Source organism: Lampris incognitus, chromosome 12 (assembly GCF_029633865.1).
Source record: "Lampris incognitus isolate fLamInc1 chromosome 12, fLamInc1.hap2, whole genome shotgun sequence".
NCBI lineage: Eukaryota > Metazoa > Chordata > Actinopteri > Lampriformes > Lampridae > Lampris > Lampris incognitus.
Genome location: NC_079222.1, coordinates 45,923,801 through 45,995,889, shown reverse-complemented (window position 1 = coordinate 45,995,889; position 72,089 = coordinate 45,923,801).

Here is a 72,089-nt window from a genome sequence, read left to right as displayed (position 1 = left end):
TGCTCTTCATCCTCTTATAAATCAGTTTGACTGCTCTTCATCCTCTTACAAATCAGTTTGACTGCTCTTCATCCTCTTATAAAACAGTTTGACTGCTCTTCATCGTTTTATAAAGCAGTTTCACTGCTCTTCATCCTCTTATAAATCAGTTTGACTGCTCTTCATCCTCTTATAAATCAGTTTGACTGCTCTTCGTCCTCTTATAAAACAGTTTGACTGCTCTTCATCCTTTTATAAAGCAGTTTGACTGATCTTCATCCTCTTATAAATCAGTTTGACTGCTCTTCGTCCAATTATAAATCAGTTTGACTGCTCTTCGTCCGCTTATAAAACAGTTTGACTGCTCTTTATCCTTTTATAAAGCAGTTTGACTGCTCTTCATCCTCTTATAAATCAGTTTGACTGCTCTTCGTCCTCTTATAAAACAGTTTGACTGGTCTTCATCCTTTTATAAAGCAGTTTGACTGCTCTTCGTCCGATTATAAATCAGTTTGACTGCTCTTCGTCCGCTTATAAAACAGTTTGACTGCTCTTCAACCTTTTATAAAGCAGTTTGACTGCTCTTCATCCTCTTATAAATCAGTTTGACTGCTCTTCATCCTCTTATAAAACAGTTTGACTGCTTTCAACCTCTTGTAAAACAGGTTGACTGCTCTTCGTCCTCTTGTAAACCAGTCTGACTGCTCTACATCCTCGTGTAAAACAGTTTGACTGCGCTTCATCCTCCTATAGAACAGTTTGGCTGCTCTTCGTACGATTATTGACTGCTCTTCGTCCGTTTATAAATCAGTTTGACTGCTCTTCATCCTTTTATAAAGCAGTTTGACTGCTCTTCATCCGATTATAAATCAGTTTGACTGCTCTTCGTCCTCTTATAAAACAGTTTGACTGCTCTTCATCGTTTTATAAAGCAATTTGACTGCTCTTCATCCTCTTTTAAAGCAGTTTGACTGCTCTTCATCCTCATATAAACCAGTTTGACTGCGCTTCATCCACCTATAGAACAGTTTGACTGCTCTTCATCCTCTTATAAAGCAGTTTGACTGCTCTTCATCCTCTTATAAATCAGTTTGACTGCTCTTCGTCTGCTTATAAAACAGTTTGACTGCTCTTCATCCTTTTATAAATCAGTTTGACTGCTATTCGTCCGATTATAAATCAGTTTGACTGCTCTTCGTCTGCTTATAAAACAGTTTGACTGCGCTTCATCCTCCTATAGAACAGTTTGACTGCTCTTCGTCCGATTATAAATCAGTTTGACTGCTCTTCATCCTCTTATAAAACAGTTTGACTGCTCTTCATCCTCCTATAAACCAGTTTGACTGCGCTTCATCCTCCTATAGAACAGTTTGACTGCTCTTTGTCCGATTATAAATTAGTTTGACTGCTCTTTGTCCTCTTATAAAACAGTTTGACTGCTCTTAATCCTTTTATAAAGCAGTTTGACTGCTCTTCATCCTCTTATAAATCAGTTTGACTGCTCTTCATCCGATTATAAATCATTTTGACCGCTCTTCGTCCTTTTATAAAGCAGTTTACTGCTCTTCATCCTCTTATAAATCATTTTGACTGCTCTTCATCCTCTTATAAAACCGTTTGACTGCTCTTCATCCTCATATAAACCAGTTTGACTGCGCTTCATCCACCTATAGAACAGTTTGACTGCTCTTCATCCTCTTATAAAGCAGTTTGACTGCTCTTCATCCTCTTATAAATCAGTTTGACTGCTCTTCGTCTGCTTATAAAACAGTTTGACTGCTCTTCATCCTTTTATAAATCAGTTTGACTGCTCTTCGTCCGATTATAAATCAGTTTGACTGCTCTTCATCTGCTTATAAAACAGTTTGACTGCTTTTCATCCTTTTATAAAGCAGTTTGACTGCTCTTCATCCTCTTATAAAACAGTTTGACTGCTCTTCAACCTCTTGTAAAACAGGTTGACTGCTCTTCATCCTCTTGTAAACCAGTCTGACTGCTCTACATCCTCGTGTAAAACAGTTTGACTGCGCTTCATCCTTCTATAGAACAGTTTGGCTGCTCTTCGTCCGATTATTGACTGCTCTTCGTCCGTTTATAAATCAGTTTGACTGCTCTTCGTCCGATTATAAATCAGTTTGACTGCTCTTCGTCTGCTTATAAAACAGTTTGACTGCTCTTCATCCTTTTATAAAGCAGTTTGACTGCTCTTCATCCTCTTATAAAACAGTTTGACTGCTCTTCAACCTCTTGTAAAACAGGTTGACTGCTCTTCATCCTCTTGTAAACCAGTCTGACTGCTCTACATCCTCGTGTAAAACAGGTTGACTGCTCTTCAACCTCTTGTAAACCAGTCTGACTGCTCTTCGTCCGCTTATAAAACAGTTTGACTGCTCTTCATCCTTTTATAAAGCAGCTTGACTGCTCTTCATCCTCTTATAAATCAGTTTGACTGCTCTTCATCCTCTTATAAATCAGTTTGACTGCTCTTCATCCTTTTATAAGCAGTTTGACTGCTCTTCATCCTCATATAAAGCAGTTTGACTGCTCTTCATCCTCCTATAAACCAGTTTGACTGCGCTTCATCCTCCTATAGAACAGTTTGACTGCTCTTCGTCCGATTATAAATCAGTTTGACTGCTCTTCATCCTCTTATAAAACAGTTTGACTGCTCATCATCCTCCTATAAACCAGTTTGACTGCGCTTCATCCTCCTATAGAACAGTTTGACTGCTCTTTGTCCGATTATAAATTAGTTTGACTGCTCTTTGTCCTCTTATAAAACAGTTTGACTGCTCTTAATCCTTTTATAAAGCAGTTTGACTGCTCTTCATCCTCTTATAAATCAGTTTGACTGCTCTTCATCCGATTATAAATCATTTTGACCGCTCTTCGTCCTTTTATAAAGCAGTTTGACTGCTCTTCATCCTCTTATAAATCATTTTGACTGCTCTTCATCCTCTTATAAAACCGTTTGACTGCTCTTCGTCCGATTATAAATCAGTTTGACTGCTCTTCGTCCGATTATAAATCAGTTTGACTGCTCTTCGTCCGCTTATAAAACAGTTTGACTGCTCTTCGTCCTCTTATAAAACAGTTTGACTGCTCTTCATCCTTTTATAAAGCAGTTTGACTGCTCACCATCCTCTTATAAATCAGTTTGACTGCTCTTCATCCGATTATAAATCAGTTTGACTGCTCTTCGTCCGATTATAAATCAGTTTGACCGCTCTTCGTCCGCTTATAAATCAGTTTGACTGCTCTTCATCCTCTTATAAAGCAGTTTGACTGCTCTTCATCCTCCTATAAACCAGTTTCACTGCGCTTCATCCTCCTATAGAACAGTTTGACTGCTCTTCATCCTTTTATAAAGCAGTTTGACTGCTCTTCATCCTCTTATAAATCAGTTTGACTGCTATTCATCCTCTTATAAAGCAGTTTGACTGCTCTTCATTCTCCTATAAACCAGTTTGACTGCGCTTCATCCTCCTATAGAACAGTTTGACTGCTCTTCGTCCTCTTATAAAACAGTTTGACTGCTCTTCGTCCTCTTATAAAACAGTTTGACTGCCATTCTTCCTCTTATAAATCAGTTTGACTGCTCTTCATCCTCTTATAAAGCAGTTTGACTGCTCTTCATCCTCCTATAAACCAGTTTGACTGCGCTTCATCCTCCTATAGAACAGTTTGACTGCTCTTCGTCCGATTATAAATCAGTTTGACTGCTCTTCGATCTCTTATAAAACAGTTTGACTGCTCTTCATCCTTTTATAAAGCAGTTTGACTGCTCTTCATCCTCTTATAAATCAATTTGACTGCTCCTCATCCTCTTATAGAACCGTTTGACTGCTCTTCGTCGGATTATAAATCAGTTTGACTGCTCTTCGTCCAATTATAAATCAGTTTGACTGCTCTTAGTTCTCTTATAAAACAGTTTGACTGCTCTTCATCCTTTTGTAAAGCAGTTTCACTGCTCTTCATCCTCTTATAAATCAGTTTGACTGCTCTTCATCCTCTGATAAAGCAGTTTGACTGCTCTTCATCCTCCTATAAACCAGTTTGACTGCGCGTCATCCTCCTATAGAACAGTTTGACTGCTCTTCGTCCGATTATAAATCAGTTTGACTGCTCTTCATCCTCTTATAAAACAGTTTGACTGGTCTTCATCCTCCTATAAACCAGTTTGACTGCGCTTCATCCTCCTATATAACAGTTTGACTGCTTTTCGTCCGATTATAAATCAGTTTGACTGCTCTTCGTCCTCTTATAAAACAGTTTGACTGCTCTTCATCCTTTTATAAAGCAGTTTGACTGCTCTTCATCCGCTTATAAATCAGTTTGACTGCTCTTCATCCGATTATAAATCAGTTTGACTGCTCTTCGTCCTCTTATAAAACAGTTTGACTGCTCTTCATCGTTTTATAAAGCAGTTTGACTGCTCTTCATCCTCTTATAAAGCAGTTTGACTGCTCTTCATCCTCATATAAACCAGTTTGACTGCGCTTCATCCACCTATAGAACAGTTTGACTGCTCTTCATCCTTTTATAAATCAGTTTGACTGCTCTTCGTCCGATTATAAATCAGTTTGACTGCTCTTCATCTGCTTATAAAACAGTTTGACTGCTTTTCATCCTTTTATAAAGCAGTTTGAATGCTCTTCATCCTCTTATAAAACAGTTTGACTGCTCTTCAACCTTTTGTAAAACAGGTTGACTGCTCTTCATCCTCTTGTAAACCAGTCTGACTGCTCTACATCCTCGCGTAAAACAGTTTGACTGCGCTTCATCCTTCTATAGAACAGTTTGGCTGCTCTTCGTCCGATTATTGACTGCTCTTCGTCCGTTTATAAATCAGTTTGACTGCTCTTCGTCCGATTATAAATCAGTTTGACTGCTCTTCGTCTGCTTATAAAACAGTTTGACTGCTCTTCATCCTTTTATAAAGCAGTTTGACTGCTCTTCATCCTCTTATAAATCAGTTTGACTGCTTTTCATCCTCTTATAAAACAGTTTGACTGCTCTTCAACCTCTTGTTAAACAGGTTGACTGCTCTTCATCCTCTTGTAAACCAGTCTGACTGCTCTACATCCTCGTGTAAAACAGGTTGACTGCTCTTCAACCTCTTGTAAACCAGTCTGACTGCTCTTCGTCCGCTTATAAAACAATTTGACTGCTCTTCATCCTTTTATAAAGCAGCTTGACTGCTCTTCATCCTCTTATAAATCAGTTTGACTGCTCTTCATCCTCTTATAAATCAGTTTGACTGCTCTTCATCCTTTTATAAAGCAGTTTGACTGCTCTTCATCCTCCTATAAAGCAGTTTGACTGCTCTTCATCCTCCTATAAACGAGTTTGACTGCGCTTCATCCTCCTATAGAACAGTTTGACTGCTCTTCGTCCGATTATAAATCAGTTTGACTGCTCTTCATCCTCTTATAAAACAGTTTGACTGCTCTTCATCCTCCTATAAACCAGTTTGACTGCGCTTCATCCTCCTATAGAACAGTTTGACTGCTCTTTGTCCGATTATAAATCAGTTTGACTGCTCTTCGTCCTCTTATAAAACAGTTTGACTGCTCTTAATCCTTTTATAAAGCAGTTTGACTGCTCTTCATCCTCTTATAAATCAGTTTGACTGCTCTTCATCCGATTATAAATCATTTTGACTGCTCTTCGTCCTTTTATAAAGCAGTTTGACTGCTCTTCATCCTCTTATAAATCATTTTGACTGCTCTTCATCCTCTTATAAAACCGTTTGACTGCTCTTCGTCCGATTATAAATCAGTTTGACTGCTCTTCGTCCGATTATAAATCAGTTTGACTGCTCTTCGTCCGCTTATAAAACAGTTTGACTGCTCTTCGTCCTCCTATAAACCAGTTTGACTGCGCTTCATCCTCCTATAGAACAGTTTGACTGTTCTTCGTCCTCTTATAAAACAGTTTGACTGCCCTTCATCCTCTTATAAATCAGTTTGACTGCTCTTCATCCTCTTATAAAGCAGTTTGACTGCTCTTCATCCTCCTATAAACCAGTTTGACTGCGCTTCATCCTCCTATAGAACAGTTTGACTGCTCTTCGTCCGATTATAAATCAGTTTGACTGCTCTTCGTCCGATTATAAATCAGTTTGACTGCTCTTCGTCCGCTTATAAAACAGTTTGACTGCTCTTCGTCCTCTTATAAAACAGTTTGACTGCTCTTCATCCTTTTATAAAGCAGTTTGACTGCTCACCATCCTCTTATAAATCAGTTTGACTGCTCTTCATCCGATTATAAATCAGTTTGACTGCTCTTCGTCCGATTATAAATCAGTTTGACTGCTCTTCATCCTCTTATAAAGCAGTTTGACTGCTCTTCATCCTCCTATAAACCAGTTTCACTGCGCTTCATCCTCCTATAGAACAGTTTGACTGCTCTTCATCCTTTTATAAAGCAGTTTGACTGCTCTTCATCCTCTTATAAATCAGTTTGACTGCTATTCATCCTCTTATAAAGCAGTTTGACTGCTCTTCATCCTCCTATAAACCAGTTTGACTGCGCTTCATCCTCCTATAGAACAGTTTGACTGCTCTTCGTCCTCTTATAAAACAGTTTGACTGCTCTTCGTCCTCTTATAAAACAGTTTGACTGCCCTTCATCCTCTTATAAATCAGTTTGACTGCTCTTCATCCTCTTATAAAGCAGTTTGACTGCTCTTCATCCTCCTATAAACCAGTTTGACTGCGCTTCATCCTCCTATAGAACAGTTTGACTGCTCTTCGTCCGATTATAAATCAGTTTGACTGCTCTTCGATCTCTTATAAAACAGTTTGACTGCTCTTCATCCTTTTATAAAGCAGTTTGACTGCTCTTCATCCTCTTATAAATCAATTTGACTGCTCCTCATCCTCTTATAAAGCAGTTTGATTGCTCTTCATCCTCCTATAAACCAGTTTGACTGCGCTTCATCCTCCTATAGAACAGTTTGACTGTTCTTCGTCCTCTTATAAAACAGTTTGACTGCCCTTCATCCTCTTATAAATCAGTTTGACTGCTCTTCATCCTCTTATAAAGCAGTTTGACTGCTCTTCATCCTCCTATAAACCAGTTTGACTGCGCTTCATCCTCCTATAGAACAGTTTGACTGCTCTTCGTCCGATTATAAATCAGTTTGACTGCTCTTCGTTCTCTTATAAAACAGTTTGACTGCTCTTCATCCTTTTATAAAGCAGTTTGACTGCTCTTCATCCTCTTATAAATCAATTTGACTGCTCCACATCCTCTTATAGAACCGTTTGACTGCTCTTCGTCCGATTATAAATCAGTTTGACTGCTCTTCGTCCAATTATAAATCAGTTTGACTGCTCTTAGTTCTCTTATAAAACAGTTTGACTGCTCTTCATCCTTTTGTAAAGCAGTTTCACTGCTCTTCATCCTCTTATAAATCAGTTTGACTGCTCTTCATCCTCTGATAAAGCAGTTTGACTGCTCTTCATCCTCCTATAAACCAGTTTGACTGCGCTTCATCCTCCTATAGAACAGTTTGACTGCTCTTCGTCCGATTATAAATCAGTTTGACTGCTCTTCGTCCTCTTATAAAACAGTTTGACTGCTCTTCATCCTTTTATATAGCGGTTTGACTGCTCTTCCTCCTCTTATAAATCAGTTTGACTGCTCTTCATCCGATTATAAATCAGTTTGCCTGATCTTCGTCCTCTTATAAATCAATTTGACTGCTCTTCATCCTTTTATAAAGCAGTTTGACTGCTCTTCATCCTCTTATAAATCAATTTGACTGCTCTTCATCCTCTTGTAAAACAGGTTGACTGCTCTTCATCCTCTTGTAAAACAGTCTGACTGCTCTACATCCTCGTATCAAACAGTTTGACTGCTCTTCATCCTTTTATAAAGCAGTTTGACTGCTCTTCATCCTCTTATAAATCAATTTGACTGCTCTTCATCCTCTTGTAAACCAGTCTGACTGCTCTACATCCTCGTGTAAAAAAGTTTGACTGCGCTTCATCCTCCTATAGAACAGTTTGACTGCTCTTCGTCCGATTATTGACTGCTCTTCGTCCGATTATAAATCAGTTTGACTGCTCTTCATCCTTTTATAAGGCAGTTTTACTGCTCTTTATCCTCTTTTAAATCAGTTTGACTGCTCTTCATCCTCTTACAAATCAGTTTGACTGCTCTTCGTCCTCTTATAAAGCAGTTTGACTGCTCTTCATCCTCATATAAACCAGTTTGACTGCGCTTCATCCTCCATTAGAACAGTTTGACTGCTCTTCGTCCGATTATAAATCAGTTTGACTGCTCCTCGTCCGATTATAAATCAGTTTGACTGCTCTTCGTCCGCATATAAAACAGTTTGACTGCTCTTCGTCCTCTTATAAAACAGTTTGACTGCTCTTCATCCTTTTATAAAGCAGTTTGACTGCTCTTCATCCTCTTATACATCAGTTTGACTGCTCTTCATCCGATTATAAATCAGTTTGACTGCTCTTCGTCCTCTTATAAAACAATTTGACTGCTCTTCATCCTTTTATAAAGCAGTTTGACTGCTCTTCATCCTCTTATAAATCAATTTGACTGCTCTTCATCCTCTTATAAAACCTTTTGACTGCTCTTCGTCCGATTATAAATCAGTTTTGACTGCTCTTCGTCCGATTATAAATCAGTTTGACTACTCTTCGTCCGCTTATAAATCAGTTTGACTGCTCTTCATCCTCTTATAAAGCAGTTTGACTGCTCTTCATCCTCCTATAAACCAGTTTGACTGCGCTTCATCCTCCTATAGAACAGTTTGACTGCTCTTCGTCCGATTATAAATCAGTTTGACTGCTCTTCGTCCTCTTATAAAACAGTTTGACTGCCCTTCATCCTCATATAAATCAGTTTGACTGCTCTTCATCCACTTATAAAGCAGTTTGACTGCTCTTCATCCTCCTATAAACCAGTTTGACTGCGCTTCATCCTCCTATAGAACAGTTTGACTGCTCTTCGTCCGATTATAAATCAGTTTGACTGCTCTTCGTTCTCTTATAAAACAGTTTGACTGCTCTTCATCCTTTTATAAAGCAGTTTGACTGCTCTTCATCCTCTTATAAATCAATTTGGCTGCTCCTCATCCTCTTATAAAACCGTTTGACTGCTCTTCGTTCGATTATAAATCAGTTTGACTGCTCTTCGTCCAATTATAAATCAGTTTGACTGCTCTTAGTCCACTTATAAAACAGTTTGACTGCTCTTCATCGTTTTATAAAGCAGTTTGACTGCTCTTCATCCTCTTATAAATCAGTTTGACTGCTCTTCATCCTCTTATAAAGCAGTTTGACTGCTCTTCATCCTCCTATAAACCAGTTTGACTGCGCTTCATCCTCCTATAGAACAGTTTGAATGCTCTTCGTCCGATTATAAATCAGTTTGACTGCTCTTCGTTCTCTTATAAAACAGTTTGACTGCTCTTCATCCTTTTATAAAGCAGTTTGACTGCTATTCATCCTCTTATAAATCAATTTGACTGCTCCTCATCCTCTTATAGAACCGTTTGACTGCTCTTCGTCCGATTATAAATCAGTTTGACTGCTCTTCGTCCAATTATAAATCAGTTTGACTGCTCTTAGTTCTCTTATAAAACAGTTTGACTGCTCTTCATCCTTTTGTAAAGCAGTTTCACTGCTCTTCATCCTCTTATAAATCAGTTTGACTGCTCTTCATCCTCTGATAAAGCAGTTTGACTGCTCTTCATCCTCCTATAAACCAGTTTGACTGCGCTTCATCCTCCTATAGAACAGTTTGACTGCTCTTCGTCCGATTATAAATCAGTTTGACTGCTCTTCGTCCTCTTATAAAACAGTTTGACTGCTCTTCATCCTTTTATATAGCGGTTTGACTGCTCTTCCTCCTCTTATAAATCAGTTTGACTGCTCTTCATCCGATTATAAATCAGTTTGCCTGATCTTCGTCCTCTTATAAATCAATTTGACTGCTCTTCGTCCTTTTATAAAGCAGTTTGACTGCTCTTCATCCTCTTATAAAATAGTTTGACTGCTCTTCATCCTCTTGTAAAACAGGTTGACTGCTCTTCATCCTCTTGTAAAACAGTCTGACTGCTCTACATCCTCGTATCAAACAGTTTGACTGCTCTTCATCCTTTTATAAAGCAGTTTGACTGCTCTTCATCCTCTTATAAATCAATTTGACTGCTCTTCATCCTCTTATAAAACCGTTTGACTGCTCTTCGTCCGATTATAAATCAGTTTGACTGCTCTTCGTCCGATTATAAATCAGTTTGACTGCTCTTTGTCCGCTTATAAAACAGTTTGACTGTCCTTCATCCTTTCATAAAGCAGTTTGACTGCTCTTCATCCTCTTATAAAACATGTTGACTGCTCTTCATCCTCTTGTAAACCAGTCTGACTGCTCTACATCCTCGTGTAAAAAAGCTTGACTGCGCTTCATCCTCCTATAGAACAGTTTGACTGCTCTTCGTCCGATTATTGACTGCTCTTCGTCCGATTATAAATCAGTTTGACTGCTCTTTATCCTTTTATAAGGCAGTTTTACTGCTCTTTATCCTCTTTTAAATCAGTTTGACTGCTCTTCATCCTCTTACAAATCAGTTTGACTGCTCTTCGTCCTCTTATAAAACAGTTTGACTGCTCTTAATCGTTTTATAAAGCAGTTTGACTGCTCTTCATCCTCTTATAAAGCAGTTTGACTGCTCTTCATCCTCATATAAACCAGTTTGACTGCGCTTCATCCTCCTATATAACAGTTTGACTGCTCTTCATCCTCCTATAAACCAGTATGACTGCGCTTCATCCTCCTATATAACAGTTTGACTGCTCTTCATCGTTTTATAAAGCAGTTTGACTGCTCTTCATCCTCTTATACATCAGTTTGACTGCTCTTCATCCGATTATAAATCAGTTTGACTGCTCTTCGTCCTCTTATAAAACAATTTGACTGCTCTTCATCCTTTTATAAAGCAGTTTGACTGCTCTTCATCCTCTTATAAATCAATTTGACTGCTCTTCATCCTCTTATAAAACCTTTTGACTGCTCTTCGTCCGATTATAAATCAGTTTTGACTGCTCTTCGTCCGATTATAAATCAGTTTGACTGCTCTTCGTCCGCTTATAAATCAGTTTGACTGCTCTTCATCCTCTTATAAAGCAGTTTGACTGCTCTTCATCCTCCTATAAACCAGTTTGACTGCGCTTCATCCTCCTATAGAACAGTTTGACTGCCTTTCGTCCGATTATAAATCAGTTTGACTGCTCTTCATCCTCTTATAAAACAGTTTGACTGCCCTTCATCCTCATATAAATCAGTTTGAGTGCTCTTCATCCACTTATAAAGCAGTTTGACTGCTCTTCATCCTCCTATAAACCAGTTTGACTGCGCTTCATCCTCCTATAGAACAGTTTGACTGCTCTTCGTCCGATTATAAATCAGTTTGACTGCTCTTCGTTCTCTTATAAAACAGTTTGACTGCTCTTCATCCTTTTATAAAGCAGTTTGACTGCTCTTCATCCTCTTATAAATCAATTTGGCTGCTCCTCATCCTCTTATAAAACCGTTTGACTGCTCTTCGTCCGATTATAAATCAGTTTGACTGCTCTTCGTCCAATTATAAATCAGTTTGACTGCTCTTAGTCCGCTTATAAAACAGTTTGACTGCTCTTCATCGTTTTATAAAGCAGTTTGACTGCTCTTCATCCTCTTATAAATCAGTTTGACTGCTCTTCATCCTCTTATAAAGCAGTTTGACTGCTCTTCATCCTCCTATAAACCAGTTTGACTGCGCTTCATCCTCCTATAGAACAGTTTGACTGCTCTTCGTCCGACTATAAATCAGTTTGACTGCTCTTCGTTCTCTTATAAAACAGTTTGACTGCTCTTCATCCTTTTATAAAGCAGTTTGACTGCTCTTCATCCTCTTATAAATCAATTTGACTGCTCCTCATCCTCTTATAGAACCGTTTGACTGCTCTTCGTCCGATTATAAATCAGTTTGACTGCTCTTCGTCCAATTATAAATCAGTTTGACTGCTCTTAGTTCTCTTATAAAACAGTTTGACTGCTCTTCATCCTTTTGTAAAGCAGTTTCACTGCTCTTCATCCTCTTATAAATCAGTTTGACTGCTCTTCATCCTCTGATAAAGCAGTTTGACTGCTCTTCATCCTCCTATAAACCAGTTTGACTGCGCTTCATCCTCCTATAGAACAGTTTGACTGCTCTTCGTCCGATTATAAATCAGTTTGACTGCTCTTCGTCCTCTTATAAAACAGTTTGACTGCTCTTCATCCTTTTATATAGCGGTTTGACTGCTCTTCCTCCTCTTATAAATCAGTTTGACTGCTCTTCATCCGATTATAAATCAGTTTGCCTGATCTTCGTCCTCTTATAAATCAATTTGACTGCTCTTCGTCCTTTTATAAAGCAGTTTGACTGCTCTTCATCCTCTTATAAAATAGTTTGACTGCTCTTCATCCTCTTGTAAAACAGGTTGACTGCTCTTCATCCTCTTGTAAAACAGTCTGACTGCTCTACATCCTCGTATCAAACAGTCTGACTGCTCTTCATCCTTTTATAAAGCAGTTTGACTGCTCTTCATCCTCTTATAAATCAATTTGACTGCTCTTCATCCTCTTATAAAACCGTTTGACTGCTCTTCGTCCGATTATAAATCAGTTTGACTGCTCTTCGTCCGATTATAAATCAGTTTGACTGCTCTTTGTCCGCTTATAAAACAGTTTGACTGTCCTTCATCCTTTCATAAAGCAGTTTGACTGCTCTTCATCCTCTTATAAAACAGTTTGACTGCTCTTCATACTTTTATGAAGCAGTTTGACTGCTCTTCAACCTCTTGTAAAACATGTTGACTGCTCTTCATCCTCTTGTAAACCAGTCTGACTGCTCTACATCCTCGTGTAAAAAAGTTTGACTGCGCTTCATCCTCCTATAGAACAGTTTGACTGCTCTTCGTCCGATTATTGACTGCTCTTCGTCCGATTATAAATCAGTTTGACTGCTCTTCATCCTTTTATAAGGCAGTTTTACAGCTCTTTATCCTCTTTTAAATCAGTTTGACTGCTCTTCATCCTCTTACAAATCAGTTTGACTGCTCTTCGTCCTCTTATAAAACAGTTTGACTGCTCTTCATCGTTTTATAAAGCAGTTTGACTGCTCTTCATCCTCTTATAAAGCAGTTTGACTGCTCTTCATCCTCATATAAACCAGTTTGACTGCGCTTCATCCTCCTATATAACAGTTTGACTGCTCTTCATCCTCCTATAAACCAGTATGACTGCGCTTCATCCTCCTATATAACAGTTTGACTGCTCTTCATCCTCTTATAAAGCAGTTTGACTGCTCTTCATCCTCTTATAAAACAGTTTGACTGCTCTTCATCCTTTTATAAATCAGTTTGACTGCTCTTCATCCTCTTATAAAACAGTTTGACTGCTCTTCATCCTCCTATACACCAGTATGACTGCGCTTCATCCTCCTATAGAACAGTTTGACTGCTCTTCGTCCGATTATAAATCAGTTTGACTGCTCTTCGTCCTCTTATAAAACAGTTTGACTGCTCTTCATCCTTTTATAAAGCAGTTTGACTGCTCTTCATCCGCTTATAAATCAGTTTGACTGCTCTTCATCCGATTATAAATCAGTTTGACTGCTCTTCATCCTCTTATAAATCAGTTTGACTGCTCTTCATCCTCTGATAAAGCAGTTTGACTGCTCTTCATCCTCCTATAAACCAGTTTGACTGCGCGTCATCCTCCTATAGAACAGTTTGACTGCTCTTCGTCCGATTATAAATCAGTTTGACTGCTCTTCATCCTCTTATAAAACAGTTTGACTGCTCTTCATCCTCCTATAAACCAGTTTGACTGCGCTTCATCCTCCTATAGAACAGTTTGACTGCTTTTCGTCCGATTATAAATCAGTTTGACTGCTCTTCGTCCTCTTATAAAACAGTTTGACTGCTCTTCATCCTTTTATAAAGCAGTTTGACTGCTCTTCATCCGCTTATAAATCAGTTTGACTGCTCTTCATCCGATTATAAATCAGTTTGACTGCTCTTCGTCCTCTTATAAAACAGTTTGACTGCTCTTCATCGTTTTATAAAGCAGTTTGACTGCTCTTCATCCTCTTATAAAGCAGTTTGACTGCTCTTCATCCTCATATAAACCAGTTTGACTGCGCTTCATCCACCTATAGAACAGTTTGACTGCTCTTCATCCTCTTATAAAGCAGTTTGACTGCTCTTCATCCTCTTATAAATCAGTTTGACTGCTCTTCGTCTGCTTATAAAACAGTTTGACTGCTCTTCATCCTTTTATAAATCAGTTTGACTGCTCTTCGTCCGATTATAAATCAGTTTGACTGCTCTTCATCTGCTTATAAAACAGTTTGACTGCTTTTCATCCTTTTATAAAGCAGTTTGACTGCTCTTCATCCTCTTATAAAACAGTTTGACTGCTCTTCAACCTCTTGTAAAACAGGTTGACTGCTCTTCATCCTCTTGTAAACCAGTCTGACTGCTCTACATCCTCGTGTAAAACAGTTTGACTGCGCTTCATCCTTCTATAGAACAGTTTGGCTGCTCTTCGTCCGATTATTGACTGCTCTTCGTCCGTTTATAAATCAGTTTGACTGCTCTTCGTCCGATTATAAATCAGTTTGACTGCTCTTCGTCTGCTTATAAAACAGTTTGACTGCTCTTCATCCTTTTATAAAGCAGTTTGACTGCTCTTCATCCTCTTATAAATCAGTTTGACTGCTTTTCATCCTCTTATAAAACAGTTTGACTGCTCTTCAACCTCTTGTAAAACAGGTTGACTGCTCTTCATCCTCTTGTAAACCAGTCTGACTGCTCTACATCCTCGTGTAAAACAGGTTGACTGCTCTTCAACCTCTTGTAAACCAGTCTGACTGCTCTTCGTCCGCTTATAAAACAATTTGACTGCTCTTCATCCTTTTATAAAGCAGCTTGACTGCTCTTCATCCTCTTATAAATCAGTTTGACTGCTCTTCATCCTCTTATAAATCAGTTTGACTGCTCTTCATCCTTTTATAAAGCAGTTTGGCTGCTCTTCATCCTCCTATAAAGCAGTTTGACTGCTCTTCATCCTCCTATAAACCAGTTTGACTGCGCTTCATCCTCCTATAGAACAGTTTGACTGCTCTTCGTCCGATTATAAATCAGTTTGACTGCTCTTCATCCTCTTATAAAACAGTTTGACTGCTCTTCATCCTCCTATAAACCAGTTTGACTGCGCTTCATCCTCCTATAGAACAGTTTGACTGCTCTTTGTCCGATTATAAATCAGTTTGACTGCTCTTCGTCCTCTTATAAAACAGTTTGACTGCTCTTAATCCTTTTATAAAGCAGTTTGACTGCTCTTCATCCTCTTATAAATCAGTTTGACTGCTCTTCATCCGATTATAAATCATTTTGACTGCTCTTCGTCCTTTTATAAAGCAGTTTGACTGTTCTTCATCCTCTTATAAATCATTTTGACTGCTCTTCATCCTCTTATAAAACCGTTTGACTGCTCTTCGTCCGATTATAAATCAGTTTGACTGCTCTTCGTCCGATTATAAATCAGTTTGACTGCTCTTCGTCCGCTTATAAAACAGTTTGACTGCTCTTCGTCCTCCTATAAACCAGTTTGACTGCGCTTCATCCTCCTATAGAACAGTTTGACTGTTCTTCGTACTCTTATAAAACAGTTTGACTGCCCTTCATCCTCTTATAAATCAGTTTGACTGCTCTTCATCCTCTTATAAAGCAGTTTGACTGCTCTTCATCCTCCTATAAACCAGTTTGACTGCGCTTCATCCTCCTATAGAACAGTTTGACTGCTCTTCGTCCGATTATAAATCAGTTTGACTGCTCTTCGTCCGATTATAAATCAGTTTGACTGCTCTTCGTCCGCTTATAAAACAGTTTGACTGCTCTTCGTCCTCTTATAAAACAGTTTGACTGCTCTTCATCCTTTTATAAAGCAGTTTGACTGCTCACCATCCTCTTATAAATCAGTTTGACTGCTCTTAATCCGATTATAAATCAGTTTGACTGCTCTTCGTCCGATTATAAATCAGTTTGACTGCTCTTCATCCTCTTATAAAGCAGTTTGACTGCTCTTCATCCTCCTATAAACCAGTTTCACTGCGCTTCATCCTCCTATAGAACAGTTTCACTGCTCTTCATCCTTTTATAAAGCAGTTTGACTGCTCTTCATCCTCTTATAAATCAGTTTGACTGCTATTCATCCTCTTATAAAGCAGTTTGACTGCTCTTCATCCTCCTATAAACCAGTTTGACTGCGCTTCATCCTCCTATAGAACAGTTTGACTGCTCTTCGTCCTCTTATAAAACAGTTTGACTGCTCTTCGTCCTCTTATAAAACAGTTTGACTGCCCTTCATCCTCTTATAAATCAGTTTGACTGCTCTTCATCCTCTTATAAAGCAGTTTGACTGCTCTTCATCCTCCTATAAACCAGTTTGACTGCGCTTCATCTTCCTATAGAACAGTTTGACTGCTCTTCGTCCGATTATAAATCAGTTTGACTGCTCTTCGATCTCTTATAAAACAGTTTGACTGCTCTTCATCCTTTTATAAAGCAGTTTGACTGCTCTTCATCCTCTTATAAATCAATTTGACTGCTCCTCATCCTCTTATAAAGCAGTTTGATTGCTCTTCATCCTCCTATAAACCAGTTTGACTGCGCTTCATCCTCCTATAGAACAGTTTGACTGTTCTTCGTCCTCTTATAAAACAGTTTGACTGCCCTTCATCCTCTTATAAATCAGTTTGACTGCTCTTCATCCTCTTATAAAGCAGTTTGACTGCTCTTCATCCTCCTATAAACCAGTTTGACTGCGCTTCATCCTCCTATAGAACAGTTTGACTGCTCTTCGTCCGATTATAAATCAGTTTGACTGCTCTTCGTTCTCTTATAAAACAGTTTGACTGCTCTTCATCCTTTTATAAAGCAGTTTGACTTCTCTTCATCCTCTTATAAATCAATTTGACTGCTCCACATCCTCTTATAGAACCGTTTGACTGCTCTTCGTCCGATTATAAATCAGTTTGACTGCTCTTCGTCCAATTATAAATCAGTTTGACTGCTCTTAGTTCTCTTATAAAACAGTTTGACTGCTCTTCATCCTTTTGTAAAGCAGTTTCACTGCTCTTCATCCTCTTATAAATCAGTTTGACTGCTCTTCATCCTCTGATAAAGCAGTTTGACTGCTCTTCATCCTCCTATAAACCAGTTTGACTGCGCTTCATCCTCCTATAGAACAGTTTGACTGCTCTTCGTCCGATTATAAATCAGTTTGACTGCTCTTCGTCCTCTTATAAAACAGTTTGACTGCTCTTCATCCTCCTATAAACCAGTTTGACTGCGCTTCATCCTCCTATAGAACAGTTTGACTGCTCTTTGTCCGATTATAAATCAGTTTGACTGCTCTTCGTCCTCTTATAAAACAGTTTGACTGCTCTTAATCCTTTTATAAAGCAGTTTGACTGCTCTTCATCCTCTTATAAATCAGTTTGACTGCTCTTCATCCGATTATAAATCATTTTGACTGCTCTTCGTCCTTTTATAAAGCAGTTTGACTGTTCTTCATCCTCTTATAAATCATTTTGACTGCTCTTCATCCTCTTATAAAACCGTTTGACTGCTCTTCGTCCGATTATAAATCAGTTTGACTGCTCTTCGTCCGATTATAAATCAGTTTGACTGCTCTTCGTCCGCTTATAAAACAGTTTGACTGCTCTTCGTCCTCCTATAAACCAGTTTGACTGCGCTTCATCCTCCTATAGAACAGTTTGACTGTTCTTCGTCCTCTTATAAAACAGTTTGACTGCCCTTCATCCTCTTATAAATCAGTTTGACTGCTCTTCATCCTCCTATAAAGCAGTTTGACTGCTCTTCATCCTCCTATAAACCAGTTTGACTGCGCTTCATCCTCCTATAGAACAGTTTGACTGCTCTTCGTCCGATTATAAATCAGTTTGACTGCTCTTCATCCTCTTATAAAACAGTTTGACTGCTCTTCATCCTCCTATAAACCAGTTTGACTGCGCTTCATCCTCCTATAGAACAGTTTGACTGCTCTTTGTCCGATTATAAATCAGTTTGACTGCTCTTCGTCCTCTTATAAAACAGTTTGACTGCTCTTAATCCTTTTATAAAGCAGTTTGACTGCTCTTCATCCTCTTATAAATCAGTTTGACTGCTCTTCATCCGATTATAAATCATTTTGACTGCTCTTCGTCCTTTTATAAAGCAGTTTGACTGTTCTTCATCCTCTTATAAATCATTTTGACTGCTCTTCATCCTCTTATAAAACCGTTTGACTGCTCTTCGTCCGATTATAAATCAGTTTGACTGCTCTTCGTCCGATTATAAATCAGTTTGACTGCTCTTCGTCCGCTTATAAAACAGTTTGACTGCTCTTCGTCCTCCTATAAACCAGTTTGACTGCGCTTCATCCTCCTATAGAACAGTTTGACTGTTCTTCGTCCTCTTATAAAACAGTTTGACTGCCCTTCATCCTCTTATAAATCAGTTTGACTGCTCTTCATCCTCTTATAAAGCAGTTTGACTGCTCTTCATCCTCCTATAAACCAGTTTGACTGCGCTTCATCCTCCTATAGAACAGTTTGACTGCTCTTCGTCCGATTATAAATCAGTTTGACTGCTCTTCGTCCGATTATAAATCAATTTGACTGCTCTTCGTCCGCTTATAAAACAGTTTGACTGCTCTTCGTCCTCTTATAAAACAGTTTGACTGCTCTTCATCCTTTTATAAAGCAGTTTGACTGCTCACCATCCTCTTATAAATCAGTTTGACTGCTCTTCATCCGATTATAAATCAGTTTGACTGCTCTTCGTCCGATTATAAATCAGTTTGACTGCTCTTCATCCTCTTATAAAGCAGTTTGACTGCTCTTCATCCTCCTATAAACCAGTTTCACTGCGCTTCATCCTCCTATAGAACAGTTTGACTGCTCTTCATCCTTTTATAAAGCAGTTTGACTGCTCTTCATCCTCTTATAAATCAGTTTGACTGCTATTCATCCTCTTATAAAGCAGTTTGACTGCTCTTCATCCTCCTATAAACCAGTTTGACTGCGCTTCATCCTCCTATAGAACAGTTTGACTGCTCTTCGTCCTCTTATAAAACAGTTTGACTGCTCTTCGTCCTCTTATAAAACAGTTTGACTGCCCTTCATCCTCTTATAAATCAGTTTGACTGCTCTTCATCCTCTTATAAAGCAGTTTGACTGCTCTTCATCCTCCTATAAACCAGTTTGACTGCGCTTCATCCTCCTATAGAACAGTTTGACTGCTCTTCGTCCGATTATAAATCAGTTTGACTGCTCTTCGATCTCTTATAAAACAGTTTGACTGCTCTTCATCCTCTTATAAATCAGTTTGACTGCTCTTCATCCGATTATAAATCATTTTGACTGCTCTTCGTCCTTTTATAAAGCAGTTTGACTGTTCTTCATCCTCTTATAAATCATTTTGACTGCTCTTCATCCTCTTATAAAACCGTTTGACTGCTCTTCGTCCGATTATAAATCAGTTTGACTGCTCTTCGTCCGATTATAAATCAGTTTGACTGCTCTTCGTCCGCTTATAAAACAGTTTGACTGCTCTTCGTCCTCCTATAAACCAGTTTGACTGCGCTTCATCCTCCTATAGAACAGTTTGACTGTTCTTCGTCCTCTTATAAAACAGTTTGACTGCCCTTCATCCTCTTATAAATCAGTTTGACTGCTCTTCATCCTCTTATAAAGCAGTTTGACTGCTCTTCATCCTCCTATAAACCAGTTTGACTGCGCTTCATCCTCCTATAGAACAGTTTGACTGCTCTTCGTCCGATTATAAATCAGTTTGACTGCTCTTCGTCCGATTATAAATCAATTTGACTGCTCTTCGTCCGCTTATAAAACAGTTTGACTGCTCTTCGTCCTCTTATAAAACAGTTTGACTGCTCTTCATCCTTTTATAAAGCAGTTTGACTGCTCACCATCCTCTTATAAATCAGTTTGACTGCTCTTCATCCGATTATAAATCAGTTTGACTGCTCTTCGTCCGATTATAAATCAGTTTGACTGCTCTTCATCCTCTTATAAAGCAGTTTGACTGCTCTTCATCCTCCTATAAACCAGTTTCACTGCGCTTCATCCTCCTATAGAACAGTTTGACTGCTCTTCATCCTTTTATAAAGCAGTTTGACTGCTCTTCATCCTCTTATAAATCAGTTTGACTGCTATTCATCCTCTTATAAAGCAGTTTGACTGCTCTTCATCCTCCTATAAACCAGTTTGACTGCGCTTCATCCTCCTATAGAACAGTTTGACTGCTCTTCGTCCTCTTATAAAACAGTTTGACTGCTCTTCGTCCTCTTATAAAACAGTTTGACTGCCCTTCATCCTCTTATAAATCAGTTTGACTGCTCTTCATCCTCTTATAAAGCAGTTTGACTGCTCTTCATCCTCCTATAAACCAGTTTGACTGCGCTTCATCCTCCTATAGAACAGTTTGACTGCTCTTCGTCCGATTATAAATCAGTTTGACTGCTCTTCGATCTCTTATAAAACAGTTTGACTGCTCTTCATCCTTTTATAAAGCAGTTTGACTGCTCTTCATCCTCTTGTAAATCAATTTGACTGCTCCTCATCCTCTTATAAAGCAGTTTGATTGCTCTTCATCCTCCTATAAACCAGTTTGACTGCGCTTCATCCTCCTATAGAACAGTTTGACTGTTCTTCGTCCTCTTATAAAACAGTTTGACTGCCCTTCATCCTCTTATAAATCAGTTTGACTGCTCTTCATCCTCTTATAAAGCAGTTTGACTGCTCTTCATCCTCCTATAAACCAGTTTGACTGCGCTTCATCCTCCTATAGAACAGTTTGACTGCTCTTCGTCCGATTATAAATCAGTTTGACTGCTCTTCGTTCTCTTATAAAACAGTTTGACTGCTCTTCATCCTTTTATAAAGCAGTTTGACTGCTCTTCATCCTCTTATAAATCAATTTGACTGCTCCACATCCTCTTATAGAACCGTTTGACTGCTCTTCGTCCGATTATAAATCAGTTTGACTGCTCTTCGTCCAATTATAAATCAGTTTGACTGCTCTTAGTTCTCTTATAAAACAGTTTGACTGCTCTTCATCCTTTTGTAAAGCAGTTTCACTGCTCTTCATCCTCTTATAAATCAGTTTGACTGCTCTTCATCCTCTGATAAAGCAGTTTGACTGCTCTTCATCCTCCTATAAACCAGTTTGACTGCGCTTCATCCTCCTATAGAACAGTTTGACTGCTCTTCGTCCGATTATAAATCAGTTTGACTGCTCTTCGTCCTCTTATAAAACAGTTTGACTGCTCTTCATCCTTTTATATAGCGGTTTGACTGCTCTTCCTCCTCTTATAAATCAGTTTGACTGCTCTTCATCCGATTATAAATCAGTTTGCCTGATCTTCGTCCTCTTATAAATCAATTTGACTGCTCTTCATCCTTTTATAAAGCAGTTTGACTGCTCTTCATCCTCTTATAAATCAATTTGACTGCTCTTCATCCTCTTGTAAAACAGGTTGACTGCTCTTCATCCTCTTGTAAAACAGTCTGACTGCTCTACATCCTCGTATCAAACAGTTTGACTGCTCTTCATCCTTTTATAAAGCAGTTTGACTGCTCTTCATCCTCTTATAAATCAATTTGACTGCTCTTCATCCTCTTATAAAACCGTTTGACTGCTCTTCGTCCGATTATAAATCAGTTTGACTGCTCTTTGTCCGCTTATAAAACAGTTTGACTGCCCTTCATCCTTTCATAAAGCAGTTTGACTGCTCTTCATCCTCTTATAAAACAGTTTGACTGCTCTTCATACTTTTATAAAGCAGTTTGACTGCTCTTCAACCTCTTTTAAAACATGTTGACTGCTCTTCATCCTCTTGTAAACTAGTCTGACTGCTCTACATCCTCGTGTAAAAAAGTTTGACTGCGCTTCATCCTCCTATAGAACAGTTTGACTGCTCTTCGTCCGATTATTGACTGCTCTTCGTCCGATTATAAATCAGTTTGACTGCTCTTCATCCTTTTATAAGGCAGTTTTACTGCTCTTTATCCTCTTTTAAATCAGTTTGACTGCTCTTCATCCTCTTACAAATCAGTTTGACTGCTCTTCGTCCTCTTATAAAACAGTTTGACTGCTCTTCATCGTTTTATAAAGCAGTTTGACTGCTCTTCATCCTCTTATAAAGCAGTTTTACTGCTCTTCATCCTCATATAAACCAGTTTCACTGCGCTTCATCCTCCTATATAACAGTTTGACTGCTCTTCATCCTCTTATAAAGCAGTTTGACTGCTCTTCATCCTCTTATAAAACAGTTTGACTGCTCTTCATCCTTTTATAAATCAGTTTGACTGCTCTTCATCCTCTTATAAAACAGTTTGACTGCTCTTCATCCTCCTATAAACCAGTATGACTGCGCTTCATCCTCCTATAGAACAGTTTGACTGCTCTTCGTCCGATTATAAATCAGTTTGACTGCTCTTCGTCCTCTTATAAAACAGTTTGACTGCTCTTCAACCTCTTGTAAAACAGGTTGACTGCTCTTCATCCTCTTGTAAACCAGTCTGACTGCTCTACATCCTCGTGTAAAACAGTTTGACTGCGCTTCATCCTTCTATAGAACAGTTTGGCTGCTCTTCGTCCGATTATTGACTGCTCTTCGTCCGTTTATAAATCAGTTTGACTGCTCTTCGTCCGATTATAAATCAGTTTGACTGCTCTTCGTCTGCTTATAAAACAGTTTGACTGCTCTTCATCCTTTTATAAAGCAGTTTGACTGCTCTTCATCCTCTTATAAATCAGTTTGACTGCTTTTCATCCTCTTATAAAACAGTTTGACTGCTCTTCAACCTCTTGTAAAACAGGTTGACTGCTCTTCATCCTCTTGTAAACCAGTCTGACTGCTCTACATCCTCGTGTAAAACAGGTTGACTGCTCTTCAACCTCTTGTAAACCAGTCTGACTGCTCTTCGTCCGCTCATAAAACAATTTGACTGCTCTTCATCCTTTTATAAAGCAGCTTGACTGCTCTTCATCCTCTTATAAATCAGTTTGACTGCTCTTCATCCTCTTATAAATCAGTTTGACTGCTCTTCATCCTTTTATAAAGCAGTTTGACTGCTCTTCATCCTCCTATAAAGCAGTTTGACTGCTCTTCATCCTCCTATAAACCAGTTTGACTGCGCTTCATCCTCCTATAGAACAGTTTGACTGCTCTTTGTCCGATTATAAATCAGTTTGACTGCTCTTCGTCCTCTTATAAAACAGTTTGACTGCTCTTAATCCTTTTATAAAGCAGTTTGACTGCTCTTCATCCTCTTATAAAGCAGTTTGACTGCTCTTCATCCTCCTATAAACCAGTTTGACTGCCCTTCATCCTCTTATAAATCAGTTTGACTGCTCTTCATCCTCTTATAAAGCAGTTTGACTGCTCTTCATCCTCCTATAAACCAGTTTGACTGCGCTTCATCCTCCTATAGAACAGTTTGACTGCTCTTCGTCCGATTATAAATCAGTTTGACTGCTCTTCGTCCGATTATAAATCAGTTTGACTGCTCTTCGTCCGCTTATAAAACAGTTTGACTGCTCTTCGTCCTCTTATAAAACAGTTTGACTGCTCTTCATCCTTTTATAAAGCAGTTTGACTGCTCACCATCCTCTTATAAATCAGTTTGACTGCTCTTCATCCGATTATAAATCAGTTTGACTGCTCTTCGTCCGATTATAAATCAGTTTGACTGCTCTTCATCCTCTTATAAAGCAGTTTGACTGCTCTTCATCCTCCTATAAACCAGTTTCACTGCGCTTCATCCTCCTATAGAACAGTTTGACTGCTCTTCATCCTTTTATAAAGCAGTTTGACTGCTCTTCATCCTCTTATAAATCAGTTTGACTGCTATTCATCCTCTTATAAAGCAGTTTGACTGCTCTTCATCCTCCTATAAACCAGTTTGACTGCGCTTCATCCTCCTATAGAACAGTTTGACTGCTCTTCGTCCTCTTATAAAACAGTTTGACTGCTCTTCGTCCTCTTATAAAACAGTTTGACTGCCCTTCATCCTCTTATAAATCAGTTTGACTGCTCTTCATCCTCTTATAAAGCAGTTTGACTGCTCTTCATCCTCCTATAAACCAGTTTGACTGCGCTTCATCCTCCTATAGAACAGTTTGACTGCTCTTCGTCCGATTATAAATCAGTTTGACTGCTCTTCGATCTCTTATAAAACAGTTTGACTGCTCTTCATCCTTTTATAAAGCAGTTTGACTGCTCTTCATCCTCTTATAAATCAATTTGACTGCTCCTCATCCTCTTATAAAGCAGTTTGATTGCTCTTCATCCTCCTATAAACCAGTTTGACTGCGCTTCATCCTCCTATAGAACAGTTTGACTGTTCTTCGTCCTCTTATAAAACAGTTTGACTGCCCTTCATCCTCTTATAAATCAGTTTGACTGCTCTTCATCCTCTTATAAAGCAGTTTGACTGCTCTTCATCCTCCTATAAACCAGTTTGACTGCGCTTCATCCTCCTATAGAACAGTTTGACTGCTCTTCGTCCGATTATAAATCAGTTTGACTGCTCTTCGTTCTCTTATAAAACAGTTTGACTGCTCTTCATCCTTTTGTAAAGCAGTTTGACTGCTCTTCATCCTCTTATAAATCAATTTGACTGCTCCACATCCTCTTATAGAACCGTTTGACTGCTCTTCGTCCGATTATAAATCAGTTTGACTGCTCTTCGTCCAATTATAAATCAGTTTGACTGCTCTTAGTTCTCTTATAAAACAGTTTGACTGCTCTTCATCCTTTTGTAAAGCAGTTTCACTGCTCTTCATCCTCTTATAAATCAGTTTGACTGCTCTTCATCCTCTGATAAAGCAGTTTGACTGCTCTTCATCCTCCTATAAACCAGTTTGACTGCGCTTCATCCTCCTATAGAACAGTTTGACTGCTCTTCGTCCGATTATAAATCAGTTTGACTGCTCTTCGTCCTCTTATAAAACAGTTTGACTGCTCTTCATCCTTTTATATAGCGGTTTGACTGCTCTTCCTCCTCTTATAAATCAGTTTGACTGCTCTTCATCCGATTATAAATCAGTTTGCCTGATCTTCGTCCTCTTATAAATCAATTTGACTGCTCTTCATCCTTTTATAAAGCAGTTTGACTGCTCTTCATCCTCTTATAAATCAATTTGACTGCTCTTCATCCTCTTGTAAAACAGGTTGACTGCTCTTCATCCTCTTGTAAAACAGTCTGACTGCTCTACATCCTCGTATCAAACAGTTTGACTGCTCTTCATCCTTTTATAAAGCAGTTTGACTGCTCTTCATCCTCTTATAAATCAATTTGACTGCTCTTCATCCTCTTATAAAACCGTTTGACTGCTCTTCGTCCGATTATAAATCAGTTTGACTGCTCTTCGTCCGATTATAAATCAGTTTGACTGCTCTTTGTCCGCTTATAAAACAGTTTGACTGCCCTTCATCCTTTCATAAAGCAGTTTGACTGCTCTTCATCCTCTTATAAAACAGTTTGACTGCTCTTCATACTTTTATAAATCAGTTTGACTGCTCTTCAACCTCTTTTAAAACATGTTGACTGCTCTTCATCCTCTTGTAAACTAGTCTGACTGCTCTACATCCTCGTGTAAAAAAGTTTGACTGCGCTTCATCCTCCTATAGAACAGTTTGACTGCTCTTCGTCCGATTATTGACTGCTCTTCGTCCGATTATAAATCAGTTTGACTGCTCTTTATCCTTTTATAAGGCAGTTTTACTGCTCTTTATCCTCTTTTAAATCAGTTTGACTGCTCTTCATCCTCTTACAAATCAGTTTGACTGCTCTTCGTCCTCTTATAAAACAGTTTGACTGCTCTTCATCGTTTTATAAAGCAGTTTGACTGCTCTTCATCCTCTTATAAAGCAGTTTTACTGCTCTTCATCCTCATATAAACCAGTTTCACTGCGCTTCATCCTCCTATATAACAGTTTGACTGCTCTTCATCCTCTTATAAAGCAGTTTGACTGCTCTTCATCCTCTTATAAAACAGTTTGACTGCTCTTCATCCTTTTATAAATCAGTTTGACTGCTCTTCATCCTCTTATAAAACAGTTTGACTGCTCTTCATCCTCCTATAAACCAGTATGACTGCGCTTCATCCTCCTATAGAACAGTTTGACTGCTCTTCGTCCGATTATAAATCAGTTTGACTGCTCTTCGTCCTCTTATAAAACAGTTTGACTGCTCTTCATCCTTTTATAAAGCAGTTTGACTGCTCTTCATCCTCTTATAAATCAGTTTGACTGCTCTTCATCCGATTATAAATCATTTTGACTGCTCTTCGTCCTTTTATAAAGCAGTTTGACTGCTCTTTATCTCTTATAAATCATTTTGACTGCTCTTCATCCTCTTATAAAACCGTTTGACTGCTCTTCGTCCGATTATAAATCAGTTTGACTGCTCTTCGTCCGATTATAAATCAGTTTGACTGCTCTTCGTCCGCATATAAAACAGTTTGACTGCTCTTCGTCCTCTTATAAAACAGTTTGACTGCTCTTCATCCTTTTATAAAGCAGTTTGACTGCTCTTCATCCTCTTATACATCAGTTTGACTGCTCTTCATCCGATTATAAATCAGTTTGACTGCTCTTCGTCCTCTTATAAAACAATTTGACTGCTCTTCATCCTTTTATAAAGTAGTTTGACTGCTCTTCATCCTCTTATAAATCAATTTGACTGCTCTTCATCCTCTTATAAAGCCTTTTGACTGCTCTTCGTCCGATTATAAATCAGTTTTGACTGCTCTTCGTCCGATTATAAATCAGTTTGACTGCTCTTCGTCCGCTTATAAATCAGTTTGACTGCTCTTCATCCTCTTATAAAGCAGTTTGACTGCTCTTCATCCTCCTATAAACCAGTTTGACTGCGCTTCATCCTCCTATAGAACAGTTTGACTGCTCTTCGTCCGATTATAAATCAGTTTGACTGCTCTTCGTCCTCTTATAAAACAGTTTGACTGCCCTTCATCCTCTTATAAATCAGTTTGACTGCTCTTCATCCACTTATAAAGCAGTTTGACTGCTCTTCATCCTCCTATAAACCAGTTTGACTGCGCTTCATCCTCCTATAGAACAGTTTGACTGCTCTTCGTCCGATTATAAATCAGTTTGACTGCTCTTCGTTCTCTTATAAAACAGTTTGACTGCTCTTCATCCTTTTATAAAGCAGTTTGACTGCTCTTCATCCTCTTATAAATCAATTTGGCTGCTCCTCATCCTCTTATAAAACCGTTTGACTGCTCTTCGTCCGATTATAAATCAGTTTGACTGCTCTTCGTCCAATTATAAATCAGTTTGACTGCTCTTAGTCCGCTTATAAAACAGTTTGACTGCTCTTCATCGTTTTATAAAGCAGTTTGACTGCTCTTCATCCTCTTATAAATCATTTTGACTGCTCTTCATCCTCTTATAAAGCAGTTTGACTGCTCTTCATCCTCCTATAAACGAGTTTGACTGCGCTTCATCCTCCTATAGAACAGTTTGACTGCTCTTCGTCCGATTATAAATCAGTTTGACTGCTCTTCGTCCTCTTATAAAACAGTTTGACTGCCCTTCATCCTCTTATAAATCAGTTTGACTGCTCTTCATCCTCTTATAAAGCAGTTTGACTGCTCTTCATCCTCCTATAAACCAGTTTGACTGCGCTTCATCCTCCTATAGAACAGTTTGACTGCTCTTCGTCCGATTATAAATCAGTTTGACTGCTCTTCGATCTCTTATAAAACAGTTTGACTGCTCTTCATCCTTTTATAAAGCAGTTTGACTGCTCTTCATCCTCTTATAAATCAATTTGACTGCTCCTCATCCTCTTATAAAGCAGTTTGATTGCTCTTCATCCTCCTATAAACCAGTTTGACTGCGCTTCATCCTCCTATAGAACAGTTTGACTGTTCTTCGTCCTCTTATAAAACAGTTTGACTGCCCTTCATCCTCTTATAAATCAGTTTGACTGCTCTTCATCCTCTTATAAAGCAGTTTGACTGCTCTTCATCCTCCTATAAACCAGTTTGACTGCGCTTCATCCTCCTATAGAACAGTTTGACTGCTCTTCGTCCGATTATAAATCAGTTTGACTGCTCTTCGTTCTCTTATAAAACAGTTTGACTGCTCTTCATCCTTTTGTAAAGCAGTTTGACTGCTCTTCATCCTCTTATAAATCAATTTGACTGCTCCACATCCTCTTATAGAACCGTTTGACTGCTCTTCGTCCGATTATAAATCAGTTTGACTGCTCTTCGTCCAATTATAAATCAGTTTGACTGCTCTTAGTTCTCTTATAAAACAGTTTGACTGCTCTTCATCCTTTTGTAAAGCAGTTTCACTGCTCTTCATCCTCTTATAAATCAGTTTGACTGCTCTTCATCCTCTGATAAAGCAGTTTGACTGCTCTTCATCCTCCTATAAACCAGTTTGACTGCGCTTCATCCTCCTATAGAACAGTTTGACTGCTCTTCGTCCGATTATAAATCAGTTTGACTGCTCTTCGTCCTCTTATAAAACAGTTTGACTGCTCTTCATCCTTTTATATAGCGGTTTGACTGCTCTTCCTCCTCTTATAAATCAGTTTGACTGCTCTTCATCCGATTATAAATCAGTTTGCCTGATCTTCGTCCTCTTATAAATCAATTTGACTGCTCTTCATCCTTTTATAAAGCAGTTTGACTGCTCTTCATCCTCTTATAAATCAATTTGACTGCTCTTCATCCTCTTGTAAAACAGGTTGACTGCTCTTCATCCTCTTGTAAAACAGTCTGACTGCTCTACATCCTCGTATCAAACAGTTTGACTGCTCTTCATCCTTTTATAAAGCAGTTTGACTGCTCTTCATCCTCTTATAAATCAATTTGACTGCTCTTCATCCTCTTATAAAACCGTTTGACTGCTCTTCGTCCGATTATAAATCAGTTTGACTGCTCTTCGTCCGATTATAAATCAGTTTGACTGCTCTTTGTCCGCTTATAAAACAGTTTGACTGCCCTTCATCCTTTCATAAAGCAGTTTGACTGCTCTTCATCCTCTTATAAAACAGTTTGACTGCTCTTCATACTTTTATAAATCAGTTTGACTGCTCTTCAACCTCTTTTAAAACATGTTGACTGCTCTTCATCCTCTTGTAAACTAGTCTGACTGCTCTACATCCTCGTGTAAAAAAGTTTGACTGCGCTTCATCCTCCTATAGAACAGTTTGACTGCTCTTCGTCCGATTATTGACTGCTCTTCGTCCGATTATAAATCAGTTTGACTGCTCTTCATCCTTTTATAAGGCAGTTTTACTGCTCTTTATCCTCTTTTAAATCAGTTTGACTGCTCTTCATCCTCTTACAAATCAGTTTGACTGCTCTTCGTCCTCTTATAAAACAGTTTGACTGCTCTTCATCGTTTTATAAAGCAGTTTGACTGCTCTTCATCCTCTTATAAAGCAGTTTTACTGCTCTTCATCCTCATATAAACCAGTTTCACTGCGCTTCATCCTCCTATATAACAGTTTGACTGCTCTTCATCCTCTTATAAAGCAGTTTGACTGCTCTTCATCCTCTTATAAAACAGTTTGACTGCTCTTCATCCTTTTATAAATCAGTTTGACTGCTCTTCATCCTCTTATAAAACAGTTTGACTGCTCTTCATCCTCCTATAAACCAGTATGACTGCGCTTCATCCTCCTATAGAACAGTTTGACTGCTCTTCGTCCGATTATAAATCAGTTTGACTGCTCTTCGTCCTCTTATAAAACAGTTTGACTGCTCTTCATCCTTTTATAAAGCAGTTTGACTGCTCTTCATCCTCTTATAAATCAGTTTGACTGCTCTTCATCCGATTATAAATCATTTTGACTGCTCTTCGTCCTTTTATAAAGCAGTTTGACTGCTCTTTATCTCTTATAAATCATTTTGACTGCTCTTCATCCTCTTATAAAACCGTTTGACTGCTCTTCGTCCGATTATAAATCAGTTTGACTGCTCTTCGTCCGATTATAAATCAGTTTGACTGCTCTTCGTCCGCATATAAAACAGTTTGACTGCTCTTCGTCCTCTTATAAAACAGTTTGACTGCTCTTCATCCTTTTATAAAGCAGTTTGACTGCTCTTCATCCTCTTATACATCAGTTTGACTGCTCTTCATCCGATTATAAATCAGTTTGACTGCTCTTCGTCCTCTTATAAAACAAATTGACTGCTCTTCATCCTTTTATAAAGTAGTTTGACTGCTCTTCATCCTCTTATAAATCAATTTGACTGCTCTTCATCCTCTTATAAAGCCTTTTGACTGCTCTTCGTCCGATTATAAATCAGTTTTGACTGCTCTTCGTCCGATTATAAATCAGTTTGACTGCTCTTCGTCCGCTTATAAATCAGTTTGACTGCTCTTCATCCTCTTATAAAGCAGTTTGACTGCTCTTCATCCTCCTATAAACCAGTTTGACTGCGCTTCATCCTCCTATAGAACAGTTTGACTGCTCTTCGTCCGATTATAAATCAGTTTGACTGCTCTTCGTCCTCTTATAAAACAGTTTGACTGCCCTTCATCCTCTTATAAATCAGTTTGACTGCTCTTCATCCACTTATAAAGCAGTTTGACTGCTCTTCATCCTCCTATAAACCAGTTTGACTGCGCTTCATCCTCCTATAGAACAGTTTGACTGCTCTTCGTCCGATTATAAATCAGTTTGACTGCTCTTCGTTCTCTTATAAAACAGTTTGACTGCTCTTCATCCTTTTATAAAGCAGTTTGACTGCTCTTCATCCTCTTATAAATCAATTTGGCTGCTCCTCATCCTCTTATAAAACCGTTTGACTGCTCTTCGTCCGATTATAAATCAGTTTGACTGCTCTTCGTCCAATTATAAATCAGTTTGACTGCTCTTAGTCCGCTTATAAAACAGTTTGACTGCACTTCATCGTTTTATAAAGCAGTTTGACTGCTCTTCATCCTCTTATAAATCATTTTGACTGCTCTTCATCCTCTTATAAAGCAGTTTGACTGCTCTTCATCCTCCTATAAACGAGTTTGACTGCGCTTCATCCTCCTATAGAACAGTTTGACTGCTCTTCGTCCGATTATAAATCAGTTTGACTGCTCTTCGTCCTCTTATAAAACAGTTTGACTGCTCTTCATCCTTTTATAAAGCAGTTTGCCTGATCTTCGTCCTCTTATAAAACAGTTTGACTGCTCTTCATCCTTTTATAAAGCAGTTTGACTGCTCTTCATCCTCTTATAAAACAGTTTGACTGCTCCTCATCCTCTTGTAAAACAGGTTGACTGCTCTTCATCCTCTTGTTAAACAGTCTGACTGCTCTACATCCTCGTATAAAACAGTTTGACTGCTCTTCATCCTTTTATAAAGCAGTCTGACTGCTCTTCATCCGATTATAAATCAGTTTGACTGCTCTTCGTCCGATTATAAATCAGTTTGAATGCTCTTCGTCCGCTTATAAAACAGTTTGACTGCTCTTCGTCCTCTTATAAAACAGTTTGACTGCTATTCATCCTTTTATAAAGCAGTTTGACTGCTCTTCATGCTCTTATAAATCAGTTTGACTGGTCTTCATCCGATTATAAATCAGTTTGACTGCTCTTCGTCCTCTTATAAAACAGTTTGACTGCTCTTCATCCTTTTATAAAGGAGTTTGACTGCTCTTCATCCTCTTATAAATCAATTTGACTGCTCTTCATCCTCTTATAAAACCTTTTGACTGCTCTTCGTCCGATTATAAATCAGTTTGACTGCTCTTCGTCCGATTATAAATCAGTTTGACTGCTCTTCGTCGGCTTATAAATCAGTTTGACTGCTCTTCATCCTCTTATAAAGCAGTTTGACTGCTCTTCATCCTCCTATAAACCAGTTTGACTGCGCTTCATCCTCCTATAGAACAGTTTGACTGCTCTTCGTCCGATTATAAATCAGTTTGACTGCTTTTCGTCCTCTTATAAATCAGTTTGACTGCTCTTCGTTCTCTTATAAAAAGTTTGACTGCTCTTCATCCTTTTATAAAGCAGTTTGACTGCTCTTCATCCTCTTATAAATCAATTTGACAGCTCCTCATCCTCTTATAAAACCGTTTGACTGCTCTTCGTCCGATTATAAATCAGTTTGACTGCTCTTCGTCCAATTATAAATCAGTTTGACTGCTCTTAGTCCGCTTATAAAACAGTTTGACTGCTCTTCATCGTTTTATAAAGCAGTTTGACTGCTCTTCATCCTCTTATAAATCATTTTGACTGCTCTTCATCCTCTTATAAAGCAGTTTGACTGCTCTTCATCCTCCTATAAACCAGTTTGACTGCGCTTCATCCTCCTATAGAACAGTTTGACTGCTCTTCGTCGGATTATAAATAAGTTTGACTGCTCTTCGTCCTCTTATAAAACAGTTTGACTGCTCTTCATCCTTTTATAAAGCTGTTTGACTGCTCTTCCTCCTCTTATAAATCAGTTTGACTGCTCTTCATCCGATTATAAATCAGTTTGCCTGATCTTCGTCCTCTTATAAAACAGTTTGACTGCTCCTCATCCTCTTGTAAAACAGGTTGACTGCTCTTCATCCTCTTGTAAAACAGTCTGACTGCTCTACATCCTCGTATAAAACAGTTTGACTGCTCTTCATCCTTTTATAAAGCAGTCTGACTGCTCTTCATCCGATTATGAATCAGTTTGACTGCTCTTCGTCCGATTATAAATCAGTTTGACTGCTCTTCGTCCGCTTATAAAACAGTTTGACTGCTCTTCGTCCTCTTATAAAACAGTTTGACTGCTATTCATCCTTTTATAAAGCAGTTTGACTGCTCTTCATCCTCTTATAAATCAGTTTGACTGCTCTTCATCCGATTATAAATCAGTTTGACTGCTCTTCATCCTCTTATAAAGCAGTTTGACTGCTCTTCATCCTCCTATAAACCAGTTTGACTGCGCTTCATCCTCCTATAGAACAGTTTGACTGCTCTTCGTCCGATTATAAATCAGTTTGACTGCTCTTCGTTCTCTTATAAAACAGTTTGACTGCTCTTCATCCTTTTATAAAGCAGTTTGATTGCTCTTCATCCTCTTATAAATCAATTTGACTGCTCCTCATCCTCTTATAAAACCGTTTGACTGCTCTTCGTCCGATTATAAATCAGTTTGACTGCTCTTCGTCCAATTATAAATCAGTTTGACTGCTCTTAGTCCGCTTATAAAACAGTTTGACTGCTCTTCATCGTTTTATAAAGCAGTTTGACTGCTCTTCATCCTCTTATAAATCATTTTGACTGCTCTTCATCCACTTTTAAAGCAGTTTGACTGCTCTTCATCCTCCTATAAACCAGTTTGACTGCGCTTCATCCTCCTATAGAACAGTTTGACTGCTCTTCGTCCGATTATAAATAAGTTTGACTGCTCTTCGTCCTCTTATAAAACAGTTTGACTGCTCTTCATCCTTTTATAAAGCTGTTTGACTGCTCTTCCTCCTCTTATAAATCAGTTTGACTGCTCTTCATCCGATTATAAATCAGTTTGCCTGATCTTCGTCCTCTTATAAAACAGTTTGACTGCTCTTCATCCTTTTATAAAGCAGTTTGACTGCTCTTCATCCTCTTATAAAACAGTTTGACTGCTCCTCATCCTCTTGTAAAACAGGTTGACTGCTCTTCATCCTCTTGTAAAACAGTCTGACTGCTCTACATCCTCGTATCAAACAGTTTGACTGCTCTTCATCCTTTTATAAAGCAGTTTGACTGCTCTTCATCCTCTTATAAATCAATTTGACTGCTCTTCATCCTCTTATAAAACCGTTTGACTGCTCTTCGTCCGATTATAAATCAGTTTGACTGCTCTTCGTCCGATTATAAATCAGTTTGACTGCTCTTTGTCCGCTTATAAAACAGTTTGACTGCCCTTCATCCTTTCATAAAGCAGTTTGACTGCTCTTCATCCTCTTATAAAACAGTTTGACTGCTCTTCATACTTTTATAAAGCAGTTTGACTGCTCTTCAACCTCTTTTAAAACATGTTGACTGCTCTTCATCCTCTTGTAAACTAGTCTGACTGCTCTACATCCTCGTGTAAAAAAGTTTGACTGCGCTTCATCCTCCTATAGAACAGTTTGACTGCTCTTCGTCCGATTATTGACTGCTCTTCGTCCGATTATAAATCAGTTTGACTGCTCTTCATCCTTTTATAAGGCAGTTTTACTGCTCTTTATCCTCTTTTAAATCAGTTTGACTGCTCTTCATCCTCTTACAAATCAGTTTGACTGCTCTTCGTCCTCTTATAAAACAGTTTGACTGCTCTTCATCCTTTTATAAAGCAGTTTGACTGCTCTTCATCCTCTTATAAAACAGTTTGACTGCTCCTCATCCTCTTGTAAAACAGGTTGACTGCTCTTCATCCTCTTGTAAAACAGTCTGACTGCTCTACATCCTCGTATCAAACAGTTTGACTGCTCTTCATCCTTTTATAAAGCAGTTTGACTGCTCTTCATCCTCTTATAAATCAATTTGACTGCTCTTCATCCTCTTATAAAACCGTTTGACTGCTCTTCGTCCGATTATAAATCAGTTTGACTGCTCTTCGTCCGATTATAAATCAGTTTGACTGCTCTTTGTCCGCTTATAAAACAGTTTGACTGCCCTTCATCCTTTCATAAAGCAGTTTGACTGCTCTTCATCCTCTTATAAAACAGTTTGACTGCTCTTCATACTTTTATAAAGCAGTTTGACTGCTCTTCAACCTCTTTTAAAACATGTTGACTGCTCTTCATCCTCTTGTAAACTAGTCTGACTGCTCTACATCCTCGTGTAAAAAAGTTTGACTGCGCTTCATCCTCCTATAGAACAGTTTGACTGCTCTTCGTCCGATTATTGACTGCTCTTCGTCCGATTATAAATCAGTTTGACTGCTCTTCATCCTTTTATAAGGCAGTTTTACTGCTCTTTATCCTCTTTTAAATCAGTTTGACTGCTCTTCATCCTCTTACAAATCAGTTTGACTGCTCTTCGTCCTCTTATAAAACAGTTTGACTGCTCTTCATCGTTTTATAAAGCAGTTTGACTGCTCTTCATCCTCTTATAAAGCAGTTTTACTGCTCTTCATCCTCATATAAACCAGTTTCACTGCGCTTCATCCTCCTATATAACAGTTTGACTGCTCTTCATCCTCTTATAAAGCAGTTTGACTGCTCTTCATCCTCTTATAAATCAGTTTGACTGCTCTTCGTCCTCTTATAAAACAGTTTGACTGCTCTTCATCCTTTTATAAAGCAGTTTGACTGCTCTTCATCCTCTTATAAATCAGTTTGACTGCTCTTCATCCGATTATAAATCATTTTGACTGCTCTTCGTCCTTTTATAAAGCAGTTTGACTGCTCTTCATCTCTTATAAATCATTTTGACTGCTCTTCATCCTCTTATAAAACCGTTTGACTGCTCTTCGTCCGATTATAAATCAGTTTGACTGCTCTTCGTCCGATTATAAATCAGTTTGACTGCTCTTCGTCCGCATATAAAACAGTTTGACTGCTCTTCGTCCTCTTATAAAACAGTTTGACTGCTCTTCATCCTTTTATAAAGCAGTTTGACTGCTCTTCATCCTCTTATACATCAGTTTGACTGCTCTTCATCCGATTATAAATCAGTTTGACTGCTCTTCGTCCTCTTATAAAACAATTTGACTGCTCTTCATCCTTTTATAAAGTAGTTTGACTGCTCTTCATCCTCTTATAAATCAATTTGACTGCTCTTCATCCTCTTATAAAACCTTTTGACTGCTCTTCGTCCGATTATAAATCAGTTTTGACTGCTCTTCGTCCGATTATAAATCAGTTTGACTGCTCTTCGTCCGCTTATAAATCAGTTTGACTGCTCTTCATCCTCTTATAAAGCAGTTTGACTGCTCTTCATCCTCCTATAAACCAGTTTGACTGCGCTTCATCCTCCTATAGAACAGTTTGACTGCTCTTCGTCCGATTATAAATCAGTTTGACTGCTCTTCGTCCTCTTATAAAACAGTTTGACTGCCCTTCATCCTCTTATAAATCAGTTTGACTGCTCTTCATCCACTTATAAAGCAGTTTGACTGCTCTTCATCCTCCTATAAACCAGTTTGATGCGCTTCATCCTCCTATTGAACAGTTTGACTGCTCTTCGTCCGATTATAAATCAGTTTGACTGCTCTTCGTTCTCTTATAAAACAGTTTGACTGCTCTTCATCCTTTTATAAAGCAGTTTGACTGCTCTTCATCCTCTTATAAATCAATTTGGCTGCTCCTCATCCTCTTATAAAACCGTTTGACTGCTCTTCGTCCGATTATAAATCAGTTTGACTGCTCTTCGTCCAATTATAAATCAGTTTGACTGCTCTTAGTCCGCTTATAAAACAGTTTGACTGCTCTTCATCGTTTTATAAAGCAGTTTGACTGCTCTTCATCCTCTTATAAATCATTTTGACTGCTCTTCATCCTCTTATAAAGCAGTTTGACTGCTCTTCATCCTCCTATAAACGAGTTTGACTGCGCTTCATCCTCCTATAGAACAGTTTGACTGCTCTTCGTCCGATTATAAATCAGTTTGACTGCTCTTCGTCCTCTTATAAAACAGTTTGACTGCTCTTCATCCTTTTATAAAGCAGTTTGCCTGATCTTCGTCCTCTTATAAAACAGTTTGACTGCTCTTCATCCTTTTATAAAGCAGTTTGACTGCTCTTCATCCTCTTATAAAACAGTTTGACTGCTCCTCATCCTCTTGTAAAACAGGTTGACTGCTCTTCATCCTCTTGTTAAACAGTCTGACTGCTCTACATCCTCGTATAAAACAGTTTGACTGCTCTTCATCCTTTTATAAAGCAGTCTGACTGCTCTTCATCCGATTATAAATCAGTTTGACTGCTCTTCGTCCGATTATAAATCAGTTTGAATGCTCTTCGTCCGCTTATAAAACAGTTTGACTGCTCTTCGTCCTCTTATAAAACAGTTTGACTGCTATTCATCCTTTTATAAAGCAGTTTGACTGCTCTTCATGCTCTTATAAATCAGTTTGACTGCTCTTCATCCGATTATAATCAGTTTGACTGCTCTTCGTCCTCTTATAAAACAGTTTGACTGCTCTTCATCCTTTTATAAAGCAGTTTGACTGCTCTTCATCCTCTTATAAATCAATTTGGCTGCTCCTCATCCTCTTATAAAACCGTTTGACTGCTCTTCGTCCGATTATAAATCAGTTTGACTGCTCTTCGTCCAATTATAAATCAGTTTGACTGCTCTTAGTCCGCTTATAAAACAGTTTGACTGCTCTTCATCGTTTTATAAAGCAGTTTGACTGCTCTTCATCCTCTTATAAATCATTTTGACTGCTCTTCATCCTCTTATAAAGCAGTTTGACTGCTCTTCATCCTCCTATAAACGAGTTTGACTGCGCTTCATCCTCCTATAGAACAGTTTGACTGCTCTTCGTCCGATTATAAATCAGTTTGACTGCTCTTCGTCCTCTTATAAAACAGTTTGACTGCTCTTCATCCTTTTATAAAGCAGTTGACTGCTCTTCATCCTCTTATACATCAGTTTGACTGCTCTTCATCCGATTATAAATCAGTTTGACTGCTCTTCGTCCTCTTATAAAACAATTTGACTGCTCTTCATCCTTTTATAAAGTAGTTTGACTGCTCTTCATCCTCTTATAAATCAATTTGACTGCTCTTCATCCTCTTATAAAACCTTTTGACTGCTCTTCGTCCGATTATAAATCAGTTTTGACTGCTCTTCGTCCGATTATAAATCAGTTTGACTGCTCTTCGTCCGCTTATAAATCAGTTTGACTGCTCTTCATCCTCTTATAAAGCAGTTTGACTGCTCTTCATCCTCCTATAAACCAGTTTGACTGCGCTTCATCCTCCTATAGAACAGTTTGACTGCTCTTCGTCCGATTATAAATCAGTTTGACTGCTCTTCGTCCTCTTATAAAACAGTTTGACTGCGCTTCATCCTCCTATAGAACAGTTTGACTGCTCTTCGTCCGATTATAAATCAGTTTGACTGCTCTTCGTCCTCTTATAAAACAGTTTGACTGCCCTTCATCCTCTTATAAATCAGTTTGACTGCCCTTCATCCACTTATAAAGCAGTTTGACTGCTCTTCATCCTCCTATAAACCAGTTTGACTGCGCTTCATCCTCCTATAGAACAGTTTGACTGCTCTTCGTCCGATTATAAATCAGTTTGACTGCTCGTCATCCTCTTATAAATCAATTTGGCTGCTCCTCATCCTCTTATAAAACCGTTTGACTGCTCTTCGTCCGATTATAAATCAGTTTGACTGCTCTTCGTCCAATTATAAATCAGTTTGACTGCTCTTAGTCCGCTTATAAAACAGTTTGACTGCTCTTCATCGTTTTATAAAGCAGTTTGACTGCTCTTCATCCTCTTATAAATCATTTTGACTGCTCTTCATCCTCTTATAAAGCAGTTTGACTGCTCTTCATCCTCCTATAAACGAGTTTGACTGCGCTTCATCCTCCTATAGAACAGTTTGACTGCTCTTCGTCCGATTATAAATCAGTTTGACTGCTCTTCGTCCTCTTATAAAACAGTTTGACTGCTCTTCATCGTTTTATAAATCAATTTGGCTGCTCCTCATCCTCTTATAAAACCGTTTGACTGCTCTTTGTCCGATTATAAATCAGTTTGACTGCTCTTCGTCCAATTATAAATCAGTTTGACTGCTCTTAGTCCGCTTATAAAACAGTTTGACTGCTCTTCATCGTTTTATAAAGCAGTTTGACTGCTCTTCATCCTCTTATAAATCATTTTGACTGCTCTTCATCCTCTTATAAAGCAGTTTGACTGCTCTTCATCCTCCTATAAACGAGTTTGACTGCGCTTCATCCTCCTATAGAACAGTTTGACTGCTCTTCGTCCGATTATAAATCAGTTTGACTGCTCTTCGTCCTCTTATAAAACAGTTTGACTGCTCTTCATCCTTTTATAAAGCAGTTTGCCTGATCTTCGTCCTCTTATAAAACAGTTTGACTGCTCTTCATCCTTTTATAAAGCAGTTTGACTGCTCTTCATCCTCTTATAAAACAGTTTGACTGCTCCTCATCCTCTTGTAAAACAGGTTGACTGCTCTTCATCCTCTTGTTAAACAGTCTGACTGCTCTACATCCTCGTATAAAACAGTTTGACTGCTCTTCATCCTTTTATAAAGCAGTCTGACTGCTCTTCATCCGATTATAAATCAGTTTGACTGCTCTTCGTCCGATTATAAATCAGTTTGAATGCTCTTCGTCCGCTTATAAAACAGTTTGACTGCTCTTCGTCCTCTTATAAAACAGTTTGACTGCTATTCATCCTTTTATAAAGCAGTTTGACTGCTCTTCATGCTCTTATAAATCAGTTTGACTGCTCTTCATCCGATTATAAATCAGTTTGACTGCTCTTCGTCCTCTTATAAAACAGTTTGACTGCTCTTCATCCTTTTATAAAGCAGTTTGACTGCTCTTCATCCTCTTATAAATCAATTTGGCTGCTCCTCATCCTCTTATAAAACCGTTTGACTGCTCTTCGTCCGATTATAAATCAGTTTGACTGCTCTTCGTTCAATTATAAATCAGTTTGACTGCTCTTAGTCCGCTTATAAAACAGTTTGACTGCTCTTCATCGTTTTATAAAGCAGTTTGACTGCTCTTCATCCTCTTATAAATCATTTTGACTGCTCTTCATCCTCTTATAAAGCAGTTTGACTGCTCTTCATCCTCCTATAAACGAGTTTGACTGCGCTTCATCCTCCTATAGAACAGTTTGACTGCTCTTCGTCCGATTATAAATCAGTTTGACTGCTCTTCGTCCTCTTATAAAACAGTTTGACTGCTCTTCATCCTTTTATAAAGCAGTTGACTGCTCTTCATCCTCTTATACATCAGTTTGACTGCTCTTCATCCGATTATAAATCAGTTTGACTGCTCTTCGTCCTCTTATAAAACAATTTGACTGCTCTTCATCCTTTTATAAAGTAGTTTGACTGCTCTTCATCCTCTTATAAATCAATTTGACTGCTCTTCATCCTCTTATAAAACCTTTTGACTGCTCTTCGTCCGATTATAAATCAGTTTTGACTGCTCTTCGTCCGATTATAAATCAGTTTGACTGCTCTTCGTCCGCTTATAAATCAGTTTGACTGCTCTTCATCCTCTTATAAAGCAGTTTGACTGCTCTTCATCCTCCTATAAACCAGTTTGACTGCGCTTCATCCTCCTATAGAACAGTTTGACTGCTCTTCGTCCGATTATAAATCAGTTTGACTGCTCTTCGTCCTCTTATAAAACAGTTTGACTGCCCTTCATCCTCTTATAAATCAGTTTGACTGCCCTTCATCCACTTATAAAGCAGTTTGACTGCTCTTCATCCTCCTATAAACCAGTTTGACTGCGCTTCATCCTCCTATAGAACAGTTTGACTGCTCTTCGTCCGATTATAAATCAGTTTGACTGCTCTTCGTTCTCTTATAAAACAGTTTGACTGCTCTTCATCCTTTTATAAAGCAGTTTGACTGCTCTTCATCCTCTTATAAATCAATTTGGCTGCTCCTCATCCTCTTATAAAACCGTTTGACTGCTCTTCGTCCGATTATAAATCAGTTTGACTGCTCTTCGTCCAATTATAAATCAGTTTGACTGCTCTTAGTCCGCTTATAAAACAGTTTGACTGCTCTTCATCGTTTTATAAAGCAGTTTGACTGCTCTTCATCCTCTTATAAATCATTTTGACTGCTCTTCATCCTCTTATAAAGCAGTTTGACTGCTCTTCATCCTCCTATAAACGAGTTTGACTGCGCTTCATCCTCCTATAGAACAGTTTGACTGCTCTTCGTCCGATTATAAATCAGTTTGACTGCTCTTCGTCCTCTTATAAAACAGTTTGACTGCTCTTCATCCTTTTATAAAGCAGTTTGCCTGATCTTCGTCCTCTTATAAAACAGTTTGACTGCTCTTCATCCTTTTATAAAGCAGTTTGACTGCTCTTCATCCTCTTATAAAACAGTTTGACTGCTCCTCATCCTCTTGTAAAACAGGTTGACTGCTCTTCATCCTCTTGTTAAACAGTCTGACTGCTCTACATCCTCGTATAAAACAGTTTGACTGCTCTTCATCCTTTTATAAAGCAGTCTGACTGCTCTTCATCCGATTATAAATCAGTTTGACTGCTCTTCGTCCGATTATAAATCAGTTTGAATGCTCTTCGTCCGCTTATAAAACAGTTTGACTGCTCTTCGTCCTCTTATAAAACAGTTTGACTGCTATTCATCCTTTTATAAAGCAGTTTGACTGCTCTTCATGCTCTTATAAATCAGTTTGACTGCTCTTCATCCGATTATAAATCAGTTTGACTGCTCTTCGTCCTCTTATAAAACAGTTTGACTGCTCTTCATCCTTTTATAAAGCAGTTTGACTGCTCTTCATCCTCTTATAAATCAATTTGGCTGCTCCTCATCCTCTTATAAAACCGTTTGACTGCTCTTCGTCCGATTATAAATCAGTTTGACTGCTCTTCGTCCAATTATAAATCAGTTTGACTGCTCTTAGTCCGCTTATAAAACAGTTTGACTGCTCTTCATCGTTTTATAAAGCAGTTTGACTGCTCTTCATCCTCTTATAAATCATTTTGACTGCTCTTCATCCTCTTATAAAGCAGTTTGACTGCTCTTCATCCTCCTATAAACGAGTTTGACTGCGCTTCATCCTCCTATAGAACAGTTTGACTGCTCTTCGTCCGATTATAAATCAGTTTGACTGCTCTTCGTCCTCTTATAAAACAGTTTGACTGCTCTTCATCCTTTTATAAAGCAGTTTGCCTGATCTTCGTCCTCTTATAAAACAGTTTGACTGCTCTTCATCCTTTTATAAAGCAGTTTGACTGCTCTTCATCCTCTTATAAAACAGTTTGACTGCTCCTCATCCTCTTGTAAAACAGGTTGACTGCTCTTCATCCTCTTGTAAAACAGTCTGACTGCTCTACATCCTCGTATAAAACAGTTTGACTGCTCTTCATCCTTTTATAAAGCAGTCTGACTGCTCTTCATCCGACTATAAATCAGTTTGACTGCTCTTCGTCCGATTATAAATCAGTTTGACTGCTCTTCGTCCGCTTGTAAAACAGTTTGACTGCTCTTCGTCCTCTTATAAAACAGTTTGACTGCTATTCATCCTTTTATAAAGCAGTTTGACTGCTCTTCATTCTCTTATAAATCAGTTTGACTGCTCTTCATCCGATTATAAATCAGTTTGACTGCTCTTCGTCCTCTTATAAAACAGTTTGACTGCTCTTCATCCTTTTATAAAGGAGTTTGACTGCTCTTCATCCTCTTATAAATCAATTTGACTGCTCTTCATCCTCTTATAAAACCTTTTGACTGCTCTTCGTCCGATTATAAATCAGTTTGACTGCTCTTCGTCCGATTATAAATCAGTTTGACTGCTCTTCGTCGGCTTATAAATCAGTTTGACTGCTCTTCATCCTCTTATAAAGCAGTTTGACTGCTCTTCATCCTCCTATAAACCAGTTTGACTGCGCTTCATCCTCCTATAGAACAGTTTGACTGCTCTTCGTCCGATTATAAATCAGTTTGACTGCTTTTCGTCCTCTTATAAATCAGTTTGACTGCTCTTCGTTCTCTTATAAACAGTTTGACTGCTCTTCATCCTTTTATAAAGCAGTTTGACTGCTCTTCATCCTCTTATAAATCAATTTGACAGCTCCTCATCCTCTTATAAAACCGTTTGACTGCTCTTCGTCCGATTATAAATCAGTTTGACTGCTCTTCGTCCAATTATAAATCAGTTTGACTGCTCTTAGTCCGCTTATAAAACAGTTTGACTGCTCTTCATCGTTTTATAAAGCAGTTTGACTGCTCTTCATCCTCTTATAAATCATTTTGACTGCTCTTCATCCTCTTATAAAGCAGTTTGACTGCTCTTCATCCTCCTATAAACCAGTTTGACTGCGCTTCATCCTCCTATAGAACAGTTTGACTGCTCTTCGTCGGATTATAAATAAGTTTGACTGCTCTTCGTCCTCTTATAAAACAGTTTGACTGCTCTTCATCCTTTTATAAAGCTGTTTGACTGCTCTTCCTCCTCTTATAAATCAGTTTGACTGCTCTTCATCCGATTATAAATCAGTTTGCCTGATCTTCGTCCTCTTATAAAACAGTTTGACTGCTCCTCATCCTCTTGTAAAACAGGTTGACTGCTCTTCATCCTCTTGTAAAACAGTCTGACTGCTCTACATCCTCGTATAAAACAGTTTGACTGCTCTTCATCCTTTTATAAAGCAGTCTGACTGCTCTTCATCCGATTATGAATCAGTTTGACTGCTCTTCGTCCGATTATAAATCAGTTTGACTGCTCTTCGTCCGCTTATAAAACAGTTTGACTGCTCTTCGTCCTCTTATAAAACAGTTTGACTGCTATTCATCCTTTTATAAAGCAGTTTGACTGCTCTTCATCCTCTTATAAATCAGTTTGACTGCTCTTCATCCGATTATAAATCAGTTTGACTGCTCTTCATCCTCTTATAAAGCAGTTTGACTGCTCTTCATCCTCCTATAAACCAGTTTGACTGCGCTTCATCCTCCTATAGAACAGTTTGACTGCTCTTCGTCCGATTATAAATAAGTTTGACTGCTCTTCGTCCTCTTATAAAACAGTTTGACTGCCCTTCATCCTCTTATAAATCAGTTTGACTGCCCTTCATCCACTTATAAAGCAGTTTGACTGCTCTTCATCCTCCTATAAACCAGTTTGACTGCGCTTCATCCTCCTATAGAACAGTTTGACTGCTCTTCGTCCGATTATAAATCAGTTTGACTGCTCTTCGTTCTCTTATAAAACAGTTTGACTGCTCTTCATCCTTTTATAAAGCAGTTTGACTGCTCTTCATCCTCTTATAAATCAATTTGGCTGCTCCTCATCCTCTTATAAAACCGTTTGACTGCTCTTCGTCCGATTATAAATCAGTTTGACTGCTCTTCGTCCAATTATAAATCAGTTTGACTGCTCTTAGTCCGCTTATAAAACAGTTTGACTGCTCTTCATCGTTTTATAAAGCAGTTTGACTGCTCTTCATCCTCTTATAAATCATTTTGACTGCTCTTCATCCTCTTATAAAGCAGTTTGACTGCTCTTCATCCTCCTATAAACGAGTTTGACTGCGCTTCATCCTCCTATAGAACAGTTTGACTGCTCTTCGTCCGATTATAAATCAGTTTGACTGCTCTTCGTCCTCTTATAAAACAGTTTGACTGCTCTTCATCCTTTTATAAAGCAGTTTGCCTGATCTTCGTCCTCTTATAAAACAGTTTGACTGCTCTTCATCCTTTTATAAAGCAGTTTGACTGCTCTTCATCCTCTTATAAAACAGTTTGACTGCTCCTCATCCTCTTGTAAAACAGGTTGACTGCTCTTCATCCTCTTGTTAAACAGTCTGACTGCTCTACATCCTCGTATAAAACAGTTTGACTGCTCTTCATCCTTTTATAAAGCAGTCTGACTGCTCTTCATCCGATTATAAATCAGTTTGACTGCTCTTCGTCCGATTATAAATCAGTTTGAATGCTCTTCGTCCGCTTATAAAACAGTTTGACTGCTCTTCGTCCTCTTATAAAACAGTTTGACTGCTATTCATCCTTTTATAAAGCAGTTTGACTGCTCTTCATGCTCTTATAAATCAGTTTGACTGCTCTTCATCCGATTATAAATCAGTTTGACTGCTCTTCGTCCTCTTATAAAACAGTTTGACTGCTCTTCATCCTTTTATAAAGCAGTTTGACTGCTCTTCATCCTCTTATAAATCAATTTGGCTGCTCCTCCTCCTCTTATAAAACCGTTTGACTGCTCTTCGTCCGATTATAAATCAGTTTGACTGCTCTTCGTCCAATTATAAATCAGTTTGACTGCTCTTAGTCCGCTTATAAAACAGTTTGACTGCTCTTCATCGTTTTATAAAGCAGTTTGACTGCTCTTCATCCTCTTATAAATCATTTTGACTGCTCTTCATCCTCTTATAAAGCAGTTTGACTGCTCTTAATCCTCCTATAAACGAGTTTGACTGCGCTTCATCCTCCTATAGAACAGTTTGACTGCTCTTCGTCCGATTATAAATCAGTTTGACTGCTCTTCGTCCTCTTATAAAACAGTTTGACTGCTCTTCATCCTTTTATAAAGCAGTTTGCCTGATCTTCGTCATCTTATAAAACAGTTTGACTGCTCTTCATCCTTTTATAAAGCAGTTTGACTGCTCTTCATCCTCTTATAAAACAGTTTGACTGCTCCTCATCCTCTTGTAAAACAGGTTGACTGCTCTTCATCCTCTTGTAAAACAGTCTGACTGCTCTACATCCTCGTATAAAACAGTTTGACTGCTCTTCATCCTTTTATAAAGCAGTCTGACTGCTCTTCATCCGACTATAAATCAGTTTGACTGCTCTTCGTCCGATTATAAATCAGTTTGACTGCTCTTCGTCCGCTTGTAAAACAGTTTGACTGCTCTTCGTCCTCTTATAAAACAGTTTGACTGCTATTCATCCTTTTATAAAGCAGTTTGACTGCTCTTCATTCTCTTATAAATCAGTTTGACTGCTCTTCATCCGATTATAAATCAGTTTGACTGCTCTTCGTCCTCTTATAAAACAGTTTGACTGCTCTTCATCCTTTTATAAAGGAGTTTGACTGCTCTTCATCCTCTTATAAATCAATTTGACTGCTCTTCATCCTCTTATAAAACCTTTTGACTGCTCTTCGTCCGATTATAAATCAGTTTGACTGCTCTTCGTCCGATTATAAATCAGTTTGACTGCTCTTCGTCGGCTTATAAATCAGTTTGACTGCTCTTCATCGTCTTATAAAGCAGTTTGACTGCTCTTCATCCTCCTATAAACCAGTTTGACTGCGCTTCATCCTCCTATAGAACAGTTTGACTGCTCTTCGTCCGATTATAAATCAGTTTGACTGCTTTTCGTCCTCTTATAAATCAGTTTGACTGCTCTTCGTTCTCTTATAAACAGTTTGACTGCTCTTCATCCTTTTATAAAGCAGTTTGACTGCTCTTCATCCTCTTATAAATCAATTTGACAGCTCCTCATCCTCTTATAAAACCGTTTGACTGCTCTTCGTCCGATTATAAATCAGTTTGACTGCTCTTCGTCCAATTATAAATCAGTTTGACTGCTCTTAGTCCGCTTATAAAACAGTTTGACTGCTCTTCATCGTTTTATAAAGCAGTTTGACTGCTCTTCATCCTCTTATAAATCATTTTGACTGCTCTTCATCCTCTTATAAAGCAGTTTGACTGCTCTTCATCCTCCTATAAACCAGTTTGACTGCGCTTCATCCTCCTATAGAACAGTTTGACTGCTCTTCGTCGGATTATAAATAAGTTTGACTGCTCTTCGTCCTCTTATAAAACAGTTTGACTGCTCTTCATCCTTTTATAAAGCTGTTTGACTGCTCTTCCTCCTCTTATAAATCAGTTTGACTGCTCTTCATCCGATTATAAATCAGTTTGCCTGATCTTCGTCCTCTTATAAAACAGTTTGACTGCTCCTCATCCTCTTGTAAAACAGGTTGACTGCTCTTCATCCTCTTGTAAAACAGTCTGACTGCTCTACATCCTCGTATAAAACAGTTTGACTGCTCTTCATCCTTTTATAAAGCAGTCTGACTGCTCTTCATCCGATTATGAATCAGTTTGACTGCTCTTCGTCCGATTATAAATCAGTTTGACTGCTCTTCGTCCGCTTATAAAACAGTTTGACTGCTCTTCGTCCTCTTATAAAACAGTTTGACTGCTATTCATCCTTTTATAAAGCAGTTTGACTGCTCTTCATCCTCTTATAAATCAGTTTGACTGCTCTTCATCCGATTATAAATCAGTTTGACTGCTCTTCATCCTCTTATAAAGCAGTTTGACTGCTCTTCATCCTCCTATAAACCAGTTTGACTGCGCTTCATCCTCCTATAGAACAGTTTGACTGCTCTTCGTCCGATTATAAATCAGTTTGACTGCTCTTCGTTCTCTTATAAAACAGTTTGACTGCTCTTCATCCTTTTATAAAGCAGTTTGACTGCTCTTCATCCTCTTATAAATCAATTTGACTGCTCCTCATCCTCTTATAAAACCGTTTGACTGCTCTTCGTCCGATTATAAATCAGTTTGACTGCTCTTCGTCCAATTATAAATCAGTTTGACTGCTCTTAGTCCGCTTATAAAACAGTTTGACTGCTCTTCATCGTTTTATAAAGCAGTTTAACTGCTCTTCATCATCTTATAAATCATTTTGACTGCTCTTCATCCTCTTATAAAGCAGTTTGACTGCTCTTCATCCTCCTATAAACCAGTTTGACTGCGCTTCATCCTCCTATAGAACAGTTTGACTGCTCTTCGTCCGATTATAAATAAGTTTGACTGCTCTTCGTCCTCTTATAAAACAGTTTGACTGCTCTTCATCCTTTTATAAAGCTGTTTGACTGCTCTTCCTCCTCTTATAAATCAGTTTGACTGCTCTTCATCCGATTATAAATCAGTTTGCCTGATCTTCGTCCTCTTATAAAACAGTTTGACTGCTCTTCATCCTTTTATAAAGCAGTTTGACTGCTCTTCATCCTCTTATAAAACAGTTTGACTGCTCCTCATCCTCTTGTAAAACAGGTTGACTGCTCTTCATCCTCTTGTAAAACAGTCTGACTGCTCTACATCCTCGTATAAAACAGTTTGACTGCTCTTCATCCTTTTATAAAGCAGTCTGACTGCTCTTCATCCGATTATAAATCAGTTTGACTGCTCTTCGTCCGATTATAAATCAGTTTGAATGCTCTTCGTCCGCTTATAAAACAGTTTGACTGCTCTTCGTCCTCTTATAAAACAGTTTGACTGCTATTCATCCTTTTATAAAGCAGTTTGACTGCTCTTCATGCTCTTATAAATCAGTTTGACTGCTCTTCATCCGATTATAAATCAGTTTGACTGCTCTTCGTCCTCTTATAAAACAGTTTGACTGCTCTTCATCCTTTTATAAAGCAGTTTGACTGCTCTTCATCCTCTTATAAATCAATTTGGCTGCTCCTCATCCTCTTATAAAACCGTTTGACTGCTCTTCGTCCGATTATAAATCAGTTTGACTGCTCTTCGTCCAATTATAAATCAGTTTGACTGCTCTTAGTCCGCTTATAAAACAGTTTGACTGCTCTTCATCGTTTTATAAAGCAGTTTGACTGCTCTTCATCCTCTTATAAATCATTTTGACTGCTCTTCATCCTCTTATAAAGCAGTTTGACTGCTCTTCATCCTCCTATAAACGAGTTTGACTGCGCTTCATCCTCCTATAGAACAGTTTGACTGCTCTTCGTCCGATTATAAATCAGTTTGACTGCTCTTCGTCCTCTTATAAAACAGTTTGACTGCTCTTCATCCTTTTATAAAGCAGTTTGCCTGATCTTCGTCCTCTTATAAAACAGTTTGACTGCTCTTCATCCTTTTATAAAGCAGTTTGACTGCTCTTCATCCTCTTATAAAACAGTTTGACTGCTCCTCATCCTCTTGTAAAACAGGTTGACTGCTCTTCATCCTCTTGTAAAACAGTCTGACTGCTCTACATCCTCGTATAAAACAGTTTGACTGCTCTTCATCCTTTTATAAAGCAGTCTGACTGCTCTTCATCCGACTATAAATCAGTTTGACTGCTCTTCGTCCGATTATAAATCAGTTTGACTGCTCTTCGTCCGCTTGTAAAACAGTTTGACTGCTCTTCGTCCTCTTATAAAACAGTTTGACTGCTATTCATCCTTTTATAAAGCAGTTTGACTGCTCTTCATCCTCTTATAAATCAATTTGACTGCTCCTCATCCTCTTATAAAACCGTTTGACTGCTCTTCGTCCGATTATACATCAGTTTGACTGCTCTTCGTCCAATTATAAATCAGTTTGACTGCTCTTAGTCCGCTTATAAAACAGTTTGACTGCTCTTCATCGTTTTATAAAGCAGTTTGACTGCTCTTCATCCTCTTATAAATCATTTTGACTGCTCTTCATCCTCTTATAAAGCAGTTTGACTGCTCTTCATCCTCCTATAAACCAGTTTGACTGCGCTTCATCCTCCTATAGAACAGTTTGACTGCTCTTCGTCCGATTATAAATAAGTTTGACTGCTCTTCGTCCTCTTATAAAACAGTTTGACTGCTCTTCATCCTTTTATAAAGCTGTTTGACTGCTCTTCCTCCTCTTATAAATCAGTTTGACTGCTCTTCATCCGATTATAAATCAGTTTGCCTGATCTTCGTCCTCTTATAAAACAGTTTGACTGCTCTTCATCCTTTTATAAAGCAGTTTGACTGCTCTTCATCCTCTTATAAAACAGTTTGACTGCTCCTCATCCTCTTGTAAAACAGGTTGACTGCTCTTCATCCTCTTGTAAAACAGTCTGACTGCTCTACATCCTCGTATAAAACAGTTTGACTGCTCTTCATCCTTTTATAAAGCAGTCTGACTGCTCTTCATCCGATTATAAATCAGTTTGACTGCTCTTCGTCCGATTATAAATCAGTTTGAATGCTCTTCGTCCGCTTATAAAACAGTTTGACTGCTCTTCGTCCTCTTATAAAACAGTTTGACTGCTATTCATCCTTTTATAAAGCAGTTTGACTGCTCTTCATGCTCTTATAAATCAGTTTGACTGCTCTTCATCCGATTATAAATCAGTTTGACTGCTCTTCGTCCTCTTATAAAACAGTTTGACTGCTCTTCATCCTTTTATAAAGCAGTTTGACTGCTCTTCATCCTCTTATAAATCAATTTGGCTGCTCCTCATCCTCTTATAAAACCGTTTGACTGCTCTTCGTCCGATTATAAATCAGTTTGACTGCTCTTCGTCCAATTATAAATCAGTTTGACTGCTCTTAGTCCGCTTATAAAACAGTTTGACTGCTCTTCATCGTTTTATAAAGCAGTTTGACTGCTCTTCATCCTCTTATAAATCATTTTGACTGCTCTTCATCCTCTTATAAAGCAGTTTGACTGCTCTTCATCCTCCTATAAACGAGTTTGACTGCGCTTCATCCTCCTATAGAACAGTTTGACTGCTCTTCGTCCGATTATAAATCAGTTTGACTGCTCTTCGTCCTCTTATAAAACAGTTTGACTGCTCTTCATCCTTTTATAAAGCAGTTTGCCTGATCTTCGTCCTCTTATAAAACAGTTTGACTGCTATTCATCCTTTTATAAAGCAGTTTGACTGCTCTTCATCCTCTTATAAAACAGTTTGACTGCTCCTCATCCTCTTGTAAAACAGGTTGACTGCTCTTCATCCTCTTGTAAAACAGTCTGACTGCTCTACATCCTCGTATAAAACAGTTTGACTGCTCTTCATCCTTTTATAAAGCAGTCTGACTGCTCTTCATCCGACTATAAATCAGTTTGACTGCTCTTCGTCCGATTATAAATCAGTTTGACTGCTCTTCGTCCGCTTGTAAAACAGTTTGACTGCTCTTCGTCCTCTTATAAAACAGTTTGACTGCTATTCATCCTTTTATAAAGCAGTTTGACTGCTCTTCATTCTCTTATAAATCAGTTTGACTGCTCTTCATCCGATTATAAATCAGTTTGACTGCTCTTCGTCCTCTTATAAAACAGTTTGACTGCTCTTCATCCTTTTATAAAGGAGTTTGACTGCTCTTCATCCTCTTATAAATCAATTTGACTGCTCTTCATCCTCTTATAAAACCTTTTGACTGCTCTTCGTCCGATTATAAATCAGTTTGACTGCTCTTCGTCCGATTATAAATCAGTTTGACTGCTCTTCGTCGGCTTATAAATCAGTTTGACTGCTCTTCATCCTCTTATAAAGCAGTTTGACTGCTCTTCATCCTCCTATAAACCAGTTTGACTGCGCTTCATCCTCCTATAGAACAGTTTGACTGCTCTTCGTCCGATTATAAATCAGTTTGACTGCTTTTCGTCCTCTTATAAATCAGTTTGACTGCTCTTCGTTCTCTTATAAACAGTTTGACTGCTCTTCATCCTTTTATAAAGCAGTTTGACTGCTCTTCATCCTCTTATAAATCAATTTGACAGCTCCTCATCCTCTTATAAAACCGTTTGACTGCTCTTCGTCCGATTATAAATCAGTTTGACTGCTCTTCGTCCAATTATAAATCAGTTTGACTGCTCTTAGTCCGCTTATAAAACAGTTTGACTGCTCTTCATCGTTTTATAAAGCAGTTTGACTGCTCTTCATCCTCTTATAAATCATTTTGACTGCTCATCATCCTCTTATAAAGCAGTTTGACTGCTCTTCATCCTCCTATAAACCAGTTTGACTGCGCTTCATCCTCCTATAGAACAGTTTGACTGCTCTTCGTCGGATTATAAATAAGTTTGACTGCTCTTCGTCCTCTTATAAAACAGTTTGACTGCTCTTCATCCTCTTATAAATCAGTTTGACTGCTCTTCATCCGATTATAAATCAGTTTGCCTGATCTTCGTCCTCTTATAAAACAGTTTGACTGCTCCTCATCCTCTTGTAAAACAGGTTGACTGCTCTTCATCCTCTTGTAAAACAGTCTGACTGCTCTACATCCTCGTATAAAACAGTTTGACTGCTCTTCATCCTTTTATAAAGCAGTCTGACTGCTCTTCATCCGATTATGAATCAGTTTGACTGCTCTTCGTCCGATTATAAATCAGTTTGACTGCTCTTCGTCCGCTTATAAAACAGTTTGACTGCTCTTCGTCCTCTTATAAAACAGTTTGACTGCTATTCATCCTTTTATAAAGCAGTTTGACTGCTCTTCATCCTCTTATAAATCAGTTTGACTGCTCTTCATCCGATTATAAATCAGTTTGACTGCTCTTCATCCTCTTATAAAGCAGTTTGACTGCTCTTCATCCTCCTATAAACCAGTTTGACTGCGCTTCATCCTCCTATAGAACAGTTTGACTGCTCTTCGTCCGATTATAAATCAGTTTGACTGCTCTTCGTTCTCTTATAAAACAGTTTGACTGCTCTTCATCCTTTTATAAAGCAGTTTGACTGCTCTTCATCCTCTTATAAATCAATTTGACTGCTCCTCATCCTCTTATAAAACCGTTTGACTACTCTTCGTCCGATTATAAATCAGTTTGACTGCTCTTCGTCCAATTATAAATCAGTTTGACTGCTCTTAGTCCGCTTATAAAACAGTTTGACTGCTCTTCATCGTTTTATAAAGCAGTTTGACTGCTCTTCATCCTCTTATAAATCATTTTGACTGCTCTTCATCCTCTTATAAAGCAGTTTGACTGCTCTTCATCCTCCTATAAACCAGTTTGACTGCGCTTCATCCTCCTATAGAACAGTTTGACTGCTCTTCGTCCGATTATAAATAAGTTTGACTGCTCTTCGTCCTCTTATAAAACACTTTGACTGCTCTTCATCCTTTTATAAAGCTGTTTGACTGCTCTTCCTCCTCTTATAAAACAGTTTGACTGCTCTTCATCCTTTTATAAAGCAGTTTGACTGCTCTTCATCCTCTTATAAAACAGTTTGACTGCTCCTCATCCTCTTGTAAAACAGGTTGACTGCTCTTCATCCTCTTGTAAAACAGTCTGACTGCTCTACATCCTCGTATAAAACAGTTTGACTGCTCTTCATCCTTTTATAAAGCAGTCTGACTGCTCTTCATCCGAATATAAATCAGTTTGACTGCTCTTCGTCCGATTATAAATCAGTTTGAATGCTCTTCGTCCGCTTATAAAACAGTTTGACTGCTCTTCGTCCTCTTATAAAACAGTTTGACTGCTATTCATCCTTTTATAAAGCAGTTTGACTGCTCTTCATCCTCTTATAAATCAGTTTGACTGCTCTTCATCCGATTATAAATCAGTTTGACTGCTCTTCGTCCTCTTATAAAACAGTTTGACTGCTCTTCATCCTTTTATAAAGGTGTTTGACTGCTCTTCATCCTCTTATAAATCAATTTGGCTGCTCTTCATCCTCTTATAAAACCTTTTGACTGCTCTTCGTCCGATTATAAATCAGTTTGACTGCTCTTCGTCCGATTATAAATCAGTTTGACTGCTCTTCATCCTCTTGTAAAACAGTCTGACTGCTCTACATCCTCGTATAAAACAGTTTGACTGCTCTTCATCCTTTTATAAAGCAGTCTGACTGCTCTTCATCCGAATATAAATCAGTTTGACTGCTCTTCGTCCGATTATAAATCAGTTTGAATGCTCTTCGTCCGCTTATAAAACAGTTTGACTGCTCTTCGTCCTCTTATAAAACAGTTTGACTGCTATTCATCCTTTTATAAAGCAGTTTGACTGCTCTTCATCCTCTTATAAATCAGTTTGACTGCTCTTCATCCGATTATAAATCAGTTTGACTGCTCTTCGTCCTCTTATAAAACAGTTTGACTGCTCTTCATCCTTTTATAAAGGTGTTTGACTGCTCTTCATCCTCTTATAAATCAATTTGGCTGCTCTTCATCCTCTTATAAAACCTTTTGACTGCTCTTCGTCCGATTATAAATCAGTTTGACTGCTCTTCGTCCGATTATAAATCAGTTTGACTGCTCTTCGTCCGCTTATAAATCAGTTTGACTGCTCTTCATCCTCTCATAAAGCAGTTTGACTGCTCTTCATCCTCCTATAAACCAGTTTGACTGCGCTTCATCCTCCTATAGAACAGTTTGACTGCTCCTCGTCCGATTATAAATCAGTTTGACTGCTTTTCGTCCTCTTATAAAACAGTTTGACTGCCTTCATCCTCTTATAAATCAGTTTGACTGCTCTTCATCCTCTTATAAAGCAGTTTGACTGCTCTTCATCCTCCTATAAACCAGTTTGACTGCGCTTCATCCTCCTATAGAACAGTTTGACTGCTCTTCGTCCGATTATAAATCAGTTTGACTGCTTTTCGTCCTCTTATAAATCAGTTTGACTGCTCTTCGTTCTCTTATAAACAGTTTGACTGCTCTTCATCCTTTTATAAAGCAGTTTGACTGCTCTTCATCCTCTTATAAATCAATTTGACAGCTCCTCATCCTCTTATAAAACCGTTTGACTGCTCTTCGTCCGATTATAAATCAGTTTGACTGCTCTTCGTCCAATTATAAATCAGTTTGACTGCTCTTAGTCCGCTTATAAAACAGTTTGACTGCTCTTCATCGTTTTATAAAGCAGTTTGACTGCTCTTCATCCTCTTATAAAGCAGTTTGACTGCTCTTCATCCTCCTATAAACCAGTTTGACTGCGCTTCATCCTCCTATAGAACAGTTTGACTGCTCTTCGTCGGATTATAAATAAGTTTGACTGCTCTTCGTCCTCTTATAAAACAGTTTGACTGCTCTTCATCCTTTTATAAAGCTGTTTGACTGCTCTTCCTCCTCTTATAAATCAGTTTGACTGCTCTTCATCCAATTATAAATCAGTTTGCCTGATCTTCGTCCTCTTATAAAACAGTTTGACTGCTCCTCATCCTCTTGTAAAACAGGTTGACTGCTCTTCATCCTCTTGTAAAACAGTCTGACTGCTCTACATCCTCGTATAAAACAGTTTGACTGCTCTTCATCCTTTTATAAAGCAGTCTGACTGCTCTTCATCCGATTATGAATCAGTTTGACTGCTCTTCGTCCGATTATAAATAAGTTTGACTGCTCTTCGTCCGCTTATAAAACAGTTTGACTGCTCTTCATCCTTTTATAAAGCTGTTTGACTGCTCTTCCTCCTCTTATAAATCAGTTTGACTGCTCTTCATCCGATTATAAATCAGTTTGCCTGATCTTCGTCCTCTTATAAAACAGTTTGACTGCTCTTCATCCTTTTATAAAGCAGTTTGACTGCTCTTCATCCTCTTATAAAACAGTTTGACTGCTCCTCATCCTCTTGTAAAACAGGTTGACTGCTCTTCATCCTCTTGTAAAACAGTCTGACTGCTCTACATCCTCGTATAAAACAGTTTGACTGCTCTTCATCCTTTTATAAAGCAGTCTGACTGCTCTTCATCCGATTATAAATCAGTTTGACTGCTCTTCGTCCGATTATAAATCAGTTTGAATGCTCTTCGTCCGCTTATAAAACAGTTTGACTGCTCTTCGTCCTCTTATAAAACAGTTTGACTGCTATTCATCCTTTTATAAAGCAGTTTGACTGCTCTTCATGCTCTTATAAATCAGTTTGACTGCTCTTCATCCGATTATAAATCAGTTTGACTGCTCTTCGTCCTCTTATAAAACAGTTTGACTGCTCTTCATCCTTTTATAAAGCAGTTTGACTGCTCTTCATCCTCTTATAAATCAATTTGGCTGCTCCTCATCCTCTTATAAAACCGTTTGACTGCTCTTCGTCCGATTATAAATCAGTTTGACTGCTCTTCGTCCAATTATAAATCAGTTTGACTGCTCTTAGTCCGCTTATAAAACAGTTTGACTGCTCTTCATCGTTTTATAAAGCAGTTTGACTGCTCTTCATCCTCTTATAAATCATTTTGACTGCTCTTCATCCTCTTATAAAGCAGTTTGACTGCTCTTCATCCTCCTATAAACGAGTTTGACTGCGCTTCATCCTCCTATAGAACAGTTTGACTGCTCTTCGTCCGATTATAAATCAGTTTGACTGCTCTTCGTCCTCTTATAAAACAGTTTGACTGCTCTTCATCCTTTTATAAAGCAGTTTGCCTGATCTTCGTCCTCTTATAAAACAGTTTGACTGCTCTTCATCCTTTTATAAAGCAGTTTGACTGCTCTTCATCCTCTTATAAAACAGTTTGACTGCTCCTCATCCTCTTGTAAAACAGGTTGACTGCTCTTCATCCTCTTGTAAAACAGTCTGACTGCTCTACATCCTCGTATAAAACAGTTTGACTGCTCTTCATCCTTTTATAAAGCAGTCTGACTGCTCTTCATCCGACTATAAATCAGTTTGACTGCTCTTCGTCCGATTATAAATCAGTTTGACTGCTCTTCGTCCGCTTGTAAAACAGTTTGACTGCTCTTCGTCCTCTTATAAAACAGTTTGACTGCTATTCATCCTTTTATAAAGCAGTTTGACTGCTCTTCATCCTCTTATAAATCAATTTGACTGCTCCTCATCCTCTTATAAAACCGTTTGACTGCTCTTCGTCCGATTATACATCAGTTTGACTGCTCTTCGTCCAATTATAAATCAGTTTGACTGCTCTTAGTCCGCTTATAAAACAGTTTGACTGCTCTTCATCGTTTTATAAAGCAGTTTGACTGCTCTTCATCCTCTTATAAATCATTTTGACTGCTCTTCATCCTCTTATAAAGCAGTTTGACTGCTCTTCATCCTCCTATAAACCAGTTTGACTGCGCTTCATCCTCCTATAGAACAGTTTGACTGCTCTTCGTCCGATTATAAATAAGTTTGACTGCTCTTCGTCCTCTTATAAAACAGTTTGACTGCTCTTCATCCTTTTATAAAGCTGTTTGACTGCTCTTCCTCCTCTTATAAATCAGTTTGACTGCTCTTCATCCGATTATAAATCAGTTTGCCTGATCTTCGTCCTCTTATAAAACAGTTTGACTGCTCTTCATCCTTTTATAAAGCAGTTTGACTGCTCTTCATCCTCTTATAAAACAGTTTGACTGCTCCTCATCCTCTTGTAAAACAGGTTGACTGCTCTTCATCCTCTTGTAAAACAGTCTGACTGCTCTACATCCTCGTATAAAACAGTTTGACTGCTCTTCATCCTTTTATAAAGCAGTCTGACTGCTCTTCATCCGATTATAAATCAGTTTGACTGCTCTTCGTCCGATTATAAATCAGTTTGAATGCTCTTCGTCCGCTTATAAAACAGTTTGACTGCTCTTCGTCCTCTTATAAAACAGTTTGACTGCTATTCATCCTTTTATAAAGCAGTTTGACTGCTCTTCATGCTCTTATAAATCAGTTTGACTGCTCTTCATCCGATTATAAATCAGTTTGACTGCTCTTCGTCCTCTTATAAAACAGTTTGACTGCTCTTCATCCTTTTATAAAGCAGTTTGACTGCTCTTCATCCTCTTATAAATCAATTTGGCTGCTCCTCATCCTCTTATAAAACCGTTTGACTGCTCTTCGTCCGATTATAAATCAGTTTGACTGCTCTTCGTCCAATTATAAATCAGTTTGACTGCTCTTAGTCCGCTTATAAAACAGTTTGACTGCTCTTCATCGTTTTATAAAGCAGTTTGACTGCTCTTCATCCTCTTATAAATCATTTTGACTGCTCTTCATCCTCTTATAAAGCAGTTTGACTGCTCTTCATCCTCCTATAAACGAGTTTGACTGCGCTTCATCCTCCTATAGAACAGTTTGACTGCTCTTCGTCCGATTATAAATCAGTTTGACTGCTCTTCGTCCTCTTATAAAACAGTTTGACTGCTCTTCATCCTTTTATAAAGCAGTTTGCCTGATCTTCGTCCTCTTATAAAACAGTTTGACTGCTATTCATCCTTTTATAAAGCAGTTTGACTGCTCTTCATCCTCTTATAAAACAGTTTGACTGCTCCTCATCCTCTTGTAAAACAGGTTGACTGCTCTTCATCCTCTTGTAAAACAGTCTGACTGCTCTACATCCTCGTATAGAACAGTTTGACTGCTCTTCATCCTTTTATAAAGCAGTCTGACTGCTCTTCATCCGACTATAAATCAGTTTGACTGCTCTTCGTCCGATTATAAATCAGTTTGACTGCTCTTCGTCCGCTTGTAAAACAGTTTGACTGCTCTTCGTCCTCTTATAAAACAGTTTGACTGCTATTCATCCTTTTATAAAGCAGTTTGACTGCTCTTCATTCTCTTATAAATCAGTTTGACTGCTCTTCATCCGATTATAAATCAGTTTGACTGCTCTTCGTCCTCTTATAAAACAGTTTGACTGCTCTTCATCCTTTTATAAAGGAGTTTGACTGCTCTTCATCCTCTTATAAATCAATTTGACTGCTCTTCATCCTCTTATAAAACCTTTTGACTGCTCTTCGTCCGATTATAAATCAGTTTGACTGCTCTTCGTCCGATTATAAATCAGTTTGACTGCTCTTCGTCGGCTTATAAATCAGTTTGACTGCTCTTCATCCTCTTATAAAGCAGTTTGACTGCTCTTCATCCTCCTATAAACCAGTTTGACTGCGCTTCATCCTCCTATAGAACAGTTTGACTGCTCTTCGTCCGATTATAAATCAGTTTGACTGCTTTTCGTCCTCTTATAAATCAGTTTGACTGCTCTTCGTTCTCTTATAAACAGTTTGACTGCTCTTCATCCTTTTATAAAGCAGTTTGACTGCTCTTCATCCTCTTATAAATCAATTTGACAGCTCCTCATCCTCTTATAAAACCGTTTGACTGCTCTTCGTCCGATTATAAATCAGTTTGACTGCTCTTCGTCCAATTATAAATCAGTTTGACTGCTCTTAGTCCGCTTATAAAACAGTTTGACTGCTCTTCATCGTTTTATAAAGCAGTTTGACTGCTCTTCATCCTCTTATAAATCATTTTGACTGCTCATCATCCTCTTATAAAGCAGTTTGACTGCTCTTCATCCTCCTATAAACCAGTTTGACTGCGCTTCATCCTCCTATAGAACAGTTTGACTGCTCTTCGTCGGATTATAAATAAGTTTGACTGCTCTTCGTCCTCTTATAAAACAGTTTGACTGCTCTTCATCCTCTTATAAATCAGTTTGACTGCTCTTCATCCGATTATAAATCAGTTTGCCTGATCTTCGTCCTCTTATAAAACAGTTTGACTGCTCCTCATCCTCTTGTAAAACAGGTTGACTGCTCTTCATCCTCTTGTAAAACAGTCTGACTGCTCTACATCCTCGTATAAAACAGTTTGACTGCTCTTCATCCTTTTATAAAGCAGTCTGACTGCTCTTCATCCGATTATGAATCAGTTTGACTGCTCTTCGTCCGATTATAAATCAGTTTGACTGCTCTTCGTCCGCTTATAAAACAGTTTGACTGCTCTTCGTCCTCTTATAAAACAGTTTGACTGCTATTCATCCTTTTATAAAGCAGTTTGACTGCTCTTCATCCTCTTATAAATCAGTTTGACTGCTCTTCATCCGATTATAAATCAGTTTGACTGCTCTTCATCCTCTTATAAAGCAGTTTGACTGCTCTTCATCCTCCTATAAACCAGTTTGACTGCGCTTCATCCTCCTATAGAACAGTTTGACTGCTCTTCGTCCGATTATAAATCAGTTTGACTGCTCTTCGTTCTCTTATAAAACAGTTTGACTGCTCTTCATCCTTTTATAAAGCAGTTTGACTGCTCTTCATCCTCTTATAAATCAATTTGACTGCTCCTCATCCTCTTATAAAACCGTTTGACTACTCTTCGTCCGATTATAAATCAGTTTGACTGCTCTTCGTCCAATTATAAATCAGTTTGACTGCTCTTAGTCCGCTTATAAAACAGTTTGACTGCTCTTCATCGTTTTATAAAGCAGTTTGACTGCTCTTCATCCTCTTATAAATCATTTTGACTGCTCTTCATCCTCTTATAAAGCAGTTTGACTGCTCTTCATCCTCCTATAAACCAGTTTGACTGCGCTTCATCCTCCTATAGAACAGTTTGACTGCTCTTCGTCCGATTATAAATAAGTTTGACTGCTCTTCGTCCTCTTATAAAACACTTTGACTGCTCTTCATCCTTTTATAAAGCTGTTTGACTGCTCTTCCTCCTCTTATAAAACAGTTTGACTGCTCTTCATCCTTTTATAAAGCAGTTTGACTGCTCTTCATCCTCTTATAAAACAGTTTGACTGCTCCTCATCCTCTTGTAAAACAGGTTGACTGCTCTTCATCCTCTTGTAAAACAGTCTGACTGCTCTACATCCTCGTATAAAACAGTTTGACTGCTCTTCATCCTTTTATAAAGCAGTCTGACTGCTCTTCATCCGAATATAAATCAGTTTGACTGCTCTTCGTCCGATTATAAATCAGTTTGAATGCTCTTCGTCCGCTTATAAAACAGTTTGACTGCTCTTCGTCCTCTTATAAAACAGTTTGACTGCTATTCATCCTTTTATAAAGCAGTTTGACTGCTCTTCATCCTCTTATAAATCAGTTTGACTGCTCTTCATCCGATTATAAATCAGTTTGACTGCTCTTCGTCCTCTTATAAAACAGTTTGACTGCTCTTCATCCTTTTATAAAGGTGTTTGACTGCTCTTCATCCTCTTATAAATCAATTTGGCTGCTCTTCATCCTCTTATAAAACCTTTTGACTGCTCTTCGTCCGATTATAAATCAGTTTGACTGCTCTTCGTCCGATTATAAATCAGTTTGACTGCTCTTCGTCCGCTTATAAATCAGTTTGACTGCTCTTCATCCTCTCATAAAGCAGTTTGACTGCTCTTCATCCTCCTATAAACCAGTTTGACTGCGCTTCATCCTCCTATAGAACAGTTTGACTGCTCCTCGTCCGATTATAAATCAGTTTGACTGCTTTTCGTCCTCTTATAAAACAGTTTGACTGCCTTCATCCTCTTATAAATCAGTTTGACTGCTCTTCATCCTCTTATAAAGCAGTTTGACTGCTCTTCATCCTCCTATAAACCAGTTTGACTGCGCTTCATCCTCCTATAGAACAGTTTGACTGCTCTTCGTCCGATTATAAATCAGTTTGACTGCTTTTCGTCCTCTTATAAATCAGTTTGACTGCTCTTCGTTCTCTTATAAACAGTTTGACTGCTCTTCATCCTTTTATAAAGCAGTTTGACTGCTCTTCATCCTCTTATAAATCAATTTGACAGCTCCTCATCCTCTTATAAAACCGTTTGACTGCTCTTCGTCCGATTATAAATCAGTTTGACTGCTCTTCGTCCAATTATAAATCAGTTTGACTGCTCTTAGTCCGCTTATAAAACAGTTTGACTGCTCTTCATCGTTTTATAAAGCAGTTTGACTGCTCTTCATCCTCTTATAAAGCAGTTTGACTGCTCTTCATCCTCCTATAAACCAGTTTGACTGCGCTTCATCCTCCTATAGAACAGTTTGACTGCTCTTCGTCGGATTATAAATAAGTTTGACTGCTCTTCGTCCTCTTATAAAACAGTTTGACTGCTCTTCATCCTTTTATAAAGCTGTTTGACTGCTCTTCCTCCTCTTATAAATCAGTTTGACTGCTCTTCATCCAATTATAAATCAGTTTGCCTGATCTTCGTCCTCTTATAAAACAGTTTGACTGCTCCTCATCCTTTTGTAAAACAGGTTGACTGCTCTTCATCCTCTTGTAAAACAGTCTGACTGCTCTACATCCTCGTATAAAACAGTTTGACTGCTCTTCATCCTTTTATAAAGCAGTCTGACTGCTCTTCATCCGATTATGAATCAGTTTGACTGCTCTTCGTCCGATTATAAATCAGTTTGACTGCTCTTCGTCCGCTTATAAAACAGTTTGACTGCTCTTCGTCCTCTTATAAAACAGTTTGACTGCTATTCATCCTTTTATAAAGCAGTTTGACTGCTCTTCATCCTCTTATAAAACAGTTTGACTGCTCTTCATCCTTTTATAAAGCAGTTTGACTGCTCTTCATCCTCTTATAAAACAGTTTGACTGCTCCTCATCCTCTTGTAAAACAGGTTGACTGCTCTTCATCCTCTTGTAAAACAGTCTGACTGCTCTACATCCTCGTATAAAACAGTTTGACTGCTCTTCATCCTTTTATAAAGCAGTCTGACTGCTCTTCATCCGAATATAAATCAGTTTGACTGCTCTTCGTCCGATTATAAATCAGTTTGAATGCTCTTCGTCCGCTTATAAAACAGTTTGACTGCTCTTCGTCCTCTTATAAAACAGTTTGACTGCTATTCATCCTTTTATAAAGCAGTTTGACTGCTCTTCATCCTCTTATAAATCAGTTTGACTGCTCTTCATCCGATTATAAATCAGTTTGACTGCTCTTCGTCCTCTTATAAAACAGTTTGACTGCTCTTCATCCTTTTATAAAGGTGTTTGACTGCTCTTCATCCTCTTATAAATCAATTTGGCTGCTCTTCATCCTCTTATAAAACCTTTTGACTGCTCTTCGTCCGATTATAAATCAGTTTGACTGCTCTTCGTCCGATTATAAATCAGTTTGACTGCTCTTCGTCCGCTTATAAATCAGTTTGACTGCTCTTCATCCTCTCATAAAGCAGTTTGACTGCTCTTCATCCTCCTATAAACCAGTTTGACTGCGCTTCATCCTCCTATAGAACAGTTTGACTGCTCCTCGTCCGATTATAAATCAGTTTGACTGCTTTTCGTCCTCTTATAAAACAGTTTGACTGCCTTCATCCTCTTATAAATCAGTTTGACTGCTCTTCATCCTCTTATAAAGCAGTTTGAATGCTCTTCATCCTCCTATAAACCAGTTTGACTGCGCTTCATCCTCCTATAGAACAGTTTGACTGCTCTTCGTCCGATTATAAATCAGTTTGACTGCTTTTCGTCCTCTTATAAATCAGTTTGACTGCTCTTCGTTCTCTTATAAACAGTTTGACTGCTCTTCATCCTTTTATAAAGCAGTTTGACTGCTCTTCATCCTCTTATAAATCAATTTGACAGCTCCTCATCCTCTTATAAAACCGTTTGACTGCTCTTCGTCCGATTATAAATCAGTTTGACTGCTCTTCGTCCAATTATAAATCAGTTTGACTGCTCTTAGTCCGCTTATAAAACAGTTTGACTGGTCTTCATCGTTTTATAAAGCAGTTTGACTGCTCTTCATCCTCTTATAAAGCAGTTTGACTGCTCTTCATCCTCCTATAAACCAGTTTGACTGCGCTTCATCCTCCTATAGAACAGTTTGACTGCTCTTCGTCGGATTATAAATAAGTTTGACTGCTCTTCATCGTTTTATAAAACAGTTTGACTGCTCTTCATCCTTTTATAAAGCTGTTTGACTGCTCTTCCTCCTCTTATAAATCAGTTTGACTGCTCTTCATCCGATTATAAATCAGTTTGCCTGATCTTCGTCCTCTTATAAAACAGTTTGACTGCTCTTCATCCTTTTATAAAGCAGTTTGACTGCTCTTCATCCTCTTATAAAACAGTTTGACTGCTCCTCATCCTCTTGTAAAACAGGTTGACTGCTCTTCATCCTCTTGTAAAACAGTCTGACTGCTCTACATCCTCGTATAAAACAGTTTGACTGCTCTTCATCCTTTTATAAAGCAGTCTGACTGCTCTTCATCCGATTATAAATCAGTTTGACTGCTCTTCGTCCGATTATAAATCAGTTTGAATGCTCTTCGTCCGCTTATAAAACAGTTTGACTGCTCTTCGTCCTCTTATAAAACAGTTTGACTGCTATTCATTCTTTTATAAAGCAGTTTGACTGCTCTTCATCCTCTTATAAATCAGTTTGACTGCTCTTCATCCGATTATAAATCAGTTTGACTGCTCTTCGTCCTCTTATAAAACAGTTTGACTGCTCTTCATCCTTTTATAAAGGTGTTTGACTGCTCTTCATCCTCTTATAAATCAATTTGGCTGCTCTTCATCCTCTTATAAAACCTTTTGACTGCTCTTCGTCCGATTATAAATCAGTTTGACTGCTCTTCGTCCGATTATAAATCAGTTTGACTGCTCTTCGTCCGCTTATAAATCAGTTTGACTGCTCTTCATCCTCTCATAAAGCAGTTTGACTGCTCTTCATCCTCCTATAGAACAGTTTGACTGCTCCTCGTCCGATTATAAATCAGTTTGACTGCTTTTCGTCCTCTTATAAAACAGTTTGACTGCCCTTCATCCTCTTATAAATCAGTTTGACTGCTCTTCATCCTCTTATAAAGCAGTTTGACTGCTCTTCATCCTCCTATAAACCAGTTTGACTGCGCTTCATCCTCCTATAGAACAGTTTGACTGCTCTTCGTCCGATTATAAATCAGTTTGACTGCTCCTCGTCCAATTATAAATCAGTTTGACTGCTCTTCGTTCTCTTATAAAACAGTTTGACTGCTCTTCATCCTTTTATAAAGCAGTTTGACTGCTCTTCATCCTCTTATAAATCAATTTGACTGCTCCTCATCCTCTTATAAAACCGTTTGACTGCTCTTCGTCCGATTATAAATCAGTTTGACTGCTCCTCGTCCAATTATAAATCAGTTTGACTGCTCTTAGTCCGCTTATAAAACAGTTTGACTGCTCTTCATAGTTTTATAAAGCAGTTTGATTGCTCTTCATCCTCTTATAAATCATTTTGACTGCTCTTCATCCTCTTATAAAGCAGTTTGACTGCTCTTCATCCTCCTATAAACCAGTTTGACTGCGCTTCATCCTCCTATAGAGCAGTTTGACTGCTCTTCGTCCGATTATAAATCAGTTTGACTGCTCTTCGTCCTCTTATAAAACAGTTTGACTGCTCTTCATCCTTTTATAAAGCAGTTTGCCTGATCTTCGTCCTCTTATAAAACAGTTTGACTGCTCCTCATCCTTTTATAAAGCAGTTTGACTGCTCTTCATCCTCTTATAAAACAGTTTGACTGCTCCTCATCCTCTTGTAAAACAGGTTGACTGCTCTTCATCCTCTTGTAAAACAGTCTGACTGCTCTACATCCTCGTATAATACAGTTTGACTGCTCTTCATCCTTTTATAAAGCAGTCTGACTGCTCTTCATCCAACTATAAATCAGTTTGACTGCTCTTCGTCCGATTATAAATCAGTTTGACTGCTCTTCGTCCGCTTATAAAACAGTTTGACTGCTCTTCGTCCTCTTATAAAACAGTTTGACTGCTATTCATCCTTTTATAAAGCAGTTTGACTGCTCTTCATCCTCTTATAAATCAGTTTGACTGCTCTTCATCCGATTATAAATCAGTTTGACTGCTCTTCGTCCTCTTATAAAACAGTTTGACTGCTCTTCATCCTTTTATAAAGGAGTTTGACTGCTCTTCATCCTCTTATAAATCAATTTGACTGCTCTTCATCCTCTTATAAAACCTTTTGACTGCTCTTCGTCCGATTATAAATCAGTTTGACTGCTCTTCGTCCAATTATAAATCAGTTTGACTGCTCTTCGTCCGCTTATAAATCAGTTTGACTGCTCTTCATCCTCTTATAAAGCAGTTTGACTGCTCTTCATCCTCCTATAAACCAGTTTGACTGCGCTTCATCCTCCTATAGAACAGTTTGACTGCTCTTCGTCCGCTTATAAAACAGTTTGACTGCTCTTCATCGTTTTATAAAGCAGTTTGACTGCTCTTCATCCTCTTATAAATCATTTTGACTGCTCTTCATCCTCTTATAAAGCAGTTTGACTGCTCTTCATCCTCCTATAAACCAGTTTGACTGTGCTTCATCCTCCTATAGAACAGTTTGACTGCTCTTCGTCCGATTATAAATAAGTTTGACTGCTCTTCGTCCTCTTATAAAACAGTTTGACTGCTCTTCATCCTTTTATAAAGCTGTTTGACTGCTCTTCCTCCTCTTATAAATCAGTTTGACTGCTCTTCATCCGATTATGAATCAGTTTGCCTGATCTTCGTCCTCTTATAAAACAGTTTGACTGCTCTTCATCCTTTTATAAAGCAGTTTGCCTGATCTTCGTCCTCTTATAAAACAGTTTGACTGCTACTCATCCTTTTATAAAGCAGTTTGACTGCTCTTCATCCTCTTATAAAACAGTTTGACTGCTCCTCATCCTCTTGTAAAACAGGTTGACAGCTCTTCATCCTCTTGTAAAACAGTCTGACTGCTCTACATCCTCGTATAAAACAGTTTGACTGCTCTTCATCCTTTTATAAAGCAGTCTGACTGCTCTTCATCCGATTATAAATCAGTTTGACTGCTCTTCGTCCGATTATAAATCAGTTTGACTGCTCTTCGTCCTCTTATAAAACAGTTTGACTGCTACTCATCCTTTTATAAAGCAGTTTGACTGCTCTTCATCCTCTTATAAAACAGTTTGACTGCTCCTCATCCTCTTGTAAAACAGGTTGACAGCTCTTCATCCTCTTGTAAAACAGTCTGACTGCTCTACATCCTCGTATAAAACAGTTTGACTGCTCTTCATCCTTTTATAAAGCAGTCTGACTGCTCTTCATCCGACTATAAATCAGTTTGACTGCTCTTCGTCCGATTATAAATCAGTTTGACTGCTCTTCGTCCGCTTATAAAACAGTTTGACTGCTCTTCGTCCTCTTATAAAACAGTTTGACTGCTATTCATCCTTTTATAAAGCAGTTTGACTGCTCTTCATCCTCTTATAAATCAGTTTGACTGCTCTTCATCCGATTATAAATCAGTTTGACTGCTCTTCGTCCTCTTATAAAACAGTTTGACTGCTCTTCATCCTTTTATAAAGGAGTTTGACTGCTCTTCATCCTCTTATAAATCAATTTGACTGCTCTTCATCCTCTTATAAAACCTTTTGACTGCTCTTCGTCCGATTATAAATCAGTTTGACTGCTCTTCGTCCGATTATAAATCAGTTTGACTGCTCTTCGTCCGCTTATAAATCAGTTTGACTGCTCTTCATCCTCTTATAAAGCAGTTTGACTGCTCTTCATCCTCCTATAAACCAGTTTGACTGCGCTTCATCCTCCTATAGAACAGTTTGACTGCTCTTCGTCCGATTATAAATCAGTTTGACTGCTCTTCGTTCTCTTATAAAACAGTTTGACTGCTCTTCATCATTTTATAAAGCAGTTTGACTGCTCTTCATCCTCTTATAAATCAATTTGACTGCTCCTCATCCTCTTATAAAACCGTTTGACTGCTCTTCGTCCGATTATAAATCAGTTTGACTGCTCTTCGTCCAATTATAAATCAGTTTGACTGCTCTTAGTCCGCTTATAAAACAGTTTGACTGCTCTTCATCGTTTTATAAAGCAGTTTGACTGCTCTTCATCCTCTTATAAATCATTTTGACTGCTCTTCATCCTCTTATAAAGCAGTTTGACTGCTCTTCATCCTCCTATAAACCAGTTTGACTGTGCTTCATCCTCCTATAGAACAGTTTGACTGCTCTTCGTCCGATTATAAATAAGTTTGACTGCTCTTCGTCCTCTTATAAAACAGTTTGACTGCTCTTCATCCTTTTATAAAGCTGTTTGACTGCTCTTCGTCCTCTTATAAAACAGTTTGACTGCTATTCATCCTTTTATAAAGCAGTTTGACTGCTCTTCATCCTCTTATAAATCAGTTTGACTGCTCTTCATCCGATTATAAATCAGTTTGACTGCTCTTCGTCCTCTTATAAAACAGTTTGACTGCTCTTCATCCTTTTATAAAGGAGTTTGACTGCTCTTCATCCTCTTATAAATCAATTTGACTGCTCTTCATCCTCTTATAAAACCTTTTGACTGCTCTTCGTCCGATTATAAATCAGTTTGACTGCTCTTCGTCCGATTATAAATCAGTTTGACTGCTCTTCGTCCGCTTATAAATCAGTTTGACTGCTCTTCATCCTCTTATAAAGCAGTTTGACTGCTCTTCATCCTCCTATAAACCAGTTTGACTGCGCTTCATCCTCCTATAGAACAGTTTGACTGCTCTTCGTCCGATTATAAATCAGTTTGACTGCTCTTCGTTCTCTTATAAAACAGTTTGACTGCTCTTCATCATTTTATAAAGCAGTTTGACTGCTCTTCATCCTCTTATAAATCAATTTGACTGCTCCTCATCCTCTTATAAAACCGTTTGACTGCTCTTCGTCCGATTATAAATCAGTTTGACTGCTCTTCGTCCAATTATAAATCAGTTTGACTGCTCTTAGTCCGCTTATAAAACAGTTTGACTGCTCTTCATCGTTTTATAAAGCAGTTTGACTGCTCTTCATCCTCTTATAAATCATTTTGACTGCTCTTCATCCTCTTATAAAGCAGTTTGACTGCTCTTCATCCTCCTATAAACCAGTTTGACTGTGCTTCATCCTCCTATAGAACAGTTTGACTGCTCTTCGTCCGATTATAAATAAGTTTGACTGCTCTTCGTCCTCTTATAAAACAGTTTGACTGCTCTTCATCCTTTTATAAAGCAGTCTGACTGCTCTTCCTCCTCTTATAAATCAGTTTGACTGCTCTTCATCCGATTATGAATCAGTTTGCCTGATCTTCGTCCTCTTATAAAACAGTTTGACTGCTCTTCATCCTTTTATAAAGCAGTTTGACTGCTCTTCATCCTCTTATAAAACAGTTTGACTGCTCCTCATCCTCTTGTAAAACAGGTTGACTGCTCTTCATCCTCTTGTAAAACAGTCTGACTGCTCTACATCCTCGTATAAAACAGTTTGACTGCTCTTCATCCTTTTATAAAGCAGTCTGACTGCTCTTCATCCGATTATAAATCAGTTTGACTGCTCTTCGTCCGATTATAAATCAGTTTGACTGCTCTTCGTCCGCTTATAAAACAGTTTGACTGCTCTTCGTCCTCTTATAAAACAGTTTGACTGCTATTCATCCTTTTATAAAGCAGTTTGACTGCTCTTCATCTTCTTATAAATCAGTTTGACTGCTCTTCATCCGATTATAAATCAGTTTGACTGCTCTTCGTCCTCTTATAAAACAGTTTGACTGCTCTTCATCCTTTTATAAAGGAGTTTGACTGCTCTTCATCCTCTTATAAATCAATTTGACTGCTCTTCATCCTCTTATAAAACCTTTTGACTGCTCTTCGTTCGATTATAAATCAGTTTGACTGCTCTTCGTCCGATTATAAATCAGTTTGACTGCTCTTCGTCCGCATATAAATCAGTTTGACTGCTCTTCATCCTCTCATAAAGCAGTTTGACTGCTCTTCATCCTCCTATAAACCAGTTTGACTGCGCTTCATCCTCCTATAGAACAGTTTGACTGCTCTTCGTCCGATTATAAATCAGTTTGACTGCTCTTAGTCCGCTTATAAAACAGTTTGACTGCTCTTCATAGTTTTATAAAGCAGTTTGACTGCTCTTCATCCTCTTATAAATCATTTTGACTGCTCTTCATCCTCTTATAAAGCAGTTTGACTGGTCTTCATCCTCCTATAAACCAGTTTGACTGCGCTTCATCCTCCTATAGAACAGTTTGACTGCTCTTCGTCCGATTATAAATCAGTTTGACTGCTCTTCGTCCTCTTATAAAACAGTTTGACTGCTCTTCATCCTTTTATAAAGCAGTTTGCCTGATCTTCGTCCTCTTATAAAACAGTTTGACTGCTCCTCATCCTTTTATAAAGCAGTTTGACTGCTCTTCATCCTCTTATAAAACAGTTTGACTGCTCCTCATCCTCTTGTAAAACAGGTTGACTGCTCTTCATCCTCTTGTAAAACAGTCTGACTGCTCTACATCCTCGTATAAAACAGTTTGACTGCTCTTCATCCTTTTATAAAGCAGTCTGACTGCTCTTCATCCGACTATAAATCAGTTTGACTGCTCTTCCTCCTCTTATAAATCAGTTTGACTGCTCTTCGTCGGCTTATAAAACAGTTTGACTGCTCTTCGTCCTCTTATAAAACAGTTTGACTGCTATTCATCCTTTTATAAAGCAGTTTGACTGCTCTTCATCCTCTTATAAATCAGTTTGACTGCTCTTCATCCGATTATAAATCAGTTTGACTGCTCTTCATCCTTTTATAAAGGAGTTTGACTGCTCTTCATCCTCTTATAAATCAATTTGACTGCTCTTCATCCTCTTATAAAACCTTTTGACTGCTCTTCGTCCGATTATAAATCAGTTTGACTGCTCTTCGTCCGATTATAAATCAGTTTGACTGCTCTTCGTCCGCTTATAAATCAGTTTGACTGCTCTTCATCCTCTTATAAAGCAGTTTGACTGCTCTTCATCCTCCTATAAACCAGTTTGACTGCGCTTCATCCTCCTATAGAACAGTTTGACTGCTCTTCGTCCGATTATAAATCAGTTTGACTGCTCTTCGTTCTCTTATAAAACAGTTTGACTGCTCTTCATCCTTTTATAAAGCAGTTTGACTGCTCTTCATCCTCTTATAAATCAATTTGACTGCTCCTCATCCTCTTATAAAACCGTTTGACTGCTCTTCGTCCGATTATAAATCAGTTTGACTGCTCTTCGTCCAATTATAAATCAGTTTGACTGCTCTTAGTCCGCTTATAAAACAGTTTGACTGCTCTTCATCGTTTTATAAAGCAGTTTGACTGCTCTTCATCCTCTTATAAATCATTTTGACTGCTCTTCATCCTCTTATAAAGCAGTTTGACTGCTCTTCATCCTCCTATAAACCAGTTTGACTGCGCTTCATCCTCCTATAGAACAGTTTGACTGCTCTTCGTCCGATTATAAATAAGTTTGACTGCTCTTCGTCCTCTTATAAAACAGTTTGACTGCTCTTCATCCTTTTATAAAGCTGTTTGACTGCTCTTCATCCTCGTATAAAACAGTTTGACTGCTCTTCATCCTTTTATAAAGCAGTCTGACTGCTCTTCATCCTCCTATAAACCAGTTTGACTGCGCTTCATCCTCCTATAGAACAGTTTGACTGCTCTTCATCCTTTTATAAAGCAGTTTGAATGCTCTTCATCCTCTTATAAAACAGTTTGACTGCTCCTCATCCTCTTGTAAAACAGGTTGACTGCTCTACATCCTCGTATAAAACAGTTTGACTGCTCTTCATCCTTTTATAAAGCAGTCTGACTGCTCTTCATCCGATTATAAATCAGTTTGACTGCTCTTCGTCCGATTATAAATCAGTTTGACTGCTCTTCGTCCGCTTATAAAACAGTTTGACTGCTCTTCGTCCTCTTATAAAGCAGTTTGACTGCTCTTCATCTTCTTATAAATCAGTTTGACTGCTCTTCATCCGATTATAAATCAGTTTGACTGCTCTTCGTCCTCTTATAAAACAGTTTGACTGCTCTTCATCCTTTTATAGAGGAGTTTGACTGCTCTTCATCCTCTTATAAATCAATTTGACTGCTCTTCATCCTCTTATAAAAACTTTTGACTGCTCTTCGTCCGATTATAAATCAGTTTGACTGCTCTTCGTCCGATTATAAATCAGTTTGACTGCTCTTCGTCCGCTTATAAATCAGTTTGACTGCTCTTCATCCTCTCATAAAGCAGTTTGACTGCTCTTCATCTTCCTATAAACCAGTTTGACTGCGCTTCATCCTCCTATAGAACAGTTTACTGCTCTTCGTCCGATTATAAATCAGTTTGACTGCTTTTAGTCCTCTTATAAAACAGTTTGACTGCCCTTCATCCTCTTATAAATCAGTTTGACTGCTCTTCATCCTCTTATAAAGCAGTTTGACTGCTCTTCATCCTCCTATAAACCAGTTTGACTGCGCTTCATCCTCCTATAGAACAGTTTGACTGCTCTTCGTCCGATTATAAATCAGTTTGACTGCTCTTCGTTCTCTTATAAAACAGTTTGACTGCTCTTCATCCTTTTATAAAGCAGTTTGACTGCTCTTCATCCTCTTATAAAACCGTTTGACTGCTCTTCGTCCGATTATAAATCAGTTTGACTGCTCTTCGTCCGATTATAAATCAGTTTGACTGCTCTTCGTCCGCTTATAAATCAGTTTGACTGCTCTTCATCCTCTTATAAAGCAGTTTGACTGCTCTTCATCCTCCTATAAACCAGTTTGACTGCGCTTCATCCTCCTATAGAACAGTTTGACTGCTCTTCGTCCGATTATAAATCAGTTTGACTGCTCTTCGTTCTCTTATAAAACAGTTTGACTGCTCTTCATCCTTTTATAAAGCAGTTTGACTGCTCTTCATCCTCTTATAAATCAATTTGACTGCTCCTCATCCTCTTATAAAACCGTTTGACTGCTCTTCGTCCGATTATAAATCAGTTTGACTGCTCTTCGTCCAATTATAAATCAGTTTGACTGCTCTTAGTCCGCTTATAAAACAGTTTGACTGCTCTTCATCGTTTTATAAAGCAGTTTGACTGCTCTTCATCCTCTTATAAATCATTTTGACTGCTCTTCATCCTCTTATAAAGCAGTTTGACTGCTCTTCATCCTCCTATAAACCAGTTTGACTGCGCTTCATCCTCCTATAGAA